Below are 72,089 nucleotides of genomic sequence, written 5' to 3'. Positions count from 1 at the left end.
ACCTTGCTTTCCCCTCCCAGAAAGACAGGAAAGCCAGAGCTCTTACCTGTAGAGACAGCCTGCATTACAGGAAGATGTTTCCAACATGCTCTTCCCAGTCACTAACTCCTGTGGATTGGAATTTTTTTTTTCAATAATAATGAATAACAATGTTACAACAGATGTTCTCCTAACTGTGTCGAGCAGAGATCAAGCCTTCGGCCCTCAGGTTATTTTAGGTGAAAAATGTAAATTCTTTAGTACATCACTATTATAGTGCTTAATCGGTTTGTCAGGGCTAAAGAAATTACTACAGATACTAAATATATTCTTCTTTTTTATTGAAAATGGCCAATTTTGAAAGGGATATTCTGTTATGTCAGAGCTATAGTATAGAGCACTGGTTTAGGAGTCATATCTAACCTCCAACTAGTTAGCTGTTTGGCCCTAGGAATGATGCCAAACTTCTCTAGGCTTCAGGTTATCTATCTGTAAAATAAAATAAAAAGAGTATCCAACTAGAAAGGCATATGTAAATATTAAATTACATTATATATTAAGTGCTTAGAAAAGCAACTGGCACATTTAAGATTAAAGGCATTATTATTGCATTAATTCTGTACACACATGTTCCAAGATCAACTTAGTACTGTAGCTAAAATCTGGAAATGTCAGATTTTCCCACATAGCAATACTTTTATTAATGTCACTCATTAAATTTCCACATTTTTCTCTGTTTTGTTCTGTTTCATTCTCTATTATCTTCTCTTAAGATCCTGTAGTTGCTTGCATATTGTTTCCCTGCGTAGTGAAGGATGTTGGCAACTTAGGTTTTTGTTGTATTTTGTTTTCAAAGAAGTGTTCTCAGAGCCTTAAATGTGGTGCTGCATCTCTTTCTTGTATTGTCAATTTTTTAAAAAGCTTCATTCATTTAGCTGTGCATGGGCACATTGTCAGAATGAAGCTCTCAGAATCCACTTGGGAGAATAAAAAACATCTCCCAGCCTCTGCTGATGCATAATCAATAAGGACATGGCTGCTTGAGGTTTGACTTGTCTGCAGCATAAACGGAGATGAGAACGCTCAAGGGCTCTGGGGGTATTCATAAACTTGGCTGAGGGATTTTGGTTTCAGACTTAAAGGCCCACCTTGAATGCTTTCTATCATTTTTCATCTGCTGAAGATATTATCAATCTAAATTTCTTCAAAACTTCCAATGTTAGCGCCCTGATTTATTCTTAAATTAGTAAGTTCAAATCCTTATCTCATCCTTGTTTCCCAGCAGTTCTGAGAGGATATAAAAGTATGAAAGTTTCTTGATTTCATCGTTGGTAAAGGGTACTGCATACTTGGTATATTATTTAACTTTTTCACTTAACAAAAAATATATAACTCAAATATTAACTGTGTTAGTTTCCTAAGGGCTGCTATAACAAAGTACCTCAAACTAAGCAGCTTAAACAAAAATTTATTGTCTTACAGTTCTGGAGGCAGAAGGCTGAGACCAATGTGTTCACAGGGCCATGGTGTCTCTGTAAATTCTAGGGAAATATCTACTCCAGGCCCCTTCTAACTCACGGTAGTTCTTTGACTTGTGGCAGTATGACTCCAATATTTACTTAGCTTTCTTGTATTTGAGTGTCTGTCTCTGGGACCAAATTTCCACTTTTTATGTGAATACCAGTAATATTGGAATAGAAGCCCACCTGATTATTGTATGACTTACTCTTAACTAATTATATCTGCAAAGACCCTATTTCCAAGTAAGATCACATTCTGGGGATTAGGACTTTGACAAATGAATGTAGGGGGGACACAATGCAACACATAGCACAATTGAATGCATAATTTCAATTAGGAATCAATCATTTTATTCTAAGACATAGTCTATAATAAGCATGTTTTTCAGATTGGTCCCTGGTAGATGAATATATAACAAAGCACTCCCAGGAATTTCACTCAGGGCACTTAGTGACAGGAACACCTGGAGGACACAGAGGTGATATATGTGGACTGTGAGCTGACTATACAAATAGAAATAGCATATAACTTTTCAGTGTTGTGACTGAGCTTTAGTGCATGACGTCCTGGCAATTTCAAAGAGTACACAAGGAAAGCAGGTAAGATTCTTACATACAACACTGATTCACAAAATAACAACACATTTTGAGTCTATGTAAAATATCTAGACAGACTACTTCATTAATAAAGGCCTAAACTGAGGTATAAAATTCAGAATATGTTAATGCCAGTCCAGATAAATTAATCATCAATTGTTAAATCCTCTAATCCATATTTCATTAAAAAACAAGGCTTTTTATAAATTTTCACCTTCATCCAGCCACCATTCACATAATCATACAAATTTTAGTAAAAAGTACAGATTATGATTTTTTGGTGTATATTTTATGCACAATAATAGAGCTTTATTTGGGAGACAGTCACTTAAATAATTCCTTTTAAGGACAATGACTTACTAAAAATCATGGTTATGCCTAATAGAGAGCTCAGCACACAATTGTTGCTGGAAAAAAACAAAACAAAACATTTGTTGAATGAATAAAAATGACTTCCCAAGATTCAGTACATATCTTACTTTAAATCTTTTCCATAAACAGTCATTCACTGTGGAGAAAGTTTGAACCAGAGACTAAGAAAAAAGAGAATAAAGGAGAGAAAAGGCTGAAGACAGAAGAGTGGGGAAAATGACAAAGAAAAAGAAAGAGAAACAAGAGAAAGACATAAGTGGGACTTAAGAAGAGTCTGCAGTTCCTCTGTTCTGTGAATTACATCATGTTGCTCCTTGAGAGGTCATTCTAATTACAGTACATGCGTACCCTCGAACAGAACTTGGGATCTGAACTGACTTTCAAAAATTCAACACTTTCCTTTAATGCCAAAGAAATAATAATTTGTTAAAAGATGTTTTAAAAATTCAAAAAGGCTGTGTCATGGCAAGAAATCTTAAATTCTACTGGCTTATTTTGATTGCATTTGCAAGTACCTGATGAAAATGTGCAAATCAGCCCAACTCAGCATTCAGGCTTCCTGTTGATTGTGTGGCAGAGTTACCAGGCACATTTGTTTTGCAGCACTGCATGATGAACTCACAGTGCTTTACCTCCAGGACTGAGAGTCCTTAATTTGTTCTTTGAGGAACAGTCTGTTTTCATCAGGAGACACGCTTTCGTTGATCAAGCAATTCTACAGAGAGTGACATTAAAGAAAAAAAATCTAAGGAGAGGGGTTAGCAAGGAAGTTTCTTCCCACCCATGAAAACATAGCAGTTCTTATTTTCCAATTAAACACATTTATTAATTTTTAAATGATGTTTCCAGAATATGCCTACATCCGGCACAACAGCCATCTCCAGGGCAAAGAAAAAGTGAAACAAAAAGCAATGAAAAAAAAGAAAAATGATCAGTGAATTTGTAGAGTGCTCTGTTTATGGGAAGTAATATAAGTGTCAAGGAACATATAACTCATTTAAAATATGACTTTGGTAAAACATTGTTGTCTGCTTAATAATCTATTATCATTTTCATAAATCCATTTTAAATATGTAATGGGCTGAGAAAAGTATATTTACAAGATATTGCTTTCCTGGTAGGTATTAGAATTCCTCTTTAAGGGTGTATTCATTTATCATGTAATAATATATTTATTATATTTTCAAATAACAATATATTTATTATTTATCTCCTGCATGTTAGACACCCAACTCTACCCACTTCAGGCACTGGATATACAAAGATGAGATGACAGGCATTCTTCTTCCCATGTGGAGGCTATTCTAGTTTAAGCTCATCTTAACAAGCCACTGGGGGCTGTGCAAGGAGGCTCTGGAGCTTTCCAGGAGGAGAAAAAAGATTTATAATGTGCTCATGATAAGAAAGGAGGCCAAGCACAAAATTAAATAGACAACAAGAGTTTAGGAGGGAAGAGAGGCCCAAGAAATAAGGTAAAGAGTTTAAGCCTAAGGTACTAAAAATGACTGAAAAACAAGTTTGTCTAGTAGCCAATTAAAAAACATTTGCTGAGCAGAAATATGTGTGTAAAGACCTTTGTTATTACACATGAATAATGGGAACAGTCTACTACCCACTTGGAGCAGCCACCAGACACAGAGTAGAGAACTGGAATTCAGAAGAAGTTAGAAACTAGAGCAGATGTATTAGGTAAACATTAGCCACAGGACAGATTAGGAAAATCTTGGGAAGGTTACAATTTCAGATGAAAATCTGAGCTGATCCTAAAGGGCATAGTGAGGTCCCAAATGAAATCTATTACAAATATGTACAAGGTCTGTCCAGAAGGTATCCAGCCATATAATATAAAAAGTAGAGACATTTACAAGATACAGGAAGCATTATACATAGAACAATGACATCTCAGTCCCCCTCAAAGTAGGCACATTGAGGCCTCACACAGTTCTCCCAATCGCCATCAGCTGCCCCATCGTATTTTTCTGAATCTCATCAATGGTCCAAAATCTCTTCCCTTTTAAAGGTGATTTTAGTTTTGGGAAAAGCCAGAAATCTCGGGGTGCCAAATTTGGGCTGTAGTGGGGCTGAGTCCACCTGGGTGGTTGATTTGATGTTTTACCAAAAAAGTGCATGAGATGTGATGCATGAACAGGCATGTTGTCATAATGAAGCTGCCAATCACCAGCTGCCCATAGTTGTGGCCTTCTGAATCATCCAAATACTTTCTGCAGAGGAATATTTAAGCTTAATGCAAAATTGGATGCAAATTTATTGCTCTACTCGCTCAGTCATTTTGAATGTGACAGCCACACAGTACACATGCTCACTCAACAGTGTCTGCCACTCCCACTGACTAGTACAGGCTAGAACAGTGAAGTCATCATTGTTCACACATGTACATTCCAGGCTGCCAGGTTACATCAATGTTGAACAAACCATGCTTGTTATATTAATAATGGCTGGACTTTTTCAGATAGACCTTGTATCTCTACCTCTCCATCTCTTTCTGTCTGTCTCTCTCTCTCCATGGTGTGTGTGCACATGCATATGTGTATTTATTAATCACATACCAATTATTAACTTTAAATTAGAATTTAAATTTTAACACCAACTTCTTATTCAGTTTCTTAAGTTGTCAGATTGATCATGCCTGGAACTACCTGATTTCACAGAATCTCAGTGTTCTCATCTGTACAATAGGGGGTTTATCTTTACATCCTACAGAGCATTTTTGAAAACTGAAATCAACAATACACATTACAGCAATTTGTAAATTGATGTCTGCTGTACTAGTAATGTTAGTAATAACTTTGTATTTGTACAACTCTGAGTTCTTTATAAAGTTCTCTAACATACAGCATCTTTTCTATTCATAACCACTCTCTAAGATAGAATATTGATCCTATTGAAAGGCAATAAAACAAAGCTCTGAGAGGTTAACTGACTATCTCAAAGTCACAGAGCAAGTAAACTGAAGAAAGGCCACTGCCTACTCTGAGAGCAGCACTTTTCCATGTCTTCTCAGCCATTTAATAATACATCCGATTATCTGCAGTAGTTGCTGCTTCACCTAAGCCATCTTCCCTTCTGGTCACAGTGTAGCTAGCTCTGTACAAGTGATGCTGTCAGAGATCTTGAATGATCTAATTTTTCTATTTAGTTAAAAGCAAATATCCAGAGATTGGAGAAAATGAACTAAAAGGAAGGAAACTAGAGAAGATGTTGAAGTTTAAAACAGAGGTCTTACCATGCTGCGTAATTGCTTTTCATAGTTTTTTTTAAAGCAGAAATTATAGATCCATAAAATGCTAATGAACATTCACATTCACAGCATGTACTGTAATGACTCTGGTGGAGAAGCGCACAGCTTCCATTCAGTTCTGAACAGGCTGCCAAATGAAAAATACCTAGTTTCAAGTAAACAACATTAAATAATATTGGTAGCTTACTTTGAAATACAGACACACACGTGCAGCCACCACTACCATCACCATAAAATAATATTTAAATTACAATAAAATAGAAATAGAGACTTCTGGCCAAGATGGAGGCATAGACTGACACACTCTGTCTCCCTCTACAACTAAGAAGGATTACAACTACTGCAAAACTAAAAATAATAAGAAATTCCTGAAAATAAAGCTACAAGGAAGTCCAACGTATGAAGTCATAAACAAGTGGTGCTTGTCCTGACGGGTAGGAAGTGCGAACCCGCGGCTGAGAAAGATCAAGCTGTGCTGGAGGCGGCAGCCGCAGCAGCGAACAGCAGGACCCGGTAGACAGACACCTGCATTTGGGGGGAGAAGAGAAGCAACTGGGAGCTGGCCCTGGCTGCAAACCAGATCCGTCACTCATGATTCCAACACCCGGGAAGGCAGACCCCATTTGGGAGGTGGCGCTGTTCCTCAGTGGAGAGTAAAAGCAGAAATCCATCTTGGACCCCCACCCCCACGCAAAGCGCCACAGTGTGGTGAGAAAGGTCCCCAGGTTGTGACGAGCACACGGGGCTCCGCCCAATATAGTGTAGGAGGTGTGACAGAGCCCCGCCCAAGAAGGAGGGCTAAACAAAACAGTCAGAATGACAGAATTAATGATTGAAACATCAATCACACAGCTAACAAAAAAACAAATAAAAGCCTTGACCGATGAACAAATAGCAAATCTTTCCGAGGCTCAGTTCAGAGCTATAACAGCAGGGCTGAATCAAGACAGGGAAGGAATGAAAGCTAGTCCTGCTGAAATGAACAAAAACGCATACAAGACAAGTGGTGAGGAAGGGAAAACCATGGATCAAATTAACAAATAGGAACATAGGGAGGGAACAAACAGGCAACCAGTGCAGAAAGAGGAAACAAAAAGTGAGAAATATGATGAGAGGCTCAGAAACCTCTGGGACAGCTATAAGTGATCGAACATTCGAATTATCGAATTGCCAGAGGGTGAAGAAGAAGAACTAGAAATTGAAAAATTATGTGAAAAAATAATAAAGCAGAACTTCCCTAACTTGGGAAAGGGAATGATCTTACAGGTCCAGGAAGCATAGAGAGTTCCAGATAGGCTGGACCCAGGGAGGATCACACCAAGACACATTATCATCAAAATGTCAAAAATTAAGGATAAAGAGAGAATCTTAAAAGCAACAAGAGAGAAGAGAAGAATTATGCACAAAGGGGTCCCAATTAGACTATCAGCGGATTTCTCAAAGGAGACTTTACAGGCAAGAAGGGACTGGCAAGAAATATTCAAAGTAATGAAAAGCAAAAACCTACAACCATGATTACTCTATCCGGTGAAGCTGTTATTCAGGATAAAAGGGCAGAGAAAGTGTTTCTAGGACAAAGTAAAACTGAAGGAGTTCATCAGATCCAAACCACTGTTATATGAGATGTTAAAGGGACTGGTTTAGAAGAAGGAGGATCAAAACTATGAACATTAAAATGAAAACTGTATCTCAACAACCAATGGCAGAAGGTAGGGAATCAAAACAAAGGCAAACTAAGTAGGCAATGAGAAGGGAAAAAGAATCATAGGTATGGGGAAGATATTGCAGGGAGGTCAGCAGGGAGGGGGAAGGGGGGAAAGGGAGGGAGATGGTACAGGAATTAAGAAGCATAGTAGGAGGGAGTGGAGTAGACAGGAAGATGTTGATAAGAACTATATGCACAACCAATGGGCATGGACTAAGGGGGGAGACAACTGGAGGGAGGGGGGAGCAGGGGGGAAGGAAATTGGGACAACTGTAACAGCATAATCAATAATAATTTTTTAAAAAATAAAAGTAGAATCAGAGAGGAAAAGAAACTTTAACATAAAATTGACCAAAAAAGCAAGCATTTTAAAAGGTTAAATAAAACAAAATAAATTAGGACTCTGATGGGAACTTCATTCTTATCCCAGTTTATTGTTAATCACAATTCTTAGAAATGCTAGTACCTGGGAGACATAACATCAATTATTTTAAAAAGATGTAACAATAAGCAAAGAACAGTCTTCTTAACACTTTTCCTAGACCAATATGGCTTCTCTCTGCCTCACTATGGATGGGTTGGAGTGTGGGTGTCTTTTACATACCTGTGAATAGAGTACTCAGCCAATTCAGCCCATGCCACCCAAGTCCCTGCAATAATAAGGCTGCCAACATTTTATATATGAGTACATCAGACTTAAGTAATTTACTAATTGTCTCCCCACATCATTTTACCAAATGATGTGGTGTCAGCAAGTAGCTGATTATTTTTACCATTCCTGCGTTGTGATGTAGTCATGGCTTATGCACTGCAGTCACCTGTTCCCTTCCTCTGCTCTCTCACTGTGGCTACTTGTCTTTACTTGAATTTATATTGTCAGTGCCCTTCCTGAAGCTGAAATTCATTCTACTTCCTTATCACTCCTTCTCAATACTTCCTATTATATTATGCAAGGCTGAGACAATACTTTCTCAGTCCCAGATAAATACATCTGATTTATCTCCCCAGTTTAAGGCAGTTTTATATTTATGTATGCGTAGATGTGCAAATGAATGTACAAATTCTTAGTTGGGGTCCTCCAGAAGCCAACTCTGGGATAAAGATTTGAGTCCAAATAGTTTATTTGAACCAATATCCCAGGAAAGACTGGTGGAAGAGTGTGCTAATTCTCCTATACTTGCAGACTACTGTGCAAGAGGACAGACCTGGCTCCAGCTATCAAAAACGCCATTGGGCAAAGAGAAGCAGAATGTGGCATTAAGTCAGAACTCCGTGCATTACATGGTAGGTCCCTAAAGATTAAAATGGGGCATCAGAATCATCTCCTACATAATGGATTTAACCCAAATGAGGTAGGAATAAAATCTGTATCATAGGGTGCTGGTAGAGTAAAATGGTTACATACATATAAACCACATAGGGACTAGATGTGGCAAGTATTATAATACATATTTTTTTTCCTGCCCCAGACCCCCCATCTATAATACATATTTTATCAGTGTGTTGGACATTAATTTTTATTAATTATAAATCATTCATCTCTATGGTATTTAATATATTATTTGCCTATTATAGAAGTTATTTTAATAATTTGCAATAGCATATAAAATGTAAGCAATTAAAATTTTAAAAAAGAGACACAATGAAACTAATAACAAATATCAAAATGGCCTGCCTTTGTCACAATACATTATATATCTGTCTATAAGCTGTTTAAAATATTGTGTAAAAATAGCAAGATTTTAGGCCAGAACTAGTTTCTTGTTCATTCTGAGCAAAGATGCCAAAGGAAAAATTAGGAACCTCTTCTGAGGTTAAGGGCCTCAGGTATTTCAAGATTCAAAGACAATATAAAAAAAAATTTGGCCACATTTCTGTAACAATTATAGTCTCTTACCAGAAATAACACATCAATATACGACAAGTGTTTGTCATTTATACAGAAATACATTGTGTGCATATAGTCATGTGAGATTTCTCCTGCTCCTGAAATTCAAAATAACTTCAGTGTTAAGGTAGGTCTGTTCTTATAGATTCATAATGATTCATAGACACTACCTATGAAAAGGCTCTGTCATCGTCCACAGACAAATTTCAAAAGAAGCGGTAGATTAGTGGTTCTCAAACTTTGTTAGTTCATGATGTCCTTAATCTTTAGTAATACTTCTATGGCACCTAGAACAAAATTAATACCTTACTGCTACATTTATTAAGTTGTTAAGTCTAAGACATTGAAAAAGTATTTATTTTCTAACAACATAATAAACACAGAAAAATAATGCATGCAAATTTTTTTAAATATTTTATTTCATTCTTAAGTAACACTTATAATGAGTTGCTAACCCTACTTTCAACTTCCAAAACCTGTAGTCTTTTCATTGAGAATGCTATCTCACCTTGGAGCCCATGTTTCTCCTCTGCAATGGCAGGTGAGAAGTACCAGGGAATTAACACTCCCCAGGAGCAACTCTAACCAACCAGTAGTAAGAGTTAATGTATAAGTACTCCAACACCCTTGCCCATTAGGGATAATAACTCTGAGGTGTTTGTTCTGGTCTGTTTCCCGGAGTTTCCTGTTAGGATTAAACTCTAGTTATCCACAGTGGGAGTTTGTTTGATAATACAAACATACCCTTTTATTGCCTGCCTTCTCTTTCTGTCTAACTTTCCTACTCCTCTTCTACTGTTTCCTGGAATCACCTCCTAGTCAATATACTATTTACTCGAACACTTGTCTCAGGATCTTCTCCTGGAGGAAATCAAACTAAGACAAATGAATTAATGATTCATTAGCTTTACACCAGGTGCTGATAATGCTTTCCTTGTAAATTTCCTCAGTTGTTTCCCCTTTTTTTTTTTTTTTATCACAGATGCAAACCTGAAGTATTATTTATATGATAGGCACTAAGGTAATCATTATATTCATACACTGCTTAACCACACTACTATTTATTCAACTGATGTGCATCAATCCCCCATGGTTAATACACTATGCTCAGTGCTGGAAAACCAATATAAATAAATATAAATAAAACATACAGCTCCCGCATTTAAAAATCCATAGTCTCCAGAGAGACATAAACTGATGACTTTTAATATACAGTAATGCTTGAAAGCCTTCAATAAATAGTTCCTGAATACCTGAATAAATAGACATTCTCCTTGTCACCATAATCTTCCTTACTTTATTCATTATGTTCTTTATCTTTTTTACAATGCTGTCAGATAAGAGCAAAAGACATGGGTACAGGTCATAAATCACATGTTAGGGCAATTCCCTTTTGTCATCTCCGCAGGGAATGTATGGTCTATTTGGTCCATCGGTTTAGAATAATGCATTGTAAGACCAAGGTTATAAACCTCACCTTGGACAGACATATGGAAAAGAAAGCATGAACCAATTAAAAGACATATGGTAGCTGAATGGATAAGAAAGCAAGACCCATATACATGCTGTCTACAAGAGATCCACCTCAAAATGAAAGATATACACAGTAAAAGTAAAGGGATGGAAAAAGATATTTCATGCAAATGAAAATGAAAAAAATACCTAGGGTGGCAATACCTATATCTGACAAAATAGACTTTATTTTCTATTTATTTATTTTTAGAGAAAAGGGGAAGGGAGGAAGAAAGAGAGGGAAAGAAACATCGATGTGCAAGAGATACATCTATTGGTTTCCCTTCTCGTGACCCCAGTTGGGGCTAGATGTGAGAGAAATACATCCTAGGCATGTGCCCTGACTGAGAAGCGAACTGGCAGCCTTACTGTTTGCAGGCTAGCACTCAACCACTGAGCGATATCAGCCAGGGCCAAAATAGACTTTAAAACAAAGGCTATAGTAAGAAACAAAGAAAGACACTACATAGTCATAAAGGGAGCATTCAACAAGAGGATGTAACCCTTGTAAACACTTGTGCACACAATATAAGAGCACCTAAATATATAAAGCAAATCTTGATGGACATAAAGGGGGAGACTGACAGAAATACAGTGATAGTAGGGGATGTTACTGTCCCATTGACATCAATGGATAGATCTTCCAGGCAGAAAATCAACAAGGAAATAGTGGCCTTAAATAACACACTAGATCAGATGAACTTAAATGATATCTTTAGAACATTTTACCCCAAGTGCTCACGGAACACTTTCTAGGATAGACCACATGTTAGGACACAAAACAAGTGTCAATAAATTTAAGAAGATGGAAATCATATCAAACATCTTCTCTGACAACAATGGTATGAGTATAGAAATCAATCACAAGGAAAAACTGAAAAACACAAAGACATGGTGGCTAAATAACGTGTTACTAAACAAGAATCAGTTAACAATGAGATCAAGGGGAAAATCAAGATACCTTGAAACAAATGAAAATAAAATACAACAACTCAAAATCTACAGGCCATAGTAGAAGCAGTCCTAAAAGGGAAATGCATAGCCTTACAGGCCTTCCTCAAGAAATAAGAAAAGTCTCCAATAAACAACCCAACTTTACACTTAAAGGAAGTTGAGAACAACAACAAAAACAAACAAACAAACAAAAATGTGAAGTGAATAGAAGAAAGGAAATAATAAAATTCAGAGCAGAAATAAACAAGAGTCCAAAATAAAAAAAGATAAATGAAACCAAGAGCTTCTTCTTTGAAAAGGTAAGCAAGATTGACAAACCTTTAACCAGACTCATCAAGAAAAAAGAAAAAAAATAGAGGCCCCAAAGAAATAAAATCAGAAATGAAAGAGAAGTAACAACTGACTCTATAGAAATACAAAGAATTATAAGAAAATATTATGAACATCTATATGTAAACAAATTTGACAAATTGGGTGAAGTGAATAAATTCTTAGAAACATACAATCTTTCAAAACTGAATCAGGGAGAATCAGAATCTGAAGAGTGAAACTGAAGCAGTAATCAAAAAGCTCTCAACAAACAAAAGTCCTAGGTCAGATGCCTTCACAGGAGAATTTTACCAAACATTCAAAGAAGAATTAACACTTACCCTTTTCAAACTATTCCTAAAAATTCAAGAGGAGGGAAGACTCCTAAGCTCATTTTATGAGACCTGCGTTATCCTAATTCCAAAACCAGATTAATATACTACAATGAAAGGAAATTATAGGCCAAAATCTTTAATGAACATAGATGATGCTAAAATCCTCAACAAAATATTATCAACCTGGATCCAGCAACTCATCAAAAATATTATACATATGATCAAGTTGGGTTTGTTCCAAGGATGCAAGGTTGTTACAATATTTTTGAATCCATTATGTGATACACCACATAAACAAAATGAAGGACAAAAGTCACATGATCATATCAATAAATGAAGAAAAAGCATTTGATAAATCCAGAACCCATTTATAATAAAAACTTTCAGCAAAATGGGAATAGAAAGATCATGCTTTAATGTAATAAAGGCAATATATGACAAACCCACAACCAACATCATTCTTAATAGGCAAAAATTAGAATTGTTTCCCTTAAGATCAGGAACAAGACAGGGATGTTTGCTTTTCCTACACTATTCAACACAGTACTGGGAGTCCTAGCCTCAACAACCAGATAAGAAAAAGGAATAAAAGACATCCAAATAGAAAGGAAGACATGAAACTGCCATTATTTGCAGATGATATGATGCTATATATAGAAGACCCTAAAAGTTCCACCAAAAAACTACTAGAACTGATGGATAAATTCAGTAAATTTGCAGGATACAAAATAAATATCCAGAATCAGTCACATTTATATACACTAATAATAAACTTATCAGAAAGGGAAACTAAGAAAAAGATCACATTTACAACTGAATCAAAAAATAAAATTAAATTTAAAAAACCTAGGAATTAATTTAACCAAGGATTTAAAAGACCTGTGTAAGACACTGAGGAAAGAAACTGAAGAAAATGTATATAAGTGAAAGCATATACCATGATCATGAATAGAAAGAAATAATATTATTAAAATGTCCATACAACCCAAAGAAATCTATAGATTCAATACAACTTGTATCAAGATATCAATGACGTAGTTCACAGAACTAGAACAAATACTCCAAAAATTTTTATGGACCCACAAAAAAAAAGTAAAAAACCCAAATAGCCAGAGCAATCTCGAGAAAGAGGAACAAAGTTGGAGAAATCACGTTACCCAATATCAAAACATACTACAAAGCCATAACAATCAAAGCACCATGGTAATTGCATAAAAACCAACATAGAGATCAATGAAGCAAAATAGAGATCCCAGAAATAAACCCACTCCTTTATGGTCAATTAATATTTCATAAATGAGGTAAGCACACACAATGGGGTAAGATAGTCTATTCAATAAATGGCTTTGAAAAATTGGACAGATATGTGCAAACAAAATAAAATTAGATCAACTTCTTACATCATACACAAGAATAAATTCAAAAATGGACTAAAGACTTAAGTGTTAGATCCAAACCCATAAAAATCTTAGAAGACCTGGCTGCTGTGGTTCAGTGGATTGAGCATCGGCCTGCGAGCCAAGTGTCGCTGGTTCGATTCCCAGTCAGGGCACATGACTAGGTTGCACGTCAGGTACCCAGTTAGGGGCGTGAGTGAGAGGCAACCACACAGTGATGTTTCTCTCCCTCTCTTTCTCCTTTCCCCTCTCTCTAAAAAATAAAATTAAAAAAACAAATAAATTATTAAAAAAAAAAATCCTAGAAGAAAACACAGTAAAGTCTCAGATATTTTGCATAGCAGTATTTTTTCTGGTATATCATCACCTTGGATGAGGGTAACAAAAGAAAAAAATAAGCAATTGGGACTACATCAAACTAAGTAGTTTTTGCAGATCATAGAAAACCACCAACAAAATGAAAAAACAGACTTCTGAATGGGAGAACATAGTCACCAATGACACATCTAATAAGGGTTAATATCCAAAATTTATAAAAAACTGATAATACTCAACACCAGAAAAAAAATCCAATTTTTAAAAAATGGTTAAAGAACCTGAATAAACACTTCTCCAAAGAGAACATAGAGATGGCAAATAGGCATGTGAAGAGATGCTCAATATCACTAATAATCAGAGAAATCCAAATTAAAACCCCAAAGAATCATTACCTCACATCTGTCAGAATGGCTATCATCAATAATTCAACAAACAAGTTGCAAGGATCTGGAGAAAAAGGAAGCCTCATGCACTGTTGGGTTGGTGAAAATGAAGACTGGTGCAGCCACTGTGGAAAGTAATATGGAGTTACCTCAAAAAAAATTAAAAATGAAACTGCCTTATTGCCTAGCAATTCCACTTCTGGGAATTTGTTCAACAAAACCCATAATACTAATTTGAAAGAATATATTCACCCTTATGTTCATTGCAGTATTATTTACAATAGCCAAGATTTGGAAGCTGCCCAAGTGCCCATCAGTAGATGAGTGAATAAAAAAGCTGTTACACATTTACATAATGGAATACTACTTGGCCTTATGAAAGAAGGAAATCTTACCTTTTGCAACAGCATGGATGGACCTGGAGAGTATTATGCTAAGTGAAATAAGCCAGTCAGAGAAGACAAGTACCATATAATTTCACTTACATGTGGAATCTAATGAACAAAATAAACTAACAAACAAAATAGAGAACAGACTGACAGCTGTCAGAGGGGAGGGGGTTGATAGGCTTAGTAAAAAACATGAAGGAACTAAGCAAAGAAAAAAAACCTCACAGACAAGGACAATACTATGATGATTATCACAGAGAATGGGGGGCAGTGAAGGAAGCTAGAAGAGAGTAAAGGGGTGATAAAGTGATAAAAAAATACTTGACTTGGGGTGATAAACACACAATACAACATACAGATGATGTAGTGTAGAATTGTATATCTGAAACCTGTATAATTTTATTAACCAATGTCACCCCTACAAATTCAATAAAAATTAAAGGAAAAAAACCTAGGAGATTGGAGAGCAGGTAAATCCCAAGAAATGAGGGTACGATTGCTGCCCTTTCCAAGATATTTGTATTAAAAAGCAAGGTAAATTTTTAAATGTGAGAGATAACAGTGCCTAGTCAAAAAAAGTAGTGCATTTAAGACTTAAATTTCCTCCACTTTGGTCCCTTTATGACTTCAATAAGCCAACATCAAAGGTGCAAGAAGTGAAATGATTTGCTCTGTCTCATAAATATCTGGACACCAGAATTGAACTAGAATGGGTTACGTGATTGTATATTTAAGAGAACTTAGTAAAGCAAATGAATCTTTGGTGCAAACAGAACCATAGTTGACAGACACACTCCAGTAGCAGCTCACATTTCCTTTATTTTCTCATCAGTGTTATAGAATCATCAACAATAAAGTGTCCTGGTATAAACTGCATTGCAATAATCAGCAAGCCAACAAAATGGGTCTTTCACTAAAATGAAGTCAGAAGAGTGTGTCCTTGGTTTCTCTGTTGGAATGGTTAAAGGAGAGAGTCAGGCTACATTAATATTAAAACTGATAAAATTGCTAGGGCATAGGGACTTCAATTCTTGAGAAGTTAACTAAGTCTACCAATTCTTTTTAAACCACAACTTAAGAAAGCTTTCTGAAACTATTACATATGACATGTATCAACTTATAACATCTGCCCAATAACAACAGATATAATTTTAACTTGGGAAATTAGATATGAAAGGCATACTAACCCATTAGTGATTTGTATTACTCAACTCTAGAGACATATATCGGCAGCCGTCCGTCTCGAGAGACGATGGTGTAGCTTCTTAAGAGTCTATCTGCACCGCCGAGAATGGCTGTGCAGTCCGACTCGGGAGTGACACGGTATCTGTCTCCTCCCGTGTTGAATCGACATCTTGTGATGACGCTGGAGTGTCCTCTCCAGTGAAGCTGAAGCTACAGAGCCTGGGCAGGGTGATATGGAGGGTCTGCTGTTGCCCATGCAGCAGACCCCCCCTCTCTTCACAGCTGAAGGGTTCAAGGGAAAGACGGAGTCAATACAGCTTGGCTTCAGGTGCCCCGCAGGAGTTGCCGGTGTTGACTACAACGTCAAACCGCCTTAGGGACTCCGGCTCCGGATTTTCTGTCGGGGTTTACTCCCTTAGCCTTTCCCCTGAAGAGGTATGCCGCAAGGCAGCGGAGGTTTTTTGGAGTCAGAGTTTTCCTTCTCTGATGTGCCCTGACTCTAGAGACAATACACAAGTAATTAGGCATGCCATAGTCACTGGACAGTTTCGGCCACCAGGGCTGTCATGATCAGGGGTACTGTATAGTTATTTACAGTCGGGGAGATGGAAATGTACATTCTGACTTGTTGGGTAAGTCTTGGGGAAGGGTCTTTCAAGTGTCTTTATATTGAAAGGAGCCTTCTAACATGCATGTCAAGACTGCATAGCAATGAAGATGGTGTTACAATGGAAGAAATAAAGCTGCATTACTGCTGAGAGATAATTATCATTGGAAAAGTAAGTCAACAGAGGGTGCATAGCATCACTGGAGTAAATGTTGTCATTTGCTAGAACTGGTTATCATCAGTGAGCAACAGCCCACCTATGAATATCAGAGAGGGAATGCAGAGAAGTAACAATTACAGTCCTTTTATCAAGAAAATTATATTTGACTTGAGACATCCACAAACAAAAGAGTCCTTAAGAATGCACAGCAATATACAAAAAGTACTGAAGATAATTATAATTATTGTATTGTATTCTTAAGTTTAATGTAAATGAGTCAAGAAAGGCTATTAGAAGAGTTACAATAAGAGCTGGCCAATTGAATGTCAAAGTGAAAAAGTAAAGTGCATCCAAGTTGTAGAAGTAGGTGTAGGTAGGAATGATTACATTCTTTCAGAGAGATTTTTTGAGTAAATAGATTGGGTTTTAGACTGTGAACTGCTTTATTGCCACCCTGAAACTGATGTTAAATTCTAGAACTGTGCTGCCCAATAGAACTTTCTGTGATGAGGGAAATGCTTTATTTGTGCTCTCCCTCATTGTAGGCACAGTTGGCGATGGAGCCCTTGAAATGTGGCTAGTGCAACTTAGAAGCTGAATTTTAATTTTATTTAATTATAATTAATTAAAATTTAAATTTAAGTAGCCACATGAGGCTAGTGGTGTCAGTATTAAACACCACAGTTCTAAAGAGCAGGGAAGTCACTGTAGGTTTTCAACAAGGAATGATAGAATAGAAACTACATTTTAGGCAGATTAATTTGGCAGCAGTGTTTAGGAAAGTTCAGGGAAAATAAGTTGTTCTTTTGAGATTGTACTGAATTTATAAATCTGGGAGAACTGGCATCATTAAAACATGAATCTTTCAATTATGAACATGATGTGTTGCTCCGTTTACTTAGGTTTTTCAATTTTTAAATACCTCTCAACAGTTTTTTTAAACTCATAACAACAGTTCATAATAATAAAAATATGGGAACAACCCAAATGTTCATCAAAAATCAAATGTATAAGTAAAATATAATGGGGTATTTTATTGGAAAGAAAATTAAAGAACTATAGCTGTAGGCAACATTAGGACAATATTAGGTAAATGAAGACACAAAATGATACACATAATATTACTCTATTCAAGAAAAGATACAATAACAAGTGAAACAAAACTGTATTACTTGTATACAGGGTAAAATCATTTAGAAAAGCAAAGAAATGATTTACCTTAAAACTCAAGATAATAATTTCCTCTCCGTGGAAGGAATGAGGTGGCCACACAGGGGACTTCTCGGGTTGTGTTATTAACCCAGTTATTTCTCAGTCTGGGTGGTAGTACAATAGGCATTCACTTTATAATTACTCATTAAACCATAAATATGTGTTTTATGTACTTTGCAGTATGATGTCACAATAGCCAAAGAAATAGAAGATTAAATAAAATTTAAAAAGAAGTAAAAGCATAATTGAAATGATTAAAATGAAACAGAGATGATTGTTTACCAAATATACAGCCACAAAATCTTTGCAGCTTTTTCCTTTCAAGAGGTAGGTAGGGCTCCTTCCCTATTCATTGACTCAAGACTGGTGGGTGACTAACTTTGGCCATTAATACATTAGCAAACATGATGCAAGAAAAGGCTTGAAGAATGCTTCTATTGTTGAGATTTGCCTTTTCCTGATGCTTTTGGAGTGCAGCTGACATTTGAAGAGACCCTGGCTGGTCTGCTGGAGACCCACAACCTGAGTTAACTGCACAAGGGAGCTGAGGTGAGACACATATAGGAACTTCCCAGATGGTTTGGCTCAAATTGCCAAATTATTGCATTGTGAGCTAAAAACAATTTTTTAAAGCCACTAAGTTTTGGTAGGATGTTTTCACCAAAAGGTAGTTATCAGAGGAGCAGAATATTTGGACGTTCCCAGGTACCATAACAGAATACCTTAGTAAAACTGGCCAGAGATTCTGAAGCCCCATATTTTCACAGAAAACATGAAACATACTGAAGAACACAGTTTTCATTTTCTGATTAACAAATATCAACTAAAGGTTGAGAATACTATGTTGCTTTTAACTAACCTCAGGCATAAATCTATCACACGAATTCTTTTGAAAAGACAAAGGGGAAAATATAGAAAATATAATTAAACACAATTTTGCAAGTCATAGAGAAGTTATCTGCATTAACTACCTTTGAATCACTCTTCTGCAAAGACAGAAAGGATTGTAGTGAATAGTAACTCGAGGAAGGCATTTCAGAAGAGGGACAGAGAAAATGTGGCCCAGATAATTTACTTTCTGAGAGTGTACATCATTATGAAGATAAAAACACAACACTTTTGAAAAATAAATATTTCTTGTGTTCATTTGACTATTGCTTTCAAATACCAGTGTCTTAAAGCAGTTTTTGAAGTTGCTGCAATGTAGGCAATTCATAACTAAATCTAGAAGTGCCAGTACTGCAAGTAGGATAAGCTGTATAGTTAAATAAACTGAGAGCTGGTTCCTTTAGGTATAAGGGTTGAAAAGACCCAGTTGTTTTACTGAAATAGCCTCAAAATTCCTGTGCCTAGTTGTTTTTACTTCTTCATACTTTGTCTTAAAGTAAGCAGTCTTATCAACCCAGTTATTTCCTTTTTTTAAACTTTTTTTTCAAATAAATTTTATTTTTAACTTTTGACTTTTTAAAAATTTTATATCTATGGCTGTACGCTCAATTTTCTGTGTTCAAATCAATTCAAAGTTATCTTTTCACTCTCTCCACCTGAATGCTACACTATTATCTTAGGGATTACATGTAATAAACGGAAAAAGAAAATTACCCCTCTCTATATATATCTACCAACTCAATCAGCAACTATTTCTAAAATTTTCTTCTAGTACTATTTTTTTCTTGATTACTTTGTCTATGGAAAATTTTTAATGTTTCATGGCCCACCCACCATCTTTTTGAAGATGTGCCTGAATATTACTCTCATTCTCTTATACAAGTTTTTAAAAATATATTTTCTTTTGCCCTGTTATGACCATTGTGTATTTGTTTTATTCCCCTTAGCTCATCTTGAGTTCTTTGAGGGCAAAAGCTGTGCCTTACTGTTTGGTTTCACTCATAATAGGGAGTCAATAGCTATTTGTTAATTTTTTTTAATTTATTGATTTTAGAGAGAACTGGGGAGAGAAACAGAAAAAAATTGACTTGTTGTTCCACTTATTGATGCATTCATTGGCTGATTCTCATATGTGCCCTGAACAGGGATGCAACCTGCAACCTTGGCGTATTGGGACAATGCTGTATTTAACTAGGCTACTTGGCCAGGGCCTACCGTTTGTTAATTTTAAAGTTTAAGATCCAATTTTCTCTTTTTACCCAGGCAGAATGTAAACTTATTCCAGCATTAGAATGTGTCTGAGGGTAGAATTGAAATAAACATTTGATTAAAATATTCTAAAGACTGTTGGCAATGTGAGGGTTAAGCTTTGAAAGCAAAAGATCTCATCCTCATACAGAATCTATATAGAATTTGAGTAAAATGAGCTAAGTCTACGGCCAAGACCTAAATCTGGGGAAAGACTCCCATTTAAAGGGGAATGAAAAGAAAGTAAGCATAGAATAGTTGGAAGTAAGGGGGGGAAATCAAAAGAAATTTAAAAGGGAAAAGAATGTTTTAAAAACTGCGATTCAGAAAAAGTTGTCAAATCTTGCAGAGGAACTGAAGAGAACAAAGACTGTGAAACATGAATGCATATTAGAATTTGCAGTGCTTGAAAATATTAACAAATATACTGTCATTATTCTTTCACTTTAAAATATTGTGCACTTATCAAATTCATTGAACTAAACATTTAAGATTCATGCATTTTAATGTGTGGACACTATACTTTAAAATTTGCTGTGTATAGTTGATCAGCTATTATTTCTTTGACTTGATTTTCACTAATTTCATATTTTCCGATATGTAAGCAGATTAACACTTATTTGGGCAGAACACATCTTAGTTAAAATAAATGAAACCAAGAAAAACTCAGTTTAATATTCAATATATCAATGGAGAGATAATTTCCAAATATGGTATTTAAGGGACTAAAAGGAAAGGGAAAAAGAACAAATATGAAGAAAAGTCAATTATTCCTAAACAATAGAAATATGATTAGATGTTCATTGATAATAACACTAGTAATATCAAGTAATAAATATATTCTAGAGATTCACCAGAAAACCCTATCCCATTATATTTATAAAAGAGAATAAGAATTTACCTAGATTTTATGGATAGATACCAATATGAGTCCATTTTTTTTTTCCTAAATCCAGAAGCGTACTGGTGTATGTGATAGGGCAACTTTTTTGTCTATATTTAGCGATGGCAAAATACTTTGTAGCCATACAAATAAAATTATTATATTACAACTAAAAACAAACATTGCTCAAATGCTTTGTTGTTCCTGTCCACAAAATTTCTATGCTATATGAGCTCATCAGTTTTCTTTAATATTATTACCTGCAATGGTGTCAGATGCTATAAATATTTTGTTTATATATTAAAAGTCATAGGGTTTAAGAGAATTTGCCATAGAGTTATAATTTTCCCGACTTGACAGTCTTTGATTCTCATATTTCACACTTGTATAATTTCATACTAATGATGAATCTACTCATCAGCTGATATTAAAATTTCTAATACTGACAAGATTCTGAAATTATGTGAGTTGCTAAGTCAAAAGTAACAATAATTGTAGAATACCCTGTTATTGATTAATAAAAGGAACCACTCACCAACCCCTCCTGAAAAAACATAGAAATGACTTCAAAATAACTACACATATTTTTCTTAAAAAGAATATTAACTTGAGTCGGTGTCCAGAGTCTCCTGTATTTTATACGTTTTTAAAGAAACATCACCCATGTGAAACTAACACTGGTACATATCCCCTCGATGGTTTAGGAAATAGTATAGCAAATAAAAGAGAGATTAAGATTTCTAAGGGTTACAGAATTTGAATACAACAATCTCAAAGGCAGGTGGAGGATTTAGAAGAGAAAGCTTGCCTATACGCTCTTAACTATTCCTATATTTATTATTTAGTCACTCCCTGATTCCTTCAAGTGCTTTTCAGTAAAAGAATTAAAAGAGAAGATAAGAGGATTGTCTGGGGAGGGACCAGGATGAGGGGCTGGGGAAGCTGCAGCATCTTGGGAGAGAGAAGGAGAGGATCCTGAGGAAATGGGAAGACAATGATTAGTACCAATTATAGTAACATGAAAATAAAAACATCCCACATATCAGAGGTCTGAGCAAAGAAAACCTGGAGAGCTTTTCTGGACCTGAAAAGGGAATACAGGGTTGAGAAGCCAAAGGCCTGTATGCAATTTCCTAACATGTAGAAAAACTTCACTGAGTGCCCACAAAATAATTAATCCTAAATGCTGAAAACAAGTATACCAGAAGTACTTGTCTTTGCTGTATTCTAGATTCTGAATCTGAGTTCATGGTAACAAAAGTAACTCTCTTCCATCAGTAACACATAGCACACATCTAAAATATTAAACTCCTTTGTGTCTACATAGCTATGAATGTCAGACACCTTTTTGTATAGTTAAAAGAAAAAAAAAAAGAAAAAAAACCACCTTACCTTTATTTCAAATGATGTTTTCACAAGAATCCACATTGTCTCCTAATTAACTTCCCTACCACCATTAAGGGAAAAAAAAAAAAAGTACCTATAAGGACCTTGTGGTATAAAATTTAGACACCAAAAAGTGGTGTAGATAGGTGCTTTTTGAAAACTGCTTCTTTTTGTTACCCCCACGAATGGATTTAACATCACTAAATCGCAAAAGGCAGGACAGAAAGTGGTGTTTTGACAAAATGAGCTTGGTTGTTTGGAAGCAGCCCCGAAGCAGTAACTCTGAATTGGAGACCCTGTGGGTTTCTCCATAATGCAGATAAAACTTCATGATATATTTAAATCCTTTTCCTCAAAGATTTCCCTGATTTGTTACCAGGCCATCATTGCATTTAGTAATCCAGACAGATTACCAGAGGGGTTCTATTTTTAGGGCCCTTCTGTTACTGTGGCCGCAGCAGCTGATGGGTGCACAGCTATATCCTCCCATGTAAAATGCATTGATTCTTCAGGAAAAACATGCATTCTGCTCCCGTAATGACAATGTCAGACTCAGGGCTGGATATTTCTCTCTGAATTTATTTCGTAGCTCCATGGTGGCTAATCCATTATTAACTCATGAGATGGCATGTTTTCTTTTAGTTTTGCTCTGTGCCTTTCAACACTAGCTCACTACTGTGTGCATGTGTGTGTTGGGGGGAAGGGTGGGTGGTGAAAAATGCATGCTGTGGGTCACAGAGGACATAGATAATTTTTCTGATTCTGAGGCCAGAAAAATACGTAATCAGACATACTCTCTTCTGCAAATGACAATATCTCCACCTATTGGTGAAGACAAGTTTAATCATATTCTTTTACTTCACTGGCATTTACAAGTTTATCTCAGAATGTATTTTGTATTTTACTTTTAGAAAGTAAAATTTTCCTCAAGGAGAATAGATGTTTACTAAGCCAAATTGGAGCCCTTACTGCAGTTTTTGGAAGGAAAAAACAAATTAATAATAAACTAATAATTCCATTTACTTCAGAGAAAGTTTGGCCTCCTGAAATGACTGTCTCTCAATACCCAGGTATAGAGTTTGACAGTAATCTCATTCATGAATTTTTTACAAGACATTGGAAGGAAGGAACTTATAAAGTGTAGTAAAATAACAAATCGAATTAACTTCATATGAATTCCTGTATTTGGTTTAAGAAGTAAATTACCTAACCATTTTCTCATCTCCCATAAACAATGTTTTATCAATTTCATGGTAATTACATCCCAGTAAGCTAGTATATATTATATACATATAAGCAAGTAAATTGCATTTTTTCCTTGAAAGAATAAAAGCTAAAGAAGAATGTTAAGATTTCCCTGCCTCATAAGTTACTGTAGCCTTAATCAAAAGGTTTTTGGAATATAAAACCAATAATTTCAGGCTGTCATTTACAGATGTTTTAAATTCATTGTTGTTATTTGTTATTGGAAATTCAGGATTTTTCTTAGTCTTCCAACTCAACTCAATTTTACAGCTTGTAGTAAAAACCGTATTTACATAAATATAAATACATAGCTATCAGGTAGAGAACCGGAAGGACAGTGAAGATCGCCACTGAGCTTGCAGCAGAGACCCACCAGGTGGCAGCACTCACATGAGCCTTGTACTGGTCGAATCCAAACCTCCACTTGACGTGCCTTAGAAATTTGGTCTGTCCAGAAGCACTGAGTCCAGTAACCCAATGCCAGAGTTAGATCTATCAAGTCACAGTGCAGATTGATTCATGTAAAATTGTGGATGTTCCTTTCCTGGGGCTGTAATGTCAGGATTTACTGAGAGAGATCAGAGAGAGACGAGTACGGAAATAAATACAAGTATGTGGGCATATACACACATTTATTTCATAGCTCTGTGCTGAGCAATCCTAAAAACGATCACACTCCAGAATATATGCACACCACTGACAGGATCTCGGTTCTTAAAATCAACCTCCTTTAAAATAACCAGGGTTCTTTGAAAAAATGAATGATTCCAAATAATGATGCAAAAGAAGAAGGTAATCTTGTGAACACCCCGTTCTCCAGCTCCTTGGGATGTACAGTAAATGAAGATGTCAGCCTAGAGGAGAGGGAGGAAACTGCAGAGTTGCTGTCCATTTGGCCCCTGACCAAGCCGAGAGCCATTCACCTCTAGACCTGTTATAAGCAGGAAATAAACCCTTGATTGTTTAAGCCATAATTCATCAGGTTGTCTTTTATCTGGAGCTAAACACATTCCAAAACTGATCTATCACTTAAATGTACAAATGTAATTATTAGAAAATAATTGATATAATTAACAAAATAATGATATAATTAACACCTTTGTAGGGTTACATTGGACTATGGAGGTTGATTAGAAGGTCATATTCAATTTTTAATAAGAAATGTTAATAGATACTTTCTAAGAATAATAAATTAAGAAATGGATGTATAGGTTTGTAATAAGAGTTACTGAGTTAAGCCACCACAAGAAGTAAAAATATAAATTTTCAAATGGTTTATCCATAGGGAGTGGTACTTTCTTAGACAACACAAGAATAAATTAGGAAAAATGACTTAAATGATACTATTTTAAATTAAAATAAAATAATATATGTTGAAAATATGAAGTGGAAGAAAATATTAAGGTGATATATCATTTTCTTAATTTAATAACAATACAAATACAAAAATACATAAGGAAGTATTTACAATGATTTAAGGTATTTTCTAGGTCTATTTTGGGATTTTTCCCTCAAGAATAGACCAATTTTTTTTTTTTTTTTTTTTTTTTTTTTGTGCACAGCTGGAAAAGAATAAAAGTTCTCACTGTAAAAAAAAAAAAAAAAAAAGAATTTAATTAGCCTTTGGAAATAGATTTTAAAGATCCCTTGAAAGAAGTAGTTTAATAATACCTGTTTTCATATGCTGTTAATGGGTGCTTTTTCTCTCTCTCTCTCTTACATTATTTCTATTTTCAAGATTCTCTTTTCATTGCCTCTCATTTGTATCAGTTGTATACCCTCAGTTTAATACTAATGACCTTAAACATTGAAAAAGCTCCTTCTATAGTGTGACATTGCCTCGGGCACTCTGCAATAAATTCAAGCGTCTGCTGGCACAGTACCGAGGACAGGAAGCAAAGAGTATTTAAAACAGATCATTTATCCAAGGCCAGGATGAGTTTTTGCCAGAATTCTGTTTTCAAATTACTGAATTCTAAAGGAGTTATTAATTTTAATGATAGTTTATAATGTTAATAGCCACCAAAGTGTTTCTGCTATTAACATTACTGGGTTTTTTTTGTTGTTTGTTTTTTAATTTTATTTTATTGCTTGTGCTATTACAGCTGTCCCAATTTTCCTTTCCTTCTTCCCCTCCACACAACTCCCCCTTCCAGGCATTCCCCACACTGTTGTCAATGTCCATGGATCATGCATGTATATTCGTTGGTTACTCAGTTTTCTATGATGTATGTTACATCCCCATGACTATTCTGTAACTACAATTTTATACTTCTTAATCCCTTCACCTTTTTTGCTCATACCTTAACCCCCTTTTATCTGGTAACCATAAAAACATTCTCTGTATCTTTTGATATGATTTTGTTTCTGTTCTGCTTTTTTTGTTAATTTTGTGTCTTAGATTCAATGGTTGATAAATAGTATTTATCACCATTTCCTTCTTCTTCTTCTTCTAATTATAATTCTTTTTCTTCTTAAAGAAGACCCTTTAACATTTCATGTAATACTGGCTTGGTGATGATGAACTCCTATAGCTTTCTTGCCAGGGAAGCTCTTTATCTGCCCTTCCAGTCTAAATGATAGTTTTGCTGGGTAGAGTAATCTTAGTTATAGTTTCTTGCTTTTAATTACTTTGAATATTTCTTGCCAATCCCTTCTAGCCTGAAAACTTTCTTTTGTGGAATCAACTGACAGTCTTATGGGAGCTCCTTTGTAGGTAACTACTTTTCTCTTGCTGCTTTTAGGATTCTCTCTTTATATTTAATCTTTGGCATTTTAATTATGATGTGTTGGTGTGGGCCTCCTTAGGTTCATCTTGATTGGACTCTCTGTGCTTCCAGGACTTGCATATCTATTTCCTTCACCAAGTTAGGGAAGCTTTTTTTGGTCATTATTTTTCAAATAAGTTTCCAATTTTTTGCTCTCTCTCTTCTTCTGGCAGCCCCCTTATGCAAAAGTTGGAATGCTTGAAGTTGTCCCAAAAGCTCCTTACATTAGCCTCATTTTTTTTTTTCTTTGATCCTGTTTTCTTTCTGCTGTTCTGATGGGATGTTTTTTGCTTCCTCATATGCCAATTCAGGGATTTGATTCTCAGCTTCATCTACCCTACTGTTAATCCCTGGTAAATTGTTCTTCATTTCAGTTAGTGTGTTGTTCATTTCTGACTGGATCTTTTTTTTTATGCTGTTGAGATTCTCACTAAATTCATTGAGCATCCTTACCACCAGTGTTTTGAACTTTGAGTTTAGTAGATTGTTTATCTCCAATTTTTTAGCTTTTTTTTTTTTTTTTTTTTTTTTTTGGAGTTTTGTTCTGTTCTTTCACTGGAGCCATGTATCTTTGTCTCCTCATGTTGGCAGCCTCCCTGTGTTTGTTTCTATGTATTAGGTACTGATACACCTCCCAGGCTTGGTAGAGTGGCCTAATGTAGTAGGTGTCCTGTAAGGTCCAGGGGCACAGCCTCCCCCACTACCCAAGCTGGGTACTCAAGGTGCACCCACCGTATGGGCTGCGTACACCCTCTTGTTGTAGTTATTTGTTTTTTTCCTGCCCCAGTGATTATTACTGGCAGCAATTGGTGCCCTCAGTATATTACCGTTTGTTACCAGTGCAACCAGGATGATTCTCATAAGAGGTTGCCATACCTTATGTCATGGGTCTCACACTGACCCATTCACTGCTTCAGCAGGACCAGAATTTACTTTCAGATTGAAAGTGTAGACATGGTGAGCTTTAGTTCTCTGAGGAATATCCAAGTGTTCAACAGATCACTAGACATGCAAGACTGGAGCTCTGGAAAATCTGTGCATACATGTTAGATTTGAAGGTCATCGGAATATGAACAGAAGATAAACACATATATATGAATTACCTTAACATGTGCCCATTAGTGAGCCAACTATGCCACTTTGGGTAATACCAATGCTATGGACTGGAAGTTTGCATCCTCCCAAAATTCACATGTTGAAACCTAATCCCCAAGGCAATGGTATTAGTAGTGGGACTTTGGGATATGCTATGTCACGAAAGCAGAGTGTTCATGAATGGGATTTAGTGATCTTATAAAAGAGGGCCCAGAGAGGCCCCTTGCCCCTTCTGTCATATGAGGTTACAGTGGAAAATCAGCTGTCTATAGGAAGTGCATTCTCACCAGGCACAACTCTGAACTTTCCAGCCTCCACAACTCTGAGAAAGAAATTTCTGTTGTGTATAAGCCATCCAGTCTATGATATCTTGTTATAGTAGCCTGAATGGACTGTAACAACCAATAGCACTCAAAGAGTAAGCAAAGAAAGAGGAATTCATGGAAAAGGAGAAATGGACAGTGAACCAGAGGACTAAAATCATGGGTGGATGGAAAAACATAAAAGAATATGTCAAATAATGCAAATGGTCCCAAGAAAATAAAGACTAAAAATGGATATTATGTTTATTGATGAAATCACTGCTGGTTGGCCAGGATCATTTCAGCTGAGCAGTGAGGAATAAATGGGACTGAAGGAGCAGAACTAATCACTGAGGCGAACTCTTTTGGGAAGTATAGACAATAAGAAGACAAGAATTTTTTGTGTGATTTCTAAGACTCTTAATACCAAGCAATGTACAACTAAATTAGGGAAAATGAATGAATTGGCTTTCTAATACCTCATTTTAAATAAAAATAATAAGCATAATATTACATTAAAACAGCACATTATATTCCACATATAGTGTAAACATATAGTTTTCCTCATTGTTGGTATTTTTAAAATATTCTTTTAAAACTGTTTTCCCGTACTCTTTATGCCTACAGCTTATGTCTCCTGGGCTATACTACATACCCTAAGAAGAAGTACAACATTCTTTCTAGTTATTGACATTTTCTTACACATTTCTTTGTATATGTGCAAGAGGAAGTTTTTAAAGTTTGTCACTAGATGGCAGTAAAGATCAAAAATTGGATAAAACCAATGGTAGAATACTTCCACTAATAATAATTTTGAAATAAATTATGAATTTGAACATTTGAGATCAGTATAGAAGTTATACTGAAAAATACTATAGCCAATACATATATGAAAAAAGATGCTAACATACTGGTTTTTAAAAGCAGATTATCTTGAGGGGGAAACAGTGGAAATATTGAAGCTAACCCGTTAAAAATTATAAATGGGCAATGATATGCCCCTTTGTATGACTACTATGCCCTCCACAATGCCCTTGAGAGAAACTTATGAGGTTTTTACACAATATGACAATCATGCCTAAACCATAAAATCCAATTCTGTGCCTTCTGTAAAAATATATATATACTTTCTCAACAAGTAGAGAAATTTTTTCTATTAGTACTTTAGCATTTTTCATTCTAGCATTTTCTTCATTTTTATGGAATAAATGACTAATATAAAAATATAACAATATTATAATAGTGAATAATAATTCTCACTACATTTAACGGCATTTTTGAAATTTAACATACTTTAACAGTTCCTTGTTTAACAGCATTTTATTTTAAGAAAGTTATACTATTCTTTGCTATCTTTAAATAATGCATATTTATCATTTTTCTTCTCTGCATAATGTGAATAATGATGATAAAACATTTTTTGTTATGAAGCCTTTGCACTCTAAACAGTACTGTTTGTACCCTAAGAACAGAGATTCAGGGAACCTATGACCCCTACATGGACATATATTCGCCTCCAAGAAAGGATCACAACACAAGTAGGATGGTTTAGCAGATAGCCCAGTGGTTCAGCTGCTCCTCCTCTCAGCTCTGTTTGATGCCATTTTCCACTGAACAACCCCCATGGTGATTCACCCATTACTTACTAGAAGTTGGTAGCTTATGTTTATGATGGCACCAGGTGCCAGGGCATATAATGGGCCCACTTTTGTTTTTGTTTTTATTTTGTTTTACATTTTTTCTTTTTGTTTTGTCTTTTTAGATGGAAATTTCATGAAACGTTAACATAAAGATGGGAAAGAACCAGCAAAAAAGATGATTTAAAATAAATAGAAATAAGCAATAATGAGTCCCATGAGGTATAAATGCCTCACTGTTGGATGCATTTATATACCTTTTCATGGGATGCCTCAAAACACTGAGAAACAAGGAGAAACAATAAACTAACTAACTGTATTCACCTTTTTAAAAAATTATTTCATAAATGATTTTACTGCAGCATTCCTCTAAATATGTAAAACTTGTGTTTTTATAAATAAGTAGGTTTTTTTGTTTGAATATTTTTATTCAGAAAAAGACATAAAACTTGCCCAAAATATAAATCAATATTTACTTGTAAATCAAAATGAACAATCTTTAAAAAAAAAAAAAGCTATCATACATGACTAGGTCATAAATTTCACATGAGTTTTTGCTTAAATTTGCAGCAAATGTAAACCTCCTTATTTTGTTGTTGTTTAATAAGGTCTTTTTCCCAAGTTTTTAAACTTTGAATGTCATCTTGTTTAAAATCTAAAAATAACCAGTCTCTCAAATCCCAAGTTAACCTCCAATGTTAACTTCCCCCCAGGTAGAAAAGAGATGTTAACCAGCAAACAATAGGAATGAGGCCAGGGGACCCTGAGCCAAAAAACTTGTCCTTCCCTCTATAATGACACACTTCCTCCTAAGACACTCCAAAAATTTTTAGACTGTAGCCAGGAGAAGAAGTGAACGAGAAACTGAGAAACGAAGCTTTTTGTTTCTAGACATATAAAGGAGTATCTGAAAGTAGACTGTTAAAATCAGACTAAAATTCACACCAGATGGCACTAAAAGTTTAATTTTCCTCTCATTCAATTGAATATGAGAGCTTATGAAGAATAATGGATTATTTTTAGACAACGTAACAGAGTTACATTACGGGTCAGCTTCATGGGGAAGTTCAACCTGTGTGGTGCAATAGGGCCCTCATTCAGAAAAGCCCTGTGTTAGCTTTAACTGTCTGCTCTGACCACCTTAAAATTTTCAATAGCTTTCAGACCAGGACCCCACTTTTATTATTATTATTATTATTATTTTTTTTGCCATGTAGCCATGCTTTGCTGTATTTTCTCTACTCCTTCAAGTTATGACGTAACTTTATTTTCTTACTCTTAGTAGAGACAAAGCCAATAAGGTTTTTGTTTCTTTCTTCTCTATTTGAAAATTAACATAGTAGCTAGTTTACTATATGACTATGTATAGAAGTTTTGTGTGTTTCTTTGATTTTTCCCCACTGTGGTAATAGCTTTAGAAAGACTAAACTAGAAATCTGAACATAAAAATTTAGAAAGAAACTACACAGATGCTAGGTAAATCAGAATAAAATATTTGAAGTATAAAAGTTGAGACATTTGAAATCTACAGTTGGTTTGCATTCTGACAAGAGAAACATTCCAGTGGACACAATCTTCATGCTAATGGAATGACAATAATTGTTTCCAGTTAGGCGCAAGACAGGAGACATTTATTTCCATTAGACTGGCCAAGACAAAACAGTCTTGTTTCTGCATGGGTTATGTGGTTGATGACTCAGCTTGGGCCTACAACTAAATTTCTCTGGCCTCCTTGGTGGGGCCTGAGAAAAGAAAAATTCTGAGACATCCTAAATCGACTTACAGTGGGCAGGAGAGTGAGAGAAACAGACAAGAGTATTTAACCAGTTAGTAGCTGTGAGGCAACTATTGATAAACTACTCATATTCCTGGATGTATGTTAAAGCTTTCAATCCACTTCTGCAGTGACTGCCAGACACCACAGCATCCCACATATGCAGGAACTTTCAGGTCTGTTGCCTGTAACCAATCACAGGTGGTAAACCTTTCTTACTTAGCGATTGTGCACCTATCGTAAAACTGCCCCAGCTTCACCTTTTCCCACCACCACTTGCCTATCACTAATAGAAATTCTTTCAAAACAACTTACATCTTTCTTCCCCAAAACATAATGTATAAAAGTGTCCATCAACTCCAGGACAGGAGACATATTTGTCTTTTCCACTAGATCCTGCTGCTGGGGGCTGAGATTTCATGCTCCAGAACCAGGCCTCAATAAACCGTTTGTTTTAGAAAACCTTTCCATGAAAGATTCTTTTGTTTGTTTGTTTAACAGGCCTAAAATAAACACACACAGACAATAAAATTCTTAATGTGCAGATTAATCAAGTCATTTTCATTTCTTTTCTTTTATCTCATATCTATTTTTTTTGCATTCTACTCTGCTCCTTTTCACAGGTACTTTTTCCACCTTTACTTTGGATACCTTTGTAGTTCCACATTCACAGAAAAAGATAGTCAATAAATAAACTTTCCACTACTTCAAAGGCTGACACTGTTGAATTTAATAATCTGCAGTGAGACAGGCATCTAAAGAACAGAATCCATAACTTAGTTAATGACATGCAAGAAATCTCATTCCATTTATCTTTCCATAACTAGAAATGATCTGATGTATCTGATATTATAGAACATATGATAACACATTATCATACCACAGGAAGGTTTCTTTGGTAGAAATGCTTTGCAAGCTCCTCATAGTAGCAACAGCTACTATTAATTAATATTTATGGAGTTCTTTATATGTGCTAGATGCTCAGTGTCTCATTTAGTTTTTATTGCAACTGGGGGAGAGAGGAAAATTTCACCTCTTTTCCAAAACTTTTAGTTCTTCTGGCTAATCTGATAATCAAATTGACATTAGACAGATTAACAGGACAAAAATAACCAAATTTAATTACATGTGTACATGCAGGAGTTCTGTAAGAAAATGGGGCATTTAGGCTTATATGCCACTTTCAGCTAAGGAGAAAGGGGTACTGGTCTGGACTTCGAAGGGAAGGTAGGCAATTCACAGGTGGATGAGAAAAAAGCATTTGTAAACAAATTTTTGCTGGGCCACTCAGAAACAAGGGGACACTGAGGGGCATCTAACAATCAGCCCCAGTAAGTTCCTCCCCATCTGCCTGACCCAGTTCATATGAAACCATAGTCCTGAAGTGGGTCCTCTATCTAAGGTCTTTTAGGCACTTTGAGGAGAGATCACAGGTTCTTCCTCAGTCTTTTTTTTTTTATTATTCCCCTTAAAAAAAACTAACTTAAAATAATACTGCCAAAAAGACATATTTTGGGGTGACAAACTTTCCTTTCCCTCACAGCCCTCAATATCCTCACTCTATACGGAGCAAGGTGAGGAGGCAGGAGAAGGTGAGAGGGCCGCGCCCCGCAGCGGGTGAGCTGTGGGGCTGGGTTTTGAATCAAGCAGCCTGACTAATTGCGAATGAGTCTTTCTCAGAGCCATGGAGTAAACATTGGTAATAACTGCAAGAAAGTCATTGTTTACACTTCAAAGCCAAAGAAAGGACTTGGAAGGTGGGTCACTTTGGCTACTGTGTCAATACCCCAAGTTTCTGCTGCTGAAGTGAAGGAAAGGCTCATTTCCACATGACTGCATTTTGAGTTTCAAGATACTAAAAGCCCTGCGTCTTCCTGTATTTCTGGCTCAGCCTAAAGCAGTTACACAAACCCCAGTGCAAGATTTTGTTTTTTCATATCGTTCAATTTTTTTAAAGTCATTGCAGTTTGGAGCTAAGAATTAGCTTAATCTAGGTTTAATCACCACAAGATTTATGTCATCTAGAGCAAAAGAAATGGATTAAGAAATAAAATTTTATTCATATTGACTGATTAACCTACCGTTAGCAAATATTTTAGTATTTGGAAGCATTGATTTTTTTTTTAATCTTCTCTTAGGTTATTTAATGTTTAGCTGCCCTTCTAATTTCTTATGCAACTATTGTGTCACTTTACCTCCATTACTTCTAGTCTTTATAGCAGCTGTATAAAGCAGGTGGTAGTTGTAGTAGTAACAATATTAGTATGATGAAAAACTATAGCTTAGACAAGGTAATTGTAATGTTCAGGGTCACTTAGAAAGTGCTGGAAGCTGTGGTGGAAGCTTGATAAAAACTCAGCTCTTTCTGGCTCCCAAGTCACTACCCTCTCTCTGTACTACTCTGCTCCCAATTATAATGAACCTGTAACAAATATTCACAAATGTTTTTTTCTTCTTTCTCTTCTTTGCTAGCAATATTCCATAACTTGCACAAAGAACAAATTCCTAAGTCTCAGCTCTCATTTACTCAGTGTGGTCTTTTGAACTATGATGTAGGTATGCCAATAAATTAAACATGCCTTTTTAGCACTGCCACAAAAATATTTCCCAAGATAGTTATTTATGTCTTGTATTAAAGTAATTAAAAGAACCATGGCTTACTTTTGAAAAGCAATGATAATTTGTGAACTTGCACAGACATCCCATAAAAGATACTGCAGATGATGTTACGTGGAATGTAATGACATGCTATCATCCTACCTAAAGCATATTATCAATTACAAAAATGACCATCACAATATCTCTATTCTTTTCCAGACTATCTAAGACCTTAAAGGGGTGAACTATAATTACACTCCCCTTAAATCGGAGCAGTCTTGTGACCTGCTTGTAACCAAAATAATGTGGCAGAAGTAATGACCAATATTGTTACATTAACTAAAATTTGTAATATATAGGGTCCTCTCTTTGTAGTTGTACAATTCTGTAGGTTTGACAAATGATAATGCATATATCTACCACCACAATATTTACCAAATAATTTAATTATCCTAAAAATGTCCTGTGCTTCACTTATGCATCCCATTCGCCCTCCTCCAACTCCTGGCAACTACTCATCCTTTTTGCTGTCTGCATAGTTTTGCTATTTTCAGAATGTTACATAGTTGAAATCGTATAACCCGTAGCCTTTTTAAATTGGCTCCTTTCATTCAGTAATATGAATTTCATATTCCTCCATGTCTTGATACCTCCTTTCTTTTTATTGGTGAATAAATATTCCATTGTGTGTCTGTACAACAGGTTTATCTATTCACCTCCTTAGGGATATCTTGGTTGCTTCCAAATTTTAGATATGAATAAAAGTGATATAATCTTTTGTGTACAAGGTTTTGTGTGGATTTAAATTTTCAACTCACTTGAGTAGATAGTTAGCAATGTAATTGCTGAATTGTACAATGACACTTGAACTTTCTAAGAAACTGCCAGGCTGTCTCCAAATGGCTGTGCCACTTTACATTCCTATGAGTAATAAATGAGAGTTCCTGTTGCTCCTAATGAAATGTCAGCCATTCTAACAGGTGTGCACTAGTATCTCATTGTTGTTTTAATTTGTAATTCCCTAATGACATATGATGTTGCATATCCTTTAATATGCTTATTTTCCATCTGAAGTTCTTTGGTGAGATGCCTGTTCAGATGTTTGCTCGTTTTTTAAACAAAGTTGTTTATTTTCTTATTGTTAAATTTTGGGTGTTCTTTGTATATGCTGGATATTAGTCCTTTATTTAATATTTATCTTGCAGACTTTCTCCCAGTCTGTGGCTTGTTTTCTCATTCTCTTTACAGTATCTTTTACAGAGCAAACTTTTTGTTTGTTTGTTTTAATGAAGTCTAATAATTTTTCATAGAAAATGGAGAGCGATGTATTTTTATTTCCAAAAAATTTTCTTTATATCACTTATTACTATTCTCCTATTCAATTGTGTATCCATTTATTTATTCTAGTGTTTGAAATTTAGTCAGGAGTCTCTCAAGTAGTTTTGGATAAAAAAGTAGTTTAGCACCTTTGCAAATTATTATCGGATGAGGTTATAGCAAAAAATATGTATATATCTGGGACACCAAGCTGAAAGTTTTAATGATAGTTTTAATTAAGACAGTGGCCCCTAACCTTTTTGGCACCAGGGACCAGTTTTGTGGAAGACAATTATTTACACACTGATGCAGGGATGGGGCGGTTATGGTTTCAGGATGACTCACGCACATTGCATTTATTGTGCACTTTATTTCTATTATTATTACATTGTAATATATAATAAAATAATTATACAACTCACCACATGCTACGGTTAGCATGTGGGCTTACCAAAACTGTGACCAAGACAAGTGTGCAGGGCAGGAAAGAGGCGTGAACAGAAGTGATAAATAAAACAATGGGCGGGCCACATGTGGACTGAAGTAAGTGTCGAACTCTGACTTAAAGCTGCCACCAGATGCAGCTTAATTGTCACTTGCCACTCACTGATAGCTAAAAACAACAACAACAAAAGAGCCTTGACCTAAGCTTCACACTTTATACAAAGAATTAGTTGAAAATGGATTACAAGTTAAATGTAAAATTTTTAGGGGAAAGAAAAAAACAGGAGAAAATTTTCAGGACCTGCGGTTAGGTAAGGAGTCTGTAGATATGACACTAAAAGCACAATCAACAAAAGAAAGTATTGAAAACTTGGACCTCATTAAAATTTAATATATGGGCTCTGAGAAAGACTCTTTTAAGAGGATAAAAAGACATGCTACATACTGAGAGAAAACTTTGAAAACCACATATTTGACAAAGTACTAGTATCTAGAATATATAAATAATTATCAAAACTCAACAATAAAAAAATAATCTCAAAATACAAAATAGCAGCAATGACAAATGCTAGTAAAGTTGTGGAGAACCTAGATCACTTGTACACTTACTGTGAAAAAAGTAAAATGGTACAGCCACTCTGGAAAAGTTTGACGTTTTCTTAAAAAACTAAACATGCAACCATCATTTTTTTTAAGTGAAAAATTTTTATTGCTTTTGCCATTTTATCTTTATACTGATTCACAAAGTTTAGCAAAATGTCAAATTGTTACAATGCTAATGCAATAAACCCATTATTAGACAGAAACACTCTCAAAAATTTGTACCAAGATGATAGAATGGAAGGAATCTATTTTCTGTCTTTTCTTTAATTGAATATGTAATATTTATTTCACTAAATGATTGTAATTTAGAATTCGGGCTCCTGTCACCTGATATCAGATTAAACCACTGAATTAAAGAGAGAAGAAAATCAGAATAGAAGAACCAGTAACACACTAATTGTCCTGTAAAATCATTTTATTTTCTGTTACATACACATCTTTCTCAGGTAATGTTACCAGAACAACCTTTTATGGGGTTTTACAGTTTAGGTTACATATATTTTTTTTAAAACTTATCTCTACTATATAGAGTTGTGATATAAAAATGATTTCTAAGCTATAGTTTTCAGAAACTAGTTAGCTAGACTAATCCTGCTTTAAACTTTCCTATTTAAATCTATAATATGGCATAAAAAGACATCATTTAAAAAATCTCCTGATCAAAAATCTTGAGATCGTCAAAGGAATGTTTACTGTCCTCCACAGAGAGCCACTAGGATTTTTTCATAATCTCCTTTGGTTTCATCCTGTTGATTAAAAATAGAGATACTTAATGTTACCTGAAATCATAGTCAATATAAAGTTTTTTTTAATTATATAATCATTGTACTAGTAGACAAGAGTTGTAGAATATACATCACAGTACATCAAGTATCTAGGATTTTTAATAAGAATGATATTTATTTAATTAAATAATACAATTCATATGGCAGATAACTGATATTTGTTAATTGATTATTATAGAAAAGCAACACCTGTCAGGATTCAGATTGTAAATTTCTCTGAGTTGACTATGTTGTGTATTAGAGCTATTATTTTCCAAGAATAGGATATCACACAGAGTTGAGTAAATATAACACAACATCATTTCAGATCATTTTATCTGAATCACTCACCAGAGAAAGTTATAAGCTTGTGAGTTTCTCAGTAAATTTTAGTTATTTATTATAAGTAACAAATTGAATTTAAATAGTTGCCCATCTTTCAATAACTAAAACCCTGACTTGTCTTTATCTTTATTTGGTAACATTATAATAAGATCACATAAACATGCATGTTATACATTTACATATGACAAAATTGAGGAAATACTTAGAATAATAAGTTCCTAACCCACTGATCAATATTCATTGCAAAATAAATCATTATATCTCCCTACTAAAAATATTTCAGTTGCTAAATTTATGTATGCGAAACTAAATGTTTCTATGACTACTGAATAATTTGAGTACTTTTTCAGTACAGAACTCACTAGTAGATTTTACTAGTGAAAGTTAAATTTACTTATAAACTACACATCTTAATATAACAAATTAATTTTACATATGAAATTGACAGATGTAGTAAGTCAGTCTTTCTCTTTAAAGAAGTTGCAAAAAGAATTATTATTTGTGGGTATAGAATTATGAAAATCACAACATACCAGGATGGCTTGGCAGAGAGAGATACCATACAGCTTCTGATAGCATGCTTTGATATCATTCATGTCGATTTCAGAACGGGAAACCATGATCCTGATCAATGTCTTATGACGTGTTCCCACACCCTGTCCAAAACAAATGAGGGTTAAATGTTTCTTATATTCAGAGCATACTCTTTCTTTTTCTTTTTAAGAATTTTATTGTTGTTCAATTATAGCTGTCTCAGTTGTTCCCCCATTGCTCTCCCCTGTCCCCATCCCTGCCTCACCTACAGTCAATCCATACCCTATTGTCCATGTCTATGGGTTCTTTATACTTATTCCTTGACTAGACCCTTCTCCTTCTTTCCCCCATTATGCCCTCTGGTGAATGTCAGTTTGTTCCTTATTTCCATGTCTCTGTTCTATTTTGTTCATTTGTTTGTTTTGTTCATTAGGTTCCACTCATAAGTGAGATCATATGGTATTTGTCTTTTGCCAACTGACTTATTTCACTTAGCTAATACTCTCCATTTCCATCCATGCTGTCATAAAGCGTAGGAGTTCCTTCTTTCTCTCTGCTACATAGTATTCCATTGTGTAAATGTACCACAGTTTTTTGGTCCACTCATTTACTGATGGGCACTTAGGCTGTTTCCAGCACTTGCTATTGTAAATAATGCTGCTACGAACATTGGGGTGCATAGGTTCTTTTGAACTGGTGTTTCAGGATTTTTAGGGCATATTCCCAGCAGTGGGATCAAACTCTTAATAAAGCAGGATATAGGTCTAAATGTGAAGATTGTTCACCCATAGTTTCTATAGATAAACTATTTCTATATGGAAAATACATACACAAACACAGATGCACATTACACAGGTGGTAATAAAAATGACAAGAACCCAATTGCTACATCGACAGTATTTTAAGAGCTTTTAAAACCTCCTAATTGGCTTTCCACCATCCAGTCTTTTCTTTCTCTAAATTATTCAATATTTACAAATAAATTGAAATGTCTAAATTGCAAATCTCACTCATCTATTTGAAATCCTTCAAGGATCTTCTTTTAGGACAAATACCAGTCATTTTATCTGGGTTTACAATGTCCTAATTCCACAATCTCTTCTTCTGCTATGCACCATCACTTTCCTTGTATTTATTATCTTGAAAGGGTAATGCTACCTCCTCCTCTGGACCAATCTTACTTTATTCCTCGATCTCTTCCACCCGTTCTCATCTGGTAAATTCCTGTTTACTCCCAGGTCTTAGTTTAGCTGAGAACAAGACTACATACACTAATGTCCGAAGTGTGGGATGCTGGACACTCTTATACTCTTCTACAATATAGGTATTCATCATTACCTGTCGAAGTAGCCTTCTAAATAATAGCAGATGTGGGTTAAGAGACTGTACTGCTTACTACATAACAGCACAATGCCTTTCATTTCATATAGACTCTTTCCTGTTAATTGAATGGTTATATATCTCTCTCTATAAACACTTCCTTATTTTAGAGTTGCTAAAGGGAAAAAAGACAACTTCATAACTTTCACAGAACAAGTATAGAGGTGGCATCCTATGTAATGTGATGAAAGCTAGAGAATAAAGTTCAGGTGACTAAAGTATATATCAATACATCTTAATAACACCTTCCACTTCACTAACCTTAGAACATTTTGAAAGCTCAGAATGGCATATTCATGCATGGCATGGAAGATAGAATAATAAAAAACAAATTAAACTGAGAAAGGGGGAGATTGTAAAACTCACAACCTTAGCAGACCTAAGTTACTAAAATCACACATTAAAAGAGAAATTATATCACCCTTCCTGTGCTAACTCAGGTTTTATGTAAATCATGATTAACCCACAAATTACCTATAAGCTCACCTTACCATCTTACGTATAAAGGAATATAACAAATCTAACCATTTTATTCTAATAAGGAAGTGTATTACCCTCTTGTATTGAATGAAACAGTGATTCTTTATAATGGGAAAATATTAGGTTGGCCAAAAAGTCCATTTTTTTTCCATAAAATAAAAGACACATTTTTTATTTTCACCAATAACTTCATTGATTTGGATATTTTGAGTATATCGACTGTCTCCTGTGAGGTAGAATGTCGATTGTTCTCAATGTCTCGATTTGGTCACTACCAACTTCAGCTGGTCTGCCTGACCTGGAGCATAATTCAGTGAGAAATCTCCAGCACCAAACTTCAAAAACCACTTTTGACATATTCAGTCAGTCACAGCACCTTTTCCATACACTGCACAAATCTCTTTTTGTGTTACATTTGCATTTTTACCTTTCTTGAAACACTAAAGCATAATATGCTGAAAATGTTGCTTATTTTCTTCCATCTTCAATATTAAAATGGCTACACAAAAATTCACCAATTTGGATAAATTTTTTTAATGTGCGCTGATATAACAGCTGTCACAGTACAATCTAACAAAATGGTTTTGAACAATGTTAAAGACAACTAAGTGCTACTAGAGTTATCTTACAGGGAAAAAAAAAAAAAAACCCAAATGAACCTTTTGGCCAACTCAATATTAAAATATGTGTGATTTTCAAACAATCTGAGGTTTTGTGTTCTCTCCACTAACAATAATCTTGCCCCTAAACAAATTGTGTAAGCAGAATCTTACCTTCATGGCCTGATGAAGCTTCTCAGCAAAGAACATTGGTTTGTTCGTGGCACACTTCACTGCAGGAGAGGCATATTTCAGTTGACATATTTACCACAAAGGAAGAAAGATGCTTATGAAAGAAATAGGAGATACAGAGTTTTGCTAGCAAGATCCTATTCCCACCCGTGTCTCACTCCCCTTCTCAGTATGGAATATTTGGCTTATAAGATGGTGGTTTTGAATATTCTTTCCCCTCACACCAACACCTGTCTCCTGTTATCTTAAATACAAACAACAGCAGCATCTGCAGTTCATGCTATCCTGAGTATGCTCTTCTTGGAAATAAGGAGATCAGTTGGCGTTAAAGGCCATATTGGTAAATAATATATTTTTCATGTTGCAGTAAGAAAAAACATTTTAAGTGGAATAGCACAGGCTATAAAAGGCAGCTGCCAAATAAAACACTAACAGGAGTGTCAATTAGCAAGTTTCTCAAGTTAGCTACTCAAAGTGTGGTCCATGGACCAAAAGAATTGGAATCAACTGGGAGCTTGTTAGAAATGCAGAATCCCAGGCCCCACACTAGACCTAGTAAAATCAGAATCTGCGTTTAACAAAAATTTCCAGGGGATTCACGTGCACATTAATGTTGAGAGGCACTGCTTTAAAACACAGTTTCCTAACCCGAACTGATCATCTGAATAACATAAGAGCTTTAATATCTTTTTCTTTTAAAGACATTGTCAGAAGCTACCAGAGAACTACTGAATCAAATTCTCTGGGCTTTCCTAAGATTATCCGGTTGGCAAATGACAGACCAGGATTTCAATCTATATCTAATTCCAAACCCCAGGTTCTTAATGACCATTCTGACTTTCCTCTGTGCTATGTCCAACCTGGTGTGGCACTTGGCGTAAGTAGGGGCTTAGAAAGTATTTCCCACCTGCCTATCTTTTTTAAAAAAGAGAATGATATCTGTTATTATTAAGGTAATTGTATACATATTATATTGCCATTATCTTCCATGTTGCCACTGGCTGAAGCATAGAGAAACTATATCTGAGTTGTTTTAATTTTTGTCCTGTTATATTTTATTTTTTAAATTATGGGACAGCAATGACGAAGCAATTTTCATATAGGAAATTCTCTTTCCAGGACTACATACCGATTGTTGTGAAGCATTTCTCGACATCACCTTTCATCTCCAGTTCCAGAACTTTGTTCATGTCATGCTGGCTGTACTTGGTGTACTTCTGAAACACTGAATATTACATTGAAATTAAGAGATGCAGATAGCATCCTATTCTTTAGCAAACTTCAGTAAAATCAGGGCAACTGACTCAAAGAATTCCTTGGGATGAATGAACTTCAGAACACATATTTTAAAGCTAATTACTCAACTAAGTATATTTTAGATACTACATTTTTTCCCCTAGGAATGTAACTCATGTGGCTATTTTGGTGCTCTTGTATATTTTGGGGAAATTTTTGTAAGTGTTGACATTTATTAGAAATGGCATGTGATTGACAATCATAACTTAACTTGCTGCATCAGAGCTAAGTGCCATAACAAATGGATCTACCCTCATATAAAATTCTGTGTAGTAAGTTTATCTAAATTTTAACATTAGAAATCAGTGTGCTAGTATAAGATAATGAACTTTATCTTATAATCATCAGGACTTTCCGTTTGCCATGACTTCCGGCCACCTCAGAGCTAAACCTTGTGCTCAAAAGCAAGAGCTCCTTTTGGTGTTTGTTTCTGGAGCATCTAAATACAGTTTTTCACTTAGTCCTGAGTTTTTTGTTTTCCTTCATTGTAATTTCATTTGTTCTGTTGTATGTGTATATTTTGTCATGTATGTTCCAAATATTTTGGGGGAACAGAAACAGTGAAAATAATATTCTAAATGCCAAAGTCACAAAAGGCCTTTCAAATATTATAAAATGATCATTATACAAGGTTGAATGAATGCACAGAGATCATCAAGGGGCCAGGAGCACGATACACTGTTCACTGGCGTAAGAGTGATGCTGTTGATCAAGATTGTTCTCTTTTCCTTTCTCTTATCTGTCCTCAAAAAAAAAAAAAAAAAAAAATTGCATCTTCTAATCTTCTATAAACAGATTCCAGGAAACGTTTTTTTCTTCTTACCTCGGCGAAGATGGGGATAGCTTCTGGTGGTAAGAATGGTGTTGAAGACGTTCACATCTGTCCCTTTTCTCCTTTCTCCTGCTTCATATAATGCCTGTCAAGAAACACAAAAATAAACACTTGGTTATCTGCTGACTTGATACCTGCACAAGAACATTAGATTTCTTCAAAGACTTTCTAGGCAGCTGCTCTGTACCCAAAAGGATCAGAGTAGACAATGCTATGACTGGAAGTTCCTTAAGGATAGGGACCTTATTTTGTTTGTCAAGTACCTTCCATAGTATCACTCAAGGTGCTTTGTAAACATTAGGGACTGAATATATCTTTGAAGAAGAAATGTTTGATGAGTTTAATTGCTTTAAGACTATATTCTATATTAAGACAACTCCAAGGACCTCTCTGATCTTCTTTTACTTTTTTTTTTTCCTACCTGACCTGAGGATAGTTTTTTTTTTTTTTTAATTTAAGTATTTGTTTGTTTATTTATTTATTTATTTTTAGAGAGGGGGAAGGAGAAAGAGAAGGAGAGAAACATCACTGTGTGGTTGCCTCTCACTTGCACCCACAACTGGGGACCTGACGTGCAACCTAGTCATGTGACCTGACTGGGAAACGAACCAGTGACACTTGGCTCGCAGGCCGATGCTCAGTCCACTGAGCCAGAGCAGCCAGGGCGGATATTCTTTTACTTCTAATTGTTCGAAGTAATTATCAGCAAATAGTATTAATAAAGCAATAATTCAACCATAACAAGGATCTTGGATTTTGATGTGAGAATTTTTAGATTTAAATTTTGACTCTGCAGCTTAATAATTCTGTAATCTTGGATAAATAATTTAACCTTATTAAAGTAGAGATTTTCCTCTTTTGTAATTGAAAAAGATAATCCCCACCTTATTGTCTCAAACTGCTCTGTTAACTTTGAAATCTTAATTACCATCATCCTCTTGAGCCACACTAATCCATGTAGCCGCCATAAATATACATCTCAGGGCCCTGAGAGTCTTAAAATGGAAAGCAAATTCAGAAATGTCACAAGCAAATAAGAATAAATTTTTTTATTATGGGGAATTATTCAAATATTAACTTTTTTGGATGCTTGCTCAATTTCTATTAAAATGGTCAAACTTCCAATGGACATAAGAAGTTATTTTAGACTTTTCAGGCAAACTGATCCAATATATATGTGTTTATTCAGCAAAAATTTAATGAATGTCTATTTTATGGCAAGATAATGTAGATAATGTACTGTTACAGGGAAGGGAGTGAAGGTGGAAAAATAAGCTTCTATTCTTACTGACTCACTGTGATGAATTTATAGAGAGAATGCTATTTCGAGAGGAAGGCATATGCAAATAAGTCTTTTTTTTTTTTTTTAACAGAAATTCCTGGCCTTAAAATGGCACAATTTTTCTAATGTTGCCAGTAGATCAGTGTATTAATAACCAGCAACTCACTGAACCTATATAAGAAATATACTTGAAAGTATATAAATGTCACAATAACTGTTTTATAAACTTGAAAGTATATAAATGTCACAATAATTGTTTTATAATTAAATATCTTTATAATATTTTTACAACACAAACTTCTATCTATAAACCATTCCAGTGTTCACTGTCAAAAGAATATTAGATGTACTTACTCTTTCTACTTAACAAAAAAAATATTTCCCTTTCTTATACCTGGTAAAATAAGTCATCAGAGTTTTCTCAACATAACAGTTCTTGGTGATTTGAATCAAATTCTCATTGGTCTCTTTTAATCCTCTCAACTTAATGAATAATGAGATCTACTGAAAACATCAAGACCACATTTTTTTTCTTGGACTGTTCAAGTACAGAATAGTGCACATCATTCAGAGAACAAACATTAGATGCCCTTGGCCTCTAGAAGCATCTTAGACTTGCTTTCATGTGGAGGTCATCCAATGGTAACCTCACCGAAGGCAGGACAGTGTGAGGTAGTGAGGTGACCCAAGGAAGATTGCTTACCCTGGCGTCTGAATCAGCCAGGTCCTCAGTTATGCCAAGCTCCTCAGCTCGGTCACCCTGAAAAAAAAAAAAAAAACCATGCTCCCGTTAAGTTGTTTTCTAGCATGTAACCACGTAATTGACTAATTTCTTTAAAATAGAATAAATAATATTATTTGAGGAAGAGTCAATTGCTCATTTCTAGAATGAGATGAAGTCAAAAATCTAACTCTTCATAAAAGAGGCGTTTCCTGAACAATCTGAGTTATACCTTAACAAGAGAAAGCAGAGCCTTCTGATAATCTCCAGAGGTGTCCGAGGTGATGTCTTTAGCCAGATCTCTCTTCAATTCTGAAAAATAAGAGAAGTATATTTTGCAGTAAATGAATGATAAATAATGGTGATAATTATAGTATCTGACATCTCTATAGGTATTGACTTAAAGTTTGCAATGCTAAATGTTCAATGACTTACAAAATGCATTTCAAAATATTTTCTTTTTAAAATAAAAATAGAGGTATTGAAACAAGTAAAACTTTGGATCATCAAATTTATATCCCCTAGGGCAGTAAAAGAAATTTAGATAATACTGTGAATAAAATCCTACAGTCATAGAACTTTTGCTAATATGAACAATATGAATAGCATAAGTATTAAATAATTAATTCTGAAATAAACGTGCCAGAATTTAAACAATGTGATGAATAAAAAACTTATTTAAGAGGATAAACCAGAGCTACTTGCTTAAACACAGATTATTTACTTACTTTAAAAATCATAAATATATGTAATATAGTTTAATTGTGTGTATATATACTCTATATATATAGATTTAAAATTTTTATTTATGTAAACATCTTAACTATGCAAAATAATGCTATGTTAGGAAAAAATTAACTGAATTTATAATTAACTAGAAGATGGGGCAAATTAATAAGCTATCATTGGACTATATCTTGGGTATAATGGGGAAAATGGATATTTACCTTTGTAAGCTATGTTTTATTGAACAAAAAACTACAAATAATTCTCCTCTTGATTATTATCACTCATAAACAGATCTAAGATAAATATTGGTAATGAGTTAAATACAGAAAATAAGGGTGATAGCTTCCTTATTCTGATTCTTTTATTAAATTGCTCTGAAAACAATGTGCAAGGGCTGTTGTATTCTCTGTGCTTGGGATGAAAATCAAGCAGGAAGAACCCCTGCGGTGCCACATATTGGCTTGGGAAACTAAAAAAGGAACATGGTAAAAGACCCAGCACTGCTCAGTACCCACTTGCAGCTCCTCTTTACAGTGTGGAGCATATCACTTAAATGAGATGTTTCACTGAATAGAGAAAATGAGCCATGGCTGGTCTTTCATCTCTGTGGATCCAACTAGAGATAAAGACTAAGTGAGTCATTTATGTTCATAATGGCAAATTTCATAATGTCAAAGTTTCCGTCACAGGATTATAAACACCTAGTGCTTTACCTTTTCAAGGACAAATGGAGAGGTGTTTTGTTTTGTTTTGTTGGAGATTTTATGTTTTGTTATCTTTTCAAAATAAAACACAACAGAATATTTCAATGAAATAAATCTTAGTATAATAGAAAATAGTTTTAGAAAATTCTTTTAATTCAATGTTTTGAATTTTCCATTACAATAATATATGGCCATTGGTCTTAGAGGGACATTTCTTATTAAAGTGCAAACTTGCCTCCTTTATCAGCACCCTAGCAACTTGAATACTATCCAGTAACAGTGTGTGATTACAGTGCCAAACACTGAAGAAATATTTTAATATGTAGAATTCCCAAAGCCCCCATAATTAAACCTACATTCAATTTTAAGAAGAGCATATCAGATTTCCTTTGTCAACTAAGGCACTCGGACTGTTGGACGTTAAAACTCACCTTCTCTATAGACTCTGTTAATTTCTCTGATTTCTCTGTTAGTTCTTGAGGCCAAAATTTCATTCAGAGTGTCTTCATCAGTTCCAAGACCCTGAGTTGAAAGAGAAGAAGAAATGTAGAAAAATACTCATTTGAGAGTGTCAACTAGTTTCTGTGTCCCAAAATTTGTTTTAATCTGGCATGTAGTAAATTTCCCATAATATTTGGTAATTACACTTAGCTCTATCTAGTATATTGCTCTGGGAACAAAATGGGTTTAAAGCCAATATTATGAACAAAGATATAAAAAGTGAGATATATAACTGATATAGTGACATGTTGAGGAAAGTGGAAATAACACAGCTATTAACACCAACATTCACTAATTAACTAATTTATGCATATTATTCCCATTAATTGACAAGTCCTATACTAGATGTTGTGGATACTATAGGCAACATAAGGTGACTTAACATACACATTCTTTTCAGAAAAATAGTTTTGCTTAAATCAGGTGATTTACCTTCATGGCAGCACGGAGTTCATCAGCATCAAACTGGGCTGGAGTTTTTAACAAAGCCAAAGCAACCTCCTCGAGGTGGCCCGTAAGGGCTTTCTTTAGAGCGTCTTCCAATGGCTACGAAAAAGAAATTAGAATGAGGGTTTATAATAAGTAACATGCTAGGTTACACAGTATTAGTTACCTGACCTTTAGGGAATCTTATTGCTGAATCCTAAACCCAACCGTCTTTAGAGCTGCTCTTTTTGCATACAAAAGGTACCAGTTAGTGTTATCTTAATCTTTTAGGGTAAATAGAATGGTATTCGACAGAATACATTGATAACTTCTTAAAGAACAGGGTTTTCAACCTTTTATAAGAAGAAACCACAAAACTGAAAGCATAGGGTTATGTATTAATAAAAACAGTAGTAAGAATACTTAAAAAATACATAATTTATTAACAATTTTTCTAAACTTTGAGGTTTGCACTGCTCAAATAGCACTCTAATCAGACACTGACATATGGTTTTTCCAATTGCATTCCTTAAAAACTAATACCCATATTTGGTATGAAAAAAATAAGGCTTACTTTTAAAGTAGTGTGGACAAAAGAGGGGCCACACACTAAATCTGACCAGCTCAGGGGAGGCCTGCCTGCATGGAGGGCCCTCCAAACTCAGAGGCAGAAAGTAAACATACAGGATTGTCTGAACATAAAAATTCCTAACTAAAAGCAGATCAGGGTAGGTAGTCAGGTCCTAGGCTTGTAGCTTCCTTGACAAAGGTCAGTCTTGACCTAGAGTGAGCCTGTATGATGTATTTTTGCAGCTGAGATAACATAACTTTGAAATGTCAGAGTGACCTGCTTTTTCATACTCCTCAGGGCACACCCTCCCAGCACAGAGCACTAGACCATAGAACCCCTAGTGTTATCTCGTTTCCCAGCATGACATCTCTATGTGCTGTAAATGTGAATTATTAACTATCCTGTACCCCACAATGATAAAGAAGTATGTATCTCTTCATTTTACTTTTTATCCAATCCTAGAGTTTTTCCTGTTTTGCTTTCTCCTGCCCCTTTACAAATGAATTTTACGTAACCCTCCTTATACCTCCTTGTTTGATTCTAATGTATAAAGTAAGCTGCAAAACTGTAGAGATATTGCTTCTTGGCAATTGTTGTTAGTTTGGCTCAAATGAACTCATAAAAATTCCCTACAGGTTTTGACATTTCTTATGTAGACTGTAGAATTATACGTATAAACTTTACATTTAGGCATTAAATCACTCAGTTTAAATTTTAGCAGAAGACACATTTCAATCAGAACATATTCTTTATTGCCAATAGTAATCTTGATGTTTGTCATGTTGAAATTGAAGACACCTTAGCAGTGAACTCCACATCTACAAAGAACTTAAACTAATAGGACCAATGTATGAAATCAGTAAATTTGCCAGAACTCATTTGATTGCAATCAAGTAGATAAATACTGCAATCCCAGTCTTAGTTGTAATAGGGAAACAGTGTCAGAAACTGAAAGAACTAAGTGACCATGATTCAGAATCCATGTTCAATACAAATGCAACTGAAATTAAATATCTAAATTTACCAGTCCAACCTACCTTTCCTTTTTCCTGGAGGTAAGCTGCTTTGATCTGTTGACGCTGTGCATTGTTTCTCTTAGTTAGAATGTCAATGATGCTTGCTTCATCCACACCTGGAAATAAAGGGTGGCTTGCATTTTATTTCATTTATTTCATTTATTGGTTGAAGAGAGAGAAAGGAAGAGAGAAAGAGAGAGAGAGAGATTCATTTTCGTTGTTCCGCTAACTTATGCATTCATTGGTTTCTTCTTCTATGTGCCCTGATTGGAGATCGAACCCACAACCTTGGTGTATCAGGATGATGCTCTAATCAACTGAGCTACCCAGCCAGGGCAGCAGCTTGCTGTTTAAAAATCAGTTTTGTTCTTCATCTATAACTGACATTAAATGACTCATTATCAAGGTGTTTCAAATGAAGTTCTTAACAAATCAAGAAATATGAATTACATAGATGCAACACTACATATCAAAGGAAAGAGCGCTTGAGATGACACTGTACTTATTTGAATGAACAAGGAAGAGGAAACTGTCTCTGGACCTCAGTGTTACAGTGTTTGATCTTAGCTCAAACCCTAAATGTGAGCAGAGGTGTTGGTTTCAGTGTTGAGTTTATGCCAGAAATACACTATGTAGCAGCACAGATTCTACAGATTCAACCAAAAAATTTAAGTGATAAGAAAGGATATATAGCTTTGATTGATAAAGAAGTCTTTTTATCTTCAAAACACAACAGACTTCTTCTACTGCACACGCATTTCAACAGCCAATCAAACAACCATTCTGAAACGTGCAGGAAGGGAGTTTGTGGAGGACATAATTACCTTTAACTGTTATTGCTTTATGCAAGGCAGCAACATCTGAGGAGGGGTTGAAGCTGGGATACGGGCTCACTGCTGACCCAGGACCACCTTTGGATCCTTTCACAGTTTTCTGTGGATGAGAGAGGGAAAAATTAATGTCCATTCCCTCCTATTAACTTCTCTTTTAATATTTAACTAAGTTATTTTATTATCACTTGACTTACGATGTATTCCTGCTCTTCATTTTCAATAAACCAGGCCTGCTTGAGGAATTCTGATACCATTGACATTTTAAAGAAGTTTCTAAAAAGGAAATAGATAGATGCTTTTACAATCCACAAATCCACCACACACATGCACCATTCCATTCCTTTACGTACACAAGACATAGAGTAGCTTGGACTTTACTCTCCAGTATATTACTCTTAAAAGCATAATAAAATACTAGATATAAGTTTTTAGAAAGGATGTTTACCCTTGAACAGAAACCTATAGCCTCCACTCAGAAATGTGGCTCTTTCTTGACATACTCAGTCCTAACTTTTAGGGATCAGATGACTACTGCAAACAAGCATGTAGGCTGAAGAGAGGAGCTAGTAATTCACTTCACTGTTCTAAATGTATAGGCCATTTACCATATTCCAAGCACTGGGGGTACAAAAAACATCAAAACATCATCCCTTGCCTTAGTGAACTTGAAGTTCATGTGTGCTCTTGTGGGAAAACACAAAAGCTAAGGAAGTTTTTTTGAGGAGGTGGTGGCCGCTCTGAGTCTCTCTTGAAAAGTTAAAGAAAACAAAACAAAGAGACTCTTGTCGTATTTGGAAAGCTGAAAGTTTACTGGAACAAGAAGTGTTGACAGAAGCTCCAACAAAGCTTAAATATATTCTTAACTAAAGCTTTGGGGGACCATTAATAGATTTTTTTAAAAGAAAGCAATATGATTCCATTTGTATGTCAAGAAGATTACACATCCTCTCTCACAGAGAATGGCCAAGAGATGGGCAACATGGAAGATTAGTGATATTTAGTAAGACCATTAGAGAATCTGTGTAGGACCTACAATATCCTGACCAAAAAGAACATAATATTTACTTTTATAAGGTAAAATAATCTGTGGCAATCTGCAGGAGTTGATTTAAACTTAAAATTGTATTCATAAAAAGATATTCAGGTGCTGTTTCTTCTCCCCCAAACAAGTCAGTATCTTTTTCCATTCCTTGGTACAAAGTTATTTCAGCACTTGGAATGCTTTCATTTCCTCCTGAGTTGTTCAAAATATCAGGCCTGCATGTTTTTCTACCCAACACAAAAAACTGGGAAGTGGATTATTTTATATTAGGTGCTTTGCTCTAATGCAAAGCATTAAGGTGAAATTACAACATGGCTGGCCTCTTTTGGTAAACTCTATGTTGAAGGAAATTCTTGAATTGCTACCATAGTTCTGCAGTGTTTTTATGTAATCAACCATGTATATTTTGGGAAACCTAAAAGTGTGCTATGCACAAAAGAAGCCACCAATGATCCTTTCTGTCTAGCGATGTGTTTTTAGCAGCCTATGCTCAAGGTCTATGCTGATATCTCTCCAGATCCTCTTGTTTATCCCTCTGGAGACTATCTCATGAATTCATGTGAGGGAGATTGCAAGGATAATCTAGCCCATTTTAAATTCCTGACGTAAAGCTAAATGACTCATGAGAAGTGAAGCCCGTAACCTGATTTCTTAACAGCATGTTCAGGCAAAGTATTTCAATCCACACCTGCTGAAAAATAACTGCGGTTCCAGGTAATGAGATTAAATACAGGAGGGAAATTCTATCCAAAGCAGACACTATCTCCACTTAATTATTATGCAGATTGCCCAAATTACTATTCTGTCATTGGTGAAAAGAACCAATATATTGTGCAGTTATTTAATTTCTTCCCACCCCAGCAATTAATAAATTTAAAGTTGTTTCCTAAGGTGAAGTCATGATGTACAATTTTGCACAAGGTTTTAATTCCCATTACAGACATAATCAGTTGCAATTGCCACTGGCGTGCAGAGAATTTAATTTTCCTATTGCTTAATTGGGACTTCCAAAATGTCTAGCAATTTTGGCAAAGTTTCAAGTATCTGAAATTTCCATTTTTATCATCTCATCCATGCCTTTCATAAAGCAGAATTCTCAAAATGGGTGATGTGATCACTCATGAATCCTCAAAAACAGTACTTTTCCAGTTATACAAATGTGTTCAAATATTTTCACTTCTTTCAATTAGAAAATAAAAACTTCAAAAAAGATAAACGATTAAGGATATTGTCAAATATAATTTCAAAAATGAGGCTCACAACTTCAAATGAATTTTATGAAAACTTCCCCGTACTTCACTCATTTTTGTCACTTCTAAAAAAAAAAGTGCTTACGTAAAGCATCACTTTCCTAAAAAACAAACTTGAGAAAGTCTAGGAAAAATGTTATCACTCTATTAACTATATAACACAAAATGAAAAAATAGAGGGATTGAATAATTTATTTGACATAACAGGGTCCCCAGAGGAGACAGCTTTATATCCTGAGTTCCTCCTAGTCTGGATGGCCTGGAAAAGAAACACAGCCTGAATAGAATGCATCTCAGGAAAGCAATTAGAGGAAAATGGAATCTCAACTAAGCCAAATTAGGTCCACTAGCTCTTAGCAAAGCTTAAAGAAACAAGAGTTTTTGCAAGATGTCAAAAACTGCTCTGAAGGAATTTTAGGAATTGTCAGGTACCCCTAATTAAAGTCAACTTCATGTTTTAACAGAAATTCATAGCAGTTGCAACACACCTCATACATTCCAAAGCAAAATATTTTGGCCAAAAACTATTGCCAAAACATTCTGTCTGTTAAAATATCTACCCTCTGCATGAAAACTAGCATTTTGTACTTGATAAAACCCATTCAATCATTTGAAGGTAACACTTGCTTAACTGTAAATAAATAATGCACGAATAAGTGTTTTATAGACTGCCACATATTTTACAAATGTCAGCTATTGCTGTTATTCAAAGAATGATCTGGTCCAGAAAATAGGCTTGTACAGTCAAAAAATAATTTAAATAACCTTATGAGTTCACAAAAGATTTCCTTTTTTTCTGTCTTTTTTTTGGGTTTCAATGTTTAGAACTTATACTAAGTATTAAGAATTTATGTCAGTAACTTACCTTGGCTCAATATATATTTAATCTGGCTGCTAATGAGTTCTGAAACCAAGTTTATCTCAATCCTTAACATTGTCTCATTTGAAGATGCAGTTGGCCATGTACACATAGGCTGACCGATGTGGATATTAACAATATTCCAGAGTTCTTCTGTCAATCCACTGCCTACAAATCTCATTTATCCATGGATAAATGTGTAGCTTTCTAGAGATTAGCATTTTTTGTATACTCAAGGGTCTTCAGAAAGCTCTCTTCATCTCATTGAGCAAGGAATTCAATAAGGTAAGTATGCACAAAAAGTATGTCCAAGGTATTAGAGACGGATCCATGGTCCATGTTTACTAAATGTAAGAAAAAGGTATTCCAGAAATGGTACTTTAGCAATAGCACCAACTGGACAATTTGAGAACACTAGGATTGTTGCATTAAAGTTAATTTACTGATTTTTTTAAAAAATTGCACTATGGTTGTATCTGTATTTTTTAATTGGTACAGGCAAAAGTATTTAGAGATATAAGGGGCATTGTATCTGCAGTATCCTCTCAAATGTTACAGCAAAAATAACTATATAGAGAGGGTAGAAGGAGGAAGGGGAAGAATTATAACACAGCAAATGTGGTGAAATGTTAATGGTTGGGGTATATGGGTGTAACGTATGTGGTAATTCTCTGCAATATTCTTGAAACTTTTCTGAAGGTTTGAAACTATTATAAAAGAAAAGTTTATTTTTTTAATCTCTATTTCCATCTCTGCTAACCTCAAGAAAGGCTACTTCCAGAATTAGTGACAGAGGAAGCAGAGTTTTGTGGCCTATCACATCTGCATGATGACACACTCAGGATCACAGTTCTACAGAGACAGCAACAGCGATTCCTCCTCACGTAGGACAATGTCATTACTGCAGTTTTCTACCTGAGAAAAGTGTCCTTTTCAGGCAGTTTTCTAGGTAACAGCCGTAAGCATCAATAAATTCAAACCTTCTGACTCCAAGATATTGTACATTCTTTTAAACTAGTGAGCAAAAAGAACAGTGACAAGATCAAAGTTATTCCTAATAAATCAAATGCATGAACAGCTAACCCACAGGGACAGTGGCAGGTTTCACCGCAGCCTGAGAGAGTTTATATTTCAATGCTTTGCCTTATGCACAGTTTTTTTTCCTCAAATATATATTTCACAAGACCTCTTCACACCTACCCGTGGGAGAGAAGTCAGTTAGACTGTACAATGGCATGGCTTGTGAAGAACCACTTTATGAAAAGTAGTCTCATAAATGTTTTGCTTCTAGGCATTTGGACAGGGTGTTCCCTTTGCCTGGAATGATGTTTTCTCCTCCACCCCTGCTGCCCTTTGTCTAAGCATTGCTTCTAAGTGAGGAGTCAGCACACACCTCATTACACCTTCAGAAAGCCTTCATTAGCTCAGCACTGAATCATCTGACCTTCTGGGCTCTCCCAAACATCCTGCCTTTAGCCTTACACCAGCCCCTACTATTCTGTATTATGGCTTTCTATTTATGTATCAACATTTACAGCAGCAGTCCATGAAGGCAATGCTGATCTACTATTCATCCTGTACATCCAAACCCTGGCAAAATGCCTGGTATTCAGTATGTTAATAAGCATTATTGAATGAGTAAATAGTGTATGAGTGCTAAGAAACAAATCTATGCTAATTTAATCAATGTTTCTACCTATAACTATAGGACATAAAAATTAGTCTTATTTCAATTCTTTTTAACTGATTGTATGACCTCAAGAAAACATTTATCTTCTCTAGGGGATCTTCATTTGTAGACATAAGAGTGTAGGAATAAGTAGTATTGAAAATGCATGTTAGCTCTGAAGTGCCTAACTTACATTTCACCTCAAGTGGATGAAAGTGGAGAAAATTAGCATCATGAAGATATAAATTGTACCTGTTCTGATCTTTCTGATAAAAATCTCTCCCATATTAAAAAAAGAGAACTCATTTAGTCCAAAAACAGCTTTTGACTTATGAGTGGAAAATAATAGGTCCATTACTTGTGCTCTGATTTTTAAAATAAGTCATAAGTTAATGGGTCTAGAGAGGATTATGAACAACCAGCTCAGCAAGCTAACATCATATACAGAAATCAGCCTTTGCAGATCTTCTGATTTAAAAAGTACTTAATAAGCATGAAGCTCTAGCGGACGATATTGACAACATCAGTCAAATGTTGGGTAGCTGCCAGCAGTGGTGACCGCCCAGGGCTAGGGTGGCATCAGACTGTGGGGGAAGAGGCCCTTTCAGAATTAGGAAACCAGCATTTCACCACATTTGAATCATTTTGCCATGTGTCTTGTCATCCAGCACCGAAATACATTCATGCAGACAGAGGGGAATATGACTTTTTCAAAGTTCATGCATAATTTCAGACATAAACAAAGCAAGAAAAAAACACACCTTTCCTAATTAGCTAGTATTCAAAAGTTGGTATCAGGGCATTTAATTTAACATTCAAAATAGGCTACGAGAAAAGATCTTGAAGGAACAGTTCTAATGAATATAGGGTTATGATTCAAAATCTTTTGCTTTTTTGCAAATATCCAACACCAGTAAAATCTCTACTTTAAATTTGCTTCGCACTTTTGTAAGGAGTGGAATGGCCATTAGCTCATTCAACAATCAAGATGCTTTTAAGTAGAATAACTTTTAGATGACTCATCTAGCATTCCCAAGGGATGACTATCTACCACCCTCTGAAGATGTTTCCTGTCCCATAGGTTTTCAGATCAGCACTTGAAAAGCCTGCCTGTGACACAGAGACTACAGGAAAAAGGAGGTGTCCACACCCTCTTTAAATGAAAAGATTAATAAGCAGAGTCTCTTATTTACATAGTGTGAGTAAAAATAACATTAATTTCCGAATGTTAATTACAAAAGGCATGGTACCTCTATGAGGTTTGAATCTTCTTAGTTTTCCTTACAAAAGAAAATGAATTATGTCAACCATGCTATTTGGAAACACTTCCCTGAAACCCACCCTGGCCTGGCTCCCTCCCAACATGCAGCCCCCTAGATCATGATTTCCATGTAACACACAGCTCCTTGAAACTCACAATTTGTAAGAGGAAAACACATTCTTTCCTTCTTTTCCATGGTAACTCACCAACAAACAGTACAACAAGCCAGTATTAAGCAAACTTAATATTTTTAAAATTGTATTTCTTAATTACATAAAGCAAAACACTACAATTTATGATTCCCAAACTATAAATATACAATGTAATTTTACAGAAAGATTTATCAAAACAGGTTTATCAAAACATAAACACTACTAGCGAAAAATCCTATGGAAGCAGTAATGTAACATCTTAATGGGAAGTTTTCAAAACAACCAAAACGAACAAAAAGGAAAACCAAGACCTACCTTTTTTACCACCTCTTCCAAAGAACTAAAGAGAGATTCTTCTCTGAAAGTTTCACACTAGAACTGAAGCCCTGGGCTTCTGATTTTATAGAATGTGAAAGGAGACCACACCCAGCAACCAGAAGTTAGTAATTGGCTCAGCCTTGTCCAAAAAAAAAAAAAAGTAAAAACAAAGTGAAACAAGTCTTGCAAAACTACTCATACATCGCTGACAGCCGGAAAGAAAAGGAAGGGGCAGATTTTCTTTTTTTCTTCTTCAGTTTGCACTGTGTTTTTTCCCCCTAGAAGGTGTATCCTGCAATGGATTTTTAAGTATACAGTACTATCTGTTCCAATCCTAATACCAATGATTGATGCTTTTTCTTTTAGTTAAATATGTCTGAAGTGAAAAATGTTTAAACTTCAAAACAAAACAACACAGAGCAAAAACTAAAATCATTTCAGTTTGAATCTCAGCTCCATCAATTATTACCATGTGACCTTGGGTACGTATTTAATTTTTCTGAATCTCTTTCTACTTTTGTAAGATGGGGATAATATTATCTAGGCTGCCTGGAAACTGAAATTCTTGTGGCAATTGAGAAATAATATATATTTATAAATTTCAATGTTAAGCAGTGCTAAATAATTTTCTATCTCTCTTTCACAAGCATTTTACATGCCCTTAAAATAAGACTTTTTGTGCTTGGATATAGGTTGTGATATAAATAAGATATGTAAAAGAAATATATAAATGAAGCTCTAAATTGACCCACAATGTTAAGCAAAGTAATTGCTAGAAATGTGATTATTATGACATTCAAAATAAGTATTGGCATTGTAGGAAGGCCTATTTACAGTAACTCATTTCTATAGAAACAATTTTATATCAACTTTGATAGAAATATATCCTTGACATTCTAGACTACTTAAACAATAAACTGGAATTATAAATTGAAAGAATCATGGACTAGCAACTATTACGGGAACAAGTACCATAAGAAATTTCCCACCTGATGCAAGGAAAGGAAATTTGTTCTAATAATCTCAATGGTGATTCATTTTTATTCTTCAGGAGATCTTATGAAATATTATATGATGTTTCCATTAAACTATGCACAAGTATGAACTCTCCCACAGCACTGTGTTTCAGTCTAGGCTCCATTTTAGTGGTTAGTTCTTTTGCCTCTTTTTCTCATAGATATCTCAGGTATTTATATATGTTAGGTTTAGAAAAATTAATGAAAATACTTTCTTAAGGTTGGAGTGTCAGTGTTTTAAATACCTTCTAAATTCTCAATGTTATTAACGTATCTTGAAGTAGGATGCTCATTTAATCTAAATATTTGAGAAAATGTCTTTATAGTTTTGTCATCTATTGTATGTGTTAAACTAGTTAATTAATTAATTAACTGATATTAAGTAATGAATTGATTGATATTATTACAAATCAGTATCGACAGATGTAGACCAGATTTCTAATACCATGTGTATTTTGTCAGGTGAGAAAGAAAAGATAATCACACAAAATCTGTTTTTCAATTTGTATTTATATTCCTAACTTCGATAATGCAAATGGAATATTTCTACACATTAACACTCTTACGAAATAAAGAAAAAAGTCCACGTACCTTTCAAACAATATAACTATCTAAAAGAAACATACAGTCTCATTTTGTTTTGTTTTTGTGATTAACAGTACAATAAACTCAGAGGAATTGCTTTATATATTTGAATTTGTAATGCACTGTAAACCTATTAGAGCAACAATAAAAGTGGTGCTTGTGGAAGAATTAAGGAAATAAAATTAGAAAAACATTTTTTTCCCAAAATTCCAGTTGTGACTCTAAAGGCAAATGAAATTCCTAAATAAAAAAAAAAAGAAGGCCACTAATCATGTATGAACGTTATTTGAATAATCTGTTAGAAACTTTTTTTCCCACACGATAAAGTGGATTTGTGGACATAAAAGAAAACACCATATATCTTACCAGCTAAGGGCTAATCACGGGTTAAATGCTTCATGTGCTTGAAATGCCATGGACTATAACTTCCTACAGCTCTGGAGAAATGACTCACCACTCTTGTAGTTTCTAGATGATGATGACTCATAAGCTCCATTTACTTTGCAGAGAGAGCACAGAAAGTAAAGGAAGAGAAGGAAAGAAAAAAAGATAGTTAAAAGCAACCATTATATGTTACGTTTTCACATCCTATTTATTTCCACTCCTTTAGTGTATACCTGACAGTGAAGAGAAGAAAACCAGTAAGACAACGCAGTGTCTTACGCATTTTGTATCTTAAGAGAGGAAAAGTCTTTGCATAAGACTTTAGTAAAACAGCTGATTTTAGTAAGGTGTTTTCCTCACCTCTTTATGTTAGGCTCCATTTAAGTACTTTTCGTTATAGAAGAAGACGATGTATATTGAGAATCAAAAAACCAGCATTTCACTGAAATGCCCAAATCTCTCCACAACTTCATACCCACTATCCACAGATAGTTTTAGTTTGTATTTCTAATCCATTCTCAGGGTAAATAAAGCATCTTGAGAAACAACATTCTAAATGGTTTTCCCTTTACCTCTAGATATGTTAAATATTTCTCACACACACATACATGATGAATTACTAAAAGTATGAACATTACTCAGTTATTCCCAACAACACGTAGACAAAAACTGTTTTTTTCAAATTAATGAAGTTAATGAAATGCTCAAGTGGATAGCAAAAGTCAAAGGAATGCATCTTCATTGGACTTCACTTAAAAAATAGACAAAATTATCTGTGTGTAACAAGACAAAGGAGGGGATTTTATCTTCTTAACACATCAGGATAAGGAGAGAATTGAGAATGTAACAGATTAACATTTTGATAAATTACCTGGTCTCTTGATGTGGATTCAGCAAAGAATAACAAAAGATGTCATCCTGTCCACCAGAGGAGTAAACAAAGATTGGCATTCCCTGATACTGGAATTTTCTAATCCCTATGAACTTTCAACTTTGAAAGAATAATACAAGTTTCCTATTAGGTCAGGCCCCAGTAAGACAACCTTTTGGTTTTGAAGGTCTAGACACATCTGGAGCAATATATTTCAATTTTTAGGTGGAAAACATCAGTGAATTATGGAGAAAATTTGCTATATTCTGACCAACGTTTAAAAAATAAAGTAGAAATAAGTAGAATAGAAATAAGATAGATAGAAATAAATAGAATAGAATGGAACAACATGGAAACTGTTGGAGTGTTTCACATATTATTAAGTATTATTTTGCAAAACCTTGGCTTATAGTGTTATATGTGTGCATGTGTGTGTGAATGTATAGTATAGAGATATAAATGTATCTCATATGAACATCGTGCTTAGAAAAGTTTAAGAACTGAGGATGACTACTGAAGTAGATGCACCCAAGAAAAGTAGACAATATTGTATATTCCTAATTATAAAATCTAGAGAATGCAATTGTATCATAAGGAATCATATATACATATGCTTGTATTATTGCTTGTATAATAAAAAATTGAAAACAACTCAGTTATCCATTAATAGAGGAATGAATAAAAAGTGGTATAATATGAATGAATTAGATATATAAACAAGAATAGTTAGAAAACATAATGTTGACCAAAAAAAGCAGTGTCAAGGGTATGTATGATGCCACTTAAGAAAAATTATTAAACATCAAAACAATAGTATATATAGTAGAAAGGTTTACATATGAAATAATATTATAACCAGCATGACTGAGGAGACATACTAAATTTGGATAAAGGTTAACTCTGAGAAGAAAAAACGGTGAGTGGCATAGAGTATGGGTTTTTTTACCACACCTATGTCTTTTTTTTTTTAAACAAGCAATCTGAAATAAGTAATATTTGTTAAATATGAATGTTAGATACAAAGTTGTTTATTATGGCCCTCTCTGTAACATTCTATATGTTCAAAAATTTCAAAATTGTATGTGATAAAGGAATAAGATGTTGTGTCTGACTTTTTCATTTAATATATTTATGAGTTTCATCCATATTTTATGTATATTATTATTTTAAGTATTATTATCATCTCTTTTTCCCATTGCTCTATGGTATTTAATTGTATAACTACATCATAATTTTTTATCCATTTTTCTCTAATCAAATATTGAAAATATACATGCATTCAACTTTAGTCAATACTGCCACATAGTTCCCCAAGTTGTACCAAGTTACACTCTAAAACAGCTGTACGTGCGAAATCCAGTTATTCCTTATCCATCTCAATATTTGGTATTGTCCGTTTTATTTTAACAATTCCAATGTTGTGAAGTTTTAAAATGCCCTTTTCCAGTGATCAATGAAGTTGAGCATCTTTTTACATGTATATTAGTCATTGAATTTTTTCTTTCTTGGACTGCCAGATCAAGTTTTTTACTTATTTTTCTAATGGGTCATCTGCTTATTCTTTATTGATATTTATGAGTTATTGTATACTCCAATTCTTTGTACAATGTTCACATACAGGAAGAACATATCAATTTTATTTTTAAAAATATTTTAATTTTGAATAAATTTACTCACACATCCACACAAACACCACTCACAAAAGAATTGGCCAGATCTGAAGAAGTAGTCAATCCTGGATAGAAAATAAGAGCTTTGGGTACTCTAGGGCATACAGTCTACATAGAAACAGCTCAAATGCCTCCAGGTTAGCATGGTGACAAAAGAAGCTGATTTTCAGGGGTTCACTTCATGGGACATCACCAACTGCCACAGGCTAGGGCCTTGATGCAGGTCTCTGCTACTGAACTGGTCATCAGCAATTGAGATGATTAGAATTAAAACAAGGTAGTGCCCTTTCTTATTTCTATAGATTTTTTGAAACCTTGTTTTCTGCTGTGACCCAAAGATAAGAGAAAAAAAATCTGAAAATTCATCCATATTGAACATAATGCTATTATTCTCAGGGTATGAGTTTTGAGGTAAATGTTAATTTGATTTATAATTTAAAGGAACATGATACTTCTTCCATCTCAGTATTATAATTCCAATAACTACCAAACAAATACAGCTAATATACTTGGACTAAGTACTTATCTCTCCACCTCTCTTTTGTGGGTGAGAAATCTTAGATAATAAGATAGAAACTCGGATTCAACAATGGCTTAGTATCGATTCTTGTGTGATTTAGGAAAAGTCAGTGAATGATTTGGGTGAGTCAATCATTACACTCCTACCAGCAGGATTATGCTAGGATTAGTAATTTAATGTTTCACACGTCATTTTTATCCTTGAATATGGTATCCCCCTTCCTCTCTATATTATCTTTTAAAAGAGAGAATAAATCTGTCATGTTGACTATTTCAAGTAATTTTATCTCAATCAATTTTCAAGAAGTCTTGGGGAAAGAAAATTAAGATGTACATTAAGGTCAAAAGGTCAAACTCTGCTTTCTAGGTTCAAGGAAAGCAAAGGAGCTATTTAAATCCAAAGTTGTGAAATTGCAGGTTTCGCAATGCCAGTTTAATTATAATACACTCTGTACACAAATTTTTCTTTAAACCTTAGTAATTTGTGCCAGCACTGTGATTTTTTCTTCTATGTCAACCCACTTGTAGCAAAACATTTTGATGAGAAAAAATATATATAAACTCATTTCATAACAATATTTGTTTGAGTAACAGATATTTTTTATTCCAAAGTCCAGTTGACAGGAACACTAATTTATTGCTAGTAGGAATACAAAATGGCACAGCCTTTAAAAGATAGCCTGCTAGTTCCTTAGAAAATTAAACACAGTCTTACGATACAATCCAGCAATTGCCCTCCAAGATACTCAAACGAGTTGGCAAACACGGCTACACAAAGACCCGCACGTAAATGATTATAGCAGCTTTATTTACAATTGGCCAAATACTGGGAGCAACCGAGACGTTCTTTAAGAAGTGGATCTAATGAACAAAATAAACTGACGAACAAAATAAAACCAGAGGCATGGATACATGGAGCAGACTGACAGATTTCGAAGTGGAAGGGCTGTGGGGGACAGGAAGAGATTAGCCAAAAAATATATATGCACATAGGCATAGCCCGTGGACATAGACAACATGGTGATGAACGCTGGGGCTGGTGGTGGGGTGAGTGGAAGGGGGGAAAGGGAGAGGAAAATGCGGGCATCTGTAATAGTGTTAACAATAAAAAATATAAATAGATAGATAAATAGATAAGAAGTGAATGGATAAACTGTTGTACATGCATAGAAATTGAATTTTATTCAACAATAAAAAGAAATGTGCTATCAAACCAGAAGAAGATATGGAGGGATCTTCCATGTGTATTGCCAAGTGACATAAGGCAGTATCAAAAGGTTATACTGTATAATGTCTGATTTCAACTATATGACATCTTGGAAAAGACATACTCTAGAGCAGCGATTTTTGATCTGTGTGCTATGGCACACTGGTGTGCTGCACAAATTCTTAGAATGTGCAATACCTGACTGTTTAGTCAGGACACTGGCCTCTTTTCCCTTAGATTGTCAAATTTTTTTAAATGACAACAGCCAACACAACAATAGCCATCTGGTTTGAATGAATCAAAATTAAATCTTTTTTTTTTTTTTTTTTGGCAGATCAGCGATATATTATATATATTTTATTTATTATTTATTTATTGTTTTTCTACTACAGTAGTCCCAATTTTTTGCCCATTGCTCCCCCCGCCATTCCGCACACCCCTTCTCCCACACATTATATTTTTTGTTGTGCCACAGACTTTTAGTAATTAGTTGATGTGTGCTATGAGATAAAAATGGTTGAAAATTGCTACTCTAGAAAGAGTAAGAAGATCAATAGTTGCCAGGAGCTTGGGAGAGGGAAGAGGGAATAAATAGTTGAAGCACAGGGGATTTTTAGGACAGAAAACTATTTTCTAGGTGATATAATGTTACATACATGACATTGTGCATTTGGCAAAATCCACAGAACTATACAATGTGAAGAGTGAGTCCTAATATAAACTATAGCATTAATTTTAAATAATGTACCAATATTGGTTCACCAGTTAGAACGAATGTATCACACCAATTGAAGATGTTAATAATAGGGAAAACTGAGGCCATGGGAAGGGAGAATATATGGGAACTCTTTGTACTTCTTGCTCAATTTTTCTGTAAACCTCGAACTTAGCTAAAAATTCTATTAATAAAATAAGCTGAATATATAATTTCTAAGATTGATAGGCTAGTTCAAAAAGGATTATATAATCAAGACCAAAAAAAGTCACAGGAGTATTTTAAAATACACCAAGTCTTTATATTAGCAATTTTAACTCCCAAAGGTTTATAACATGAACAATGAGATTCACATCCTTAAATATAGTAATGATGTTATTTTTAGCTTCTATTTGAAATCAATAGATTAAAAATGTAATTTAAAACAATTTTTTAAATGGAAACATTAGAAAAACTAAACCTTTATTTTATACCACATGAAATAATATGTCTTATTAGAGCTAAGATTTTAATAAATAAAACAAGAAAAGCTTTTTAATATGTCCTAGAAATAAGATATATAATCTTGGGTTGGGAGACTGCTATCCATAATTAAAAGAGATATGTTTTTAATATACACAAATAAAAATCCACATATAAAAATTATAAACAATCAATAGGTTCTCACTAAAAGTTTTATATTTATTTTCATGCATTAACAAAGGCTGATATCTACATTATACCAGGAGCTTTAATAGATTTTTGAGCGGGGAAAAAGCAAGTAACATAAACAACATAAAAAATTAGTGAAAAAATATGAAGATTCAGAGAAGCAAATCCAATGGCCAAACAAAAGAGTTCAACATTACGGGAGTGAGGGAAATACTTTTCAAAGAACATCTCTATATAGCCATCAGACTGGAAATGGTTTTAAACTTTCTGTAACATCTTAATTGGTGACACTACTTTTTTAAGCTTCTTACTTATTTTTTTTAGAGAGAGGGGAAGAAAGGTAGAAACTGTGGGAGAGAAACATTGACCAGTGCCTCTTCCACGCACCCCAACCAGGCACCAAACCCACAACCTAGGCATGTGTCTTGACTGGGTATTGAATAGTGTTTGCTTTGCGGGAGGACACCCAATCAACTGAGCCACACCAATCATGGAAATTGGTGAGACTATTAGGAAGGATACTCTGAAACATGCTGGCACTTAATTGTTTGGAAAACAATTTGGCAACAGCTATGAAAAGAAATTTGATACAGAAGAGGGTAATTCAGTGGGGCAAATGCAAACCAAGAGAAAGTAATCCTGATGGCGCAACAACAGAAAAAATTTTCAGGAAGCAGATGTGAAAAATACAGTATATTTCTAGGGCTACAGAATTGTTATTTAGAATGAGCGTTACAAATGAGCCTTGACTTTAGAAATTAAGAGGGAAATGATTGCCTTAAGAATAAGAGCCTCAGGAGAGTGAAGAGAAAGTGGTTTGAGATGAGCCTGGGAAGTGGGAAATTGTACTTAAGTGCAGGCAACTCTTAAACATACACATACACTTTCATAAAATGGTGGAAATGGAGAGCAATCAAGTGTTAATTGTGAGGTAGGATATGAATATATGCTAAAGAAAGAGTGCTGAAGGTAGAGGAAAGACAGGATAGTTAATGAAACAAGCTTCCAGAAGATCTGGAAAGACAAAGAAGAATCAGTACAGAGTTACTAGCCTTATGGATGAGAAATTTCCCTTCCCCTAGAATTACTTTATATTCTTCTTTTCGAGTTGAAGATTTGATGGGAGGAAGGAGAGGAACATCCAGTCCTCAGGTGGAACAAGTGTAGTAGTTCCAAGGAGCAGAGACAGAAAAGCACTGGAGAGAAACTTCACCTATGTTCAAAGGGAAGACAATGTAGACCCAGGAGAAGACGGCCATCTACAAGCCAAGAAGAGCCATCTGGAACACTTCTTTTCTAATAACGCTCAGTAGAAACCAACCCTGCCAACACTTTGAGTTTGGACTTCTAGCTTCCAGAACTACGAGAAATTAAATTTCTGTTGGTTAAGCCACCCAGTCTGTGGTACGTCAACATGCAGCCCTAGCAAACTAATACAGACTTGTTATTAACTATGGAAACCCTTGGTTAAATTAAATGCCTTTGCACAGATTTAGAGCCCAGCTTACACTCGCATTATAATTGAAAGAAGATGTAATGTATAATGGATCTGTGTGAAAAAATCTCTCTTTGTTCCAAAGATATTCCTCTTTGCCTCCTACATACTCCTCTCCATTTATCCTCCATCCACGATGTAATGGAGTTGGGACTAGACGTTCACCTAGTCTTAAGAGAGGAAGTGGATGGGTTAAATGCCTTCCCCAAGAAGCAGTTGCCTGTCATGCCTGTAGAACTGTTAATAAAGACCATCAGCAAATCTCTTGTAGTGCAGGTCCAGAACTGCTTGCCAATAGAGAGTAAAGACGAATTTGGTTTGCACTATTTTGGATATAAACCAACTAGGTAGTAGAATAAAGCTTTGACTGATCTTTGGCTCATACTGTCTTGGCATATTTGTTATTATGAAGAATTTTTAAAATATTTTGTCTAGCGTATATGGTTATCTCTGATTTTTTCAAGACAGATGTAACTATAGTTAAAGGGTAACAGATAATGCTAGAATTTTGCAATGACACACCACATTTTTTCTACTTGCATAATAATGGCTTGGGATTTAAGACCGATTTTAATAACAGAATGATTTGAAATGTCTTTCAATGCCATAATTGTATGATAATTGGGACTGCTGTGTAACTAGAATATAAAATAATTCTATTAATTTTTTAGACATTCTATATTTACTATACATCCTTACAAATATGGGAAGTCATGAAACTGTCATAAAATAAGCATCAAAATATAAGATAAAAAAGGGAGGTAAAGCAATGCTTTTTATAACCAAGATCATCTTTAAGCTCAAAGCCAAACATGCAAATTCTAACATTTTCCCTAAGTCTGCTAGATAACTAGGAATCTTTTGGGGAGACTAAAAATAAGCAAAATGTGAAAAGAAACAATTCTAAATTTTATATGTGATAGATAGGTTCAGAAGAATCCCAAGAAATGTAAATTTAGCTAATGGATTTACAATGGCAATCCAGAAAATTAAAGATCCTTAGGCTTCATCAGCAGCTCTGCTTTCTATTTGAAACTATATCCTGTTGCCTGCAAGGTTTTGCATTTTTAAGAGGTTGTGGCAGGTGCTTACAATATGCATATTTCAGTTTAATTTCCATCTGAGTGAACAAGAAGTCAGCTGCCTGGAGCTGGGTTATATTTGCTGTGGACACAAGTAAATTTGCTTAAAGTACTCTAAGTGTAAAGAGAATAAAGGTTTAGTTGGATGAAGAGGGAGCACACAAAAACTCATTGGGATTAGAAATGATGGGTTAGGCAAATATTCTTTATAGCATTTGATATTTGCAATATGAAAATGAAATGCAGATTAAAAGGACTGTCTCATGGACTTTTTAAAATGCAGTGTCTCTTAAACTTCCTTTAAACTGAAACATCTAAGTTACATTTTTATGCAGCTTGAGTGTACTAAGTTTAATATCACTATAGATATATTTTTAAATGCTATAGTTGAGGGTTTGTGAAAACAAGTACCGCAAGGACAAGAATGAATGTGTAGTCAATGTAACTAACATGACAGGGACTTTCTGAGAAAATTAATGACGAATCCATTTTGTGAACAAACTTGTTTGCAGGAGTTACCAAAGTTCAGGATGTCTAACTGTGGCTTAATGAATCACCACTTTAAAATTTACCAGGGTGGGGAAGAGGAAGAGGAAGAGGGAGATTTTCAGCAGAATGCACAATCTTGTTAGAACCTAAGTAATGGGAAGTTAACACTGTTCCTTTTCTTGAAATACCTGTATCTTTTTCCTCCCCTCGGGCAGTTCAATTTAAAAATGGCAGATGCTTAAAATTAGAGTGTGAACTCAAAAAAAAAAAAAGAAAGAAAGAAAGAAAGGAAGGAAAATATAAAGCTTTTTTAAACAGTGACTCATTTCTCCTTTAGGAGAAGTGGTAGAAAAACCACCGTATTCCACATTGGAAGGCACTGAGAACTGGTTAAAATACTTGAATCTTGAAGATACTGCAATTCTTAATAAATTACAGTCAAATTATTTCAGCTACCTAAATATATTACTCTATTTCTGATGAGCTCATGGAGGCTCAGAAAAGACTTTCGAGGCATTCTCTGACTTTGAATTGCTCTCTGTTAAAATCCTGTTCATATTTTACAATCCAGCTCAAAAGCCAATCCTTGGCAGCGTAACTTGGCAAGTCACTGTAGAAAGGGGTGTTGCTTCTCTGGAAAGCAAGGAGCATATTGGTTATATCTGAAACACAGATTCATTTAATTTGAATTTTAATATACCTATTTTTATATAGTCTCTCTCCCCTCCCCCTATAGACTAAATTTCTTCAGGATGCATTCTCATACTAAAACTGTCCACAGGGCTTCACACACATACGCAAAATGAAACATTTATTCAATTAGTTAGCAAAATGGTTCAGTTGTACCCAATCTCTGTGTGTTAGCTCTCCTAAAAGTATTAGTAATCATGCATAGTAAGTACTATTCTAGGCACTGGCAAATATGGTGAAAAATAGGACAAAAAAATCTACCACCCTCACAGAATATACATTCTAACTATGCCAGTAGTTGTGATGTGTCAGAGAATCTACAATGGAAAGAAAGCTTACTCTTTTTCTCCCTATAAAATTTGTGAATGGTCTACTCATAAATAGTGTTGGCTTTGAAATTGTACTTTTGCCTTAGGAGGTGATTGCAGCCAAGAGATCATAAGTGGAAGTTTGTTTGATGACTTGGGTAATTCTCTTATCAGCAGAGCCAATATCTTCATTAAAAAACAAAAAACTAGAGTAGGTTAATAAGATAAGGCAATGATAGTTAAACCTTTGAAGGCATCGAAATTCAATTCTCTGCTCCTTGTGGACATGCTGTGAAGATATCACATCTACTCTTCCATTGTGAGGGTCAGAAAAAGGCTATGAGAACACGGACCTCGAAAGAACCATTATCAGCTTTGTCCAGGGATGAAAGTCAAATTCAGGAGGAATGGGCCAATCAAAGCAGGAACACAGAAGAGGAGGATCAGAAGACAAATCAATTTGATAAAGCCAGTTGTAATAGCTCTCAACAGTAGAGTGGCAGAAAGACTCTTCAAATGCTAGGTAAAGAGCTAGTATAGGATAGATGATAATAAGTAATTACTAAATTTACTGAACTCTTTCACTGGGCCAGGTGATGGGAGGAGGGTAGAGGAAGACAGAGAGGGAAGATTGTGGCAAGGTAAGCATTTCAGGATTCCAGGCAAATCACCAAGGGAAACCAGCATTAGGATCAAGGGAGCTTTTCAACTAGCTTATCATCATTTTATAAGTTAATTAACCTCTCCATAATAGAAATAATATCTGTGGTATTGTTGACTTGTGTGTTCAATATAAGTCCCTGGGTTAGTCAGGATTGCTAGTGCGGAAATGGAGCTCTGACAAGATAAGTCAGAAAGAGGGAAATGCACGAGAAAGATATTGGGTGTCTTTTGTAACTCAAGTGTAGATGAGACCCTTAGACTCTCAGACACTTGAATATTGTTAGAAGTTTCTTTTTTTCTATCTCTGCATTAATCCATCTAGTTTTTCTCTAAAAAATAGGAAACATGACAACTAAAATTGTTGTCCTTCTTGCTTCTCACCACTTCTCTACTAGTGAAGCAAGGTTTCTTTTCCTGTTTGTGGGAATAGATTCTGAAAGTGTTCTGATAGGCCTAGCTTGGATCGGTGGCCTATGCCTAAAACAATCAGCCATGGAAAGAGAAATAATATACTATGTCTGGAAGACCTTATTAGAACTGGTTGGTTATTTTTACCCAATAAAAGATAGGGTTGTTCTTAGCATCAGGTGGAATGCTTCTTAGACAAAATAACAAATGTCTCCAACCTTCTTTCAGGAATGGAGCCCACCATTTTCTTTCTTTTATTGTCTGAAAATGTTTAAAGTCTTTAAACTTCTAAAACTGATTGCCTTTATTTTCCTTTTGTATAGTTGAAAAAAGTACTCTATGGTCTTACAGTGATTTATGAATCAGATGGAATTTTAAAAGTGTATTTTGTATGTTGCTCCTGTCATGTAACAACAGGCATGGAGTAAAATTTTCTTTGGTACTGATTTACTGGTAATCTGAAAAAAAAAAAAAAAAAGTAAAATCCCATTTTCATCTCATTATCATAGCATCAAAATTACTTAGTTTAACACCTTATGCATTTGATGTTTTTGCAAAAGTGGTATAAATTCTGTAACCACTTGTCATGAACAGCAATAATGTGACAAAGCTTGAAAACATATAAATAAGGTCTATTTTCTTTTTACAATTGTCCCCTCTCTATAAAAATAAATAAGAATTAGAAAACTGGAATTATGACTTAAGAAGTTGATAATGCTGAACCATTTTTTAATGAATTTGGTATGATATATAGCTCCTTGTGTGGTTACTTATATAATTATGTATTTGATATCTATCTCCCCAACAAACTGTGAGTTCCCTGATTTATTTCTTATTAGTTCCAGTTCCTAACACAGTGCGTGGCACATAGTAAGCACTTAATAAGTACTTGTTACATGAATAATAAATGGTGAGTTATCTCTCTACTAGCATGAGCTCATTTATTCAAGAAATTATATAATAAGTAATCAGACAGGCCAATCTGACTTTTCCTCCACCATTGAGAAGCTGATTATATTCTCTTACAATGGTCCGGAGAAAATCTACTAGGAGTGCTTAGGTAGGATAAAGGTGAGACGATACTGACCTGTTACATAATAAAACACAGGTCCTGTGATTGGGCAACAGAAATTTATATCTGTGAAATCAATTCTAGTTTCTGTATTCTATCTTTATTCTCCCTTTCATTTTAGAATGAAATCCGTCACTGTTAAGTAATGAAAAGATGACAGTAATGAAGAATGGCTTTCTTGTTTAATAACCCACTGCAGACATGTTATTAACTAACAGAATTCGGAGTGACCAGAATGGGATTTAGAATGAACTCATTGTATGGAAAAATAAGTATTATTTGACTATAATGTTAAAAAATAAAATTGGGAAGTGGAGGTGGAGTGGGTGGAGAGCAACATATTTAAAGGGTGAAAGGAAGAAAACCAAAGATAAAAGAAGCACTGTTATCACCTGCCTGACTTTGATAAGTTCCTAAATAAATAAATTCTCTACATGGGACCAGTGCAGAACTCTTTGAAATTAAATGAGTAGGGTGGGAATTCAATCTATCACGGTAAATATGATTTAACATTTGGTGTCTTTAACTCTTTTGCTACTGCTGATCTACCGTAGCTCTCCATCAATCCACAATCTTTATCTACCCATGACTCTGAAACGTGAAACTTTTCAGGGCATCATGCCTAAGTGGGCAGGTGACAAGGTGATGATGTGGCTGTGTTTATTTATGGTTGACTAGCTGATTTGTGATTTAAGATGGAAACTCAACAGATCCCACCTACTAGTGTTCTTGGGCACATATTGAGATTCCTAAGGCAAGCTTGAACTGTCCTCAAAAAGGGAAATGAAAGCCAAGATGGGTAAAGAAGAGTGTCTAAATTTCTGTCCCTGGTAACTTTCAGGACACAAGCACCTGTTATTCTCTCAGATTCTTACACTGATGATCTGCCTTGCAAGAGCAGAAATGTTTTATTTCTCATAACCAGGTCTAATCATTTAAGTTGTAAAACTGAATTGGTTCTTTTCTGCTGTAGTATAGACAAATGTGTACCTATGTGTGTTTGTGTGCGGGTTCAACATTCACTCGATGTTAAGGTTCTTATGTAGCAGTAACTTTAATTTTCTCAATATTTTTACCAAATGAGAATTGGAAGCATTTCATCTGGAAAAGTTTAAACACATTGGGGTAGTGGATTCTGTTACCGGATCTGGATGAAAGGGGACTGCAGTTATCACCTTATGTTTATTCTACTCTGATTTCTGCATTTAAGATTTATTGGCACTTTGCTAAGTAATATGGAATAATTTTTTTCCAAGAATAATAAAGCAAATAATGATTCAGAAAGATAGGTCTAATCGTGGCCACTATTCAATTGAAGGTCATTTTATTTGGAAAATACACTAGACTGTTCTTACTAATATTAGGAAGGGGTTTTTTTTTTTTTTTTGGTAATTTTCTATATATAGAAGATATTTCAGAGTGCTTCAAACTAATTTGTGAAATGGAAAATTATATATATGTGCATACATTTATATGTGTGTATACATTTGTGTGTGTGTATGTGTGTGGGAGAGAGAGAGAGAGAAAGAGAGAGAGAGAGAGAGAGAGAGAGAGAGAGAGAGAGAGAGAGAGAGAGAATAGATAATAAAGTTTTCTTCCTGCCAAGAATTGTGTCACTATGTCGATAAAGTACATCATTGGTCATCTAGAACTTTATCTTGTGACTATCTGATTCTTGAGCTGGGACAAAATCACCCTGAGGGCAGGACAATAAACAGTGTCTAGCATTTTCTTCTCAAATGTTACTGTGAAGTCCTTTAACTCACAGAGATAGAAGTGAAATCCTCTCTGCTGCATCAGTCAACAGGGAAACTTTCTATTTGTTTATAGTGCTTATAAAACTTTTTCACATATTAGGTCTATTTATGCCATCACACAATTATAATGTAAGAAAGGTAGGGCAGGTGATATTATCATTGTACATATTTCAAAATGGAAACCCAATGAACCTGAGATTTAGCTAAAGGCAGTGATTCATCAACAGGCGAGTTGAATTCAGATCTTTTAGTTTCTTTGTTTCAGACCATGGTGCCAACTTTAGATTAAATATTTAGAGGTATAAAGTTAACTAAAATTCTTTAAATTATAAATTTACAAAACATTACAGAAGACAAAATTATAGATTAACAATAAAATACAAAAATGAGATCAGAATGTGATGACTTTAGTGAGTATGAGCCTATACATGTAACTACCTTTTAATATTGAAAAAGTCATCCTGGAAACTCCTGGATCTATA

General features: G+C 34.8%; 1 protein-coding gene across 1 annotated transcript; it reads right to left on the bottom strand.

Annotated features, from left to right (window-relative positions):
• Positions 1-36,666: 36,666 nt before the first annotated feature.
• Positions 36,667-56,098, bottom strand: ANXA1 (annexin A1). Its single transcript, XM_090274179.1, has 13 exons — positions 56,023-56,098; positions 49,669-49,747; positions 49,466-49,574; positions 48,663-48,757; positions 47,061-47,174; positions 46,559-46,649; positions 44,927-45,006; positions 44,677-44,733; positions 42,683-42,776; positions 41,693-41,788; positions 40,546-40,604; positions 37,912-38,034; positions 36,667-37,015 (listed from the first exon to the last, which is right to left on the bottom strand). The coding sequence occupies exons 2-13, from the start codon at positions 49,732-49,734 to the stop codon at positions 36,959-36,961; spliced, it is 1,041 nt and encodes a 346-aa protein (XP_090130305.1). The 5' UTR covers positions 49,735-49,747; positions 56,023-56,098; the 3' UTR covers positions 36,667-36,958.
• Between the last annotated feature and the right edge of the window lie 15,991 nt (positions 56,099-72,089).

Source organism: Furipterus horrens, unplaced genomic scaffold (assembly GCF_987537825.1).
Source record: "Furipterus horrens unplaced genomic scaffold, mFurHor1.1.pri manual_scaffold_4, whole genome shotgun sequence".
NCBI lineage: Eukaryota > Metazoa > Chordata > Mammalia > Chiroptera > Furipteridae > Furipterus > Furipterus horrens.
The sequence above is the reverse complement of the archived record's forward strand: the minus strand, read 5'-3'. Positions and strand labels throughout refer to the sequence as shown.

What these genes read in the sequence shown, in the direction of transcription:
- ANXA1 (XM_090274179.1), bottom strand. Translation starts at nt 49,734, where the DNA reads ATGTCAATGGTATCAGAATTCCTCAAGCAGGCCTGGTTTATTGAAAAT. An exon ending in TAACAGAGTCTATAGAGAAG is followed by an intron (nt 45,007 to 46,558) that starts GTGAGTTTTAAC and finishes CTTATTTTTCAG; the next exon opens with AATTGAAGAGAGATCTGGCT. An exon ending in CTATCCCCATCTTCGCCGAG is followed by an intron (nt 41,789 to 42,682) that starts GTAAGAAGAAAA and finishes TGTAATATTCAG; the next exon opens with TGTTTCAGAAGTACACCAAG.